General features: G+C 40.7%; 2 protein-coding genes and 1 long non-coding RNA gene across 7 annotated transcripts; all 3 read left to right on the forward strand.

The window, feature by feature from the left end:
* The first annotated feature begins 8,112 nt into the window (after positions 1–8,112).
* Positions 8,113–20,174, forward strand: LOC113034936 (gap junction alpha-5 protein-like). The gene is made up of 7 exons (XM_026190117.2): positions 8,113–8,540; positions 12,212–12,339; positions 13,753–13,917; positions 15,718–16,014; positions 16,296–16,361; positions 16,456–16,604; positions 17,570–20,174. The coding sequence occupies exons 2-7, from the start codon at positions 12,271–12,273 to the stop codon at positions 18,036–18,038; spliced, it is 1,215 nt and encodes a 404-aa protein (XP_026045902.1). The 5' UTR covers positions 8,113–8,540; positions 12,212–12,270; the 3' UTR covers positions 18,039–20,174.
* Positions 20,175–22,562: 2,388 nt separating this feature from the next.
* On the forward strand, positions 22,563–26,500 carry LOC113011349 (uncharacterized). 4 transcript variants are annotated; one of them, XR_013900964.1, is made up of 5 exons: positions 22,563–22,870; positions 23,570–23,635; positions 23,986–24,141; positions 24,592–24,684; positions 24,980–26,500. It is a non-coding gene; the product is annotated as an uncharacterized LOC113011349 (long non-coding RNA). The 4 variants fall into 4 exon arrangements; XR_013900965.1 differs by lacking the exon at positions 22,563–22,870 and adding an exon at positions 22,880–23,026; XR_013900966.1 differs by lacking the exon at positions 23,570–23,635 and having other exon boundaries at positions 22,568–22,870.
* Positions 26,501–30,118: 3,618 nt separating this feature from the next.
* On the forward strand, positions 30,119–36,005 carry LOC113013908 (uncharacterized). Of its 2 annotated transcripts, XM_080287882.1 has the most exons (7): positions 30,119–30,229; positions 30,969–31,028; positions 31,769–31,899; positions 33,139–33,356; positions 33,458–34,531; positions 34,642–34,810; positions 35,328–36,005. In XM_080287882.1, exons 4-7 carry the CDS (start codon positions 33,146–33,148, stop codon positions 35,452–35,454), a joined length of 1,581 nt encoding a protein of 526 aa, XP_080144008.1. In that variant the 5' UTR covers positions 30,119–30,229; positions 30,969–31,028; positions 31,769–31,899; positions 33,139–33,145; the 3' UTR covers positions 35,455–36,005. The 2 variants fall into 2 exon arrangements, with proteins under 2 accessions (XP_080144008.1, XP_026010924.2); XM_026155139.2 differs by lacking the exon at positions 30,119–30,229 and having other exon boundaries at positions 30,894–31,028.
* The last annotated feature ends 36,084 nt before the right edge of the window (positions 36,006–72,089 follow it).

Consider the following 72,089-nt stretch of genomic DNA (forward strand, 5'->3'; position numbering starts at 1 on the left):
TGTTTTATATAATCTAGTTTTAAATGTTTATTTATATTTATTATATTTTTATGTATTTATATTCTTTATTATATTTTATTTAGTTATTTATTATTAGATAATTAAACTATTTCTCTGGACTTAAGATACAAGGTCTTTGTGTACAATCTCGATTCTAATTATCCTAATTAATAAAGAAAATATTCTCCAGCTGTTAGTTTTTACTATCACTGACTTTTCTGCCCTGTTTGGCCTCTGTACCCTTCAGTTTCTCAGTGCTGTAGCCATAGCTGGACTGGCCATCGGGCATACCGGGCATTTGCCCGGTGGGCCGCTGGCGATTTTTTGTTTTTATGGGCCGATGGATTTTTTTAAAAAAAATTTTTATTTTTAGGGTGTATATAATGAAAGGTGTTGGATTGGCCAATTGGTCATGATCGACTCTGGGCTGGACCAATTACAGCCAAGGAGGCCGGATGCACCCTCCCTCTTGTTTAGCAATCACGTGATTTTCGCGCATTGCATGCCGGGAACTCGTGGCAAAACAATCCAAGTACCGCATCAAATGCAAGCATTTGCAGCCATAGCTGGACTGGCCATCGGGCATACCGGGCATTTGCCCGGTGGGCCGCTGGCGATTTTTTGTTTTTATGGGCCGATGGATTTTTTTAAAAAAAAATTTTATTTTTAGGGTGTATATAATGAAAGGTGTTGGATTGGCCAATTGGTCATGATCGACTCTGGGCTGGACCAATTACAGCCAAGGAGGCCGGATGCACCCTCCCTCTTGTTTAGCAATCACGTGATTTTCGCGCATTGCATGCCGGGAACTCGTGGCAAAACAATCCAAGTACCGCATCAAATGCAAGCATTTGCAGCACCGCAAAACGTTCAGTCTCCGGTTCCAATACCTTCTTGTTTTTTCTTTGCCGTACAAAAAAGGAATGTACAAAACAAAAGGAGAACAATGCCGGTGTTGTGCCAAAAAGTGATTGTCTGCCAAAAACTGATTTCCAATGTTTCTGTGTGTTTTTTATGTGTAATATCTTTATGTATGTTCGTAAATAGACTTCGGTGAACAGGGTTTACAAAGAGGTTATATATAGAATTAAAAAATTATCTGTTTTTCAAGTATCTTTACAACTCTGTGTTATTGTACTTACATTATAACCAATCCGCTCCTTTATCCCCACTTCAAATATTTTTATTGAACTATTGTAATATTTGCTGCCATTTCTTCCATCCTCTTGGCCAACTTACTCTTACAAAAGACATTTTTAATGTTAATAAGATTTTTTTTAACTGCATAAATAAAGGTTATATAAAAGTCACTGCCAAAAACTGATTGCGACTTCTACCTTGTTACACGAATGTTGTTTGTGGCTCAAGATGACTTTATGTCATCCATGAGGGATGCATTTGACATATGTTTCACATATTATAGCCCAACAAGTTACTTATAGCAGTTTAAATACGAGCAATCAGTTTTTTGGCAAATACCGGAAATCAGTTTTTGGCAGACAATCACTTTTTGGCACAACACCGGTCTGTACAAAGACAGACTTGACGAAAAGACAAAGAAGAGATACGAGGAAAAAATCAAAGGAGTGAAAGGGTCAGACCCTTACGAGCACACAGAGTGGACAAAAGACGTTAGCGTGCTGCCCGACTTTCACCACGCTGAGATTTATAATTATACAGTTCTTGGAGTGAGTGCATACACTCATGAAGTTTAGTAACTTCAGGTCACTGCAACAAGCCCAGGTACGGTTTACGGACGGATGGGTACAGGACCTTGAAATGCACCGTGTAGAACGAAAGACCATCGTACGAACAAAGGTAAGTTTACCAGTCTCACAAATCGTCGTCATAAATACACATTCGTTAACCGTTTATTAATATAACCTTTGAGCTCAACGGTAATTAATTAGTAGTGGAAATAATTTCTGGTAGCATCACAGAAATGTAGCAGTGACAATAATACTGTATGCTGTAATCGTACTGGGCAATTAGTGATACAAAACAACTGTTTTATCCTGTGAATAAAAGTATATGTTTTTGTCAATGTACCATAATAACAGAAGCGAAACGCAATATTGTGTTAGGACAATTCACTATTTATGCACAATAAATAAAGGAGCATAGCGCGACAATTTCTGTTCAGCACCAGACTTGCTTGTAACCTATATCACTAATTATGTTAAGAAAAATGACGTATTAACTACTACAAAACTCTGACCTTTGTGGGAATGCTTGGAGCAGACTAACATGTGAGCTGCTGGAGTGTTCTGAGACGTTATATTTGGTATATCCAGACCATCCATCGGCTCTTACTTCGGAAACATGGCTTAAAAAATTTCTCTTCAACGACGTAATCCGATAAAAAAGAAAAACGATCTCTTTACCCGTCGGCTTCCCTTGGCTGTCATGCGACCGGCTATTGCAGTTAATAATACAACAGCTTCTTGACATTAATGTACAGAATTCACCTGCTTGCTGCTACTACTGCACATTCACCCAGTGTATATACTATATATATATATATATATAATGTTCCTCCTCTACACCCCCCCCCCCCCCCCCCCCCCCAATTTTTGCACATGTCGAGGAGCGTGTCAGGCTACATTTCACTGTGTGTTATACTTGTATAACTATGCATGTGACAAATAAAGAACCTTGAACCTTGAACATTTTTTGGGTTTCTTTTTATCGCTGTGTAACTGAGTGTAATTGAAAGCCTGCGTGCGCTAGTAGCTCTTGCCACAAGTTCCCAGAATCCTTTGCGGTTTTACCCCTGGTGGGCCGGTCTCTAGTCAAAATGCCCGGGCCAATTTTTTGTCCCAGTCCAGCCTTGGCTGTAGCACTGAGACCACCAAGTGAAGTAAAGCATTTGCATTTTTTAGTGCTTCTATATCTAAATGCCATCAATAACAACACAGGTACTGCATGCTGGCTTAGCTTTTCAAACCACTATCAGTAGTTACATTAGTAACACCTCTGCCCTCACTTTTACAACAGACAAAAATGTTTATAACACAACAGGAACACATAAAATGTAGCTTGTGCGTGATGAGGTAGTACCACATTGTGACCAGCAGAGGGCAGGCTGTGTGTCTTTCACTTGTCAGGCAAATGTGTGAAGCAGTACACTAGGCATCCACATATTACATAAAAAACAGGATGGTGAATGAAACAAACAGTCCCACACAGACTATTTCTACCAACCTGCCCTCATAAATAAGTGTAAACCCTACGACTAAATTTATACTCTTACCAGCACACTGAACAATAATGAATGGGATTCGGGAGGTAGATGTGCTAATATTTAATCTTAAACATAAACACAAACTGTCTACATGCAGAAAAACTGTGCCCAGGGGCCAGAACTGTAACTGGGGGAGAGTCATGAGACCATAGATGGATCCATTCTTCTTTATGTAGTAGGTGTCATCATTAGTTCCAAATGTTAATCACAAAATATCAATCATGTCATAAACAATCTTCAAGATAACGATAAGATATTTAGTGTGTGCTTTTAGCTAAGAACAGTATCATGTGAACAACACTGGAACAAACTTGGATCATCTTGGTCTGATCAGCCCATATAACAGCAGCAAGCAGCTTAACAGTCACATGTGTTTCTAGACTAAGATAAGGACACAAGGTTAGACAGTAGGCAGCAGCTGTTTTAGTGGATAAGCGTTTGAAAATAAATATTAATTCATCTGAAAAGTTTGGCCATATTAGAAAAAAAACTATTTTTAGTTGAATTGCACTTAGTTTTTTTAAATATTTGATTCTGGAAATGATTGTTGTAGGCTTCTGTTCACAGTGTGACCTTTCCGATAACAAAACTCTGTAGCTCCAGCACTGTGTTAACATTTTGCTCGACTTTGTCATCCCTCTTGGAGCTTCCTCTCTCTCTCGGGTGTGACAGTCAGCTGTTTGTCAGAGGAGGTGCTGAGGTTCAGATAAACCCAACCTCCCGGTGTGCGCTGCCACACCACTGGAGTGCTTCTTAAAAATAGTTAGGAGCAGTCAGCCAGAGTGTTAACATCATTTTTCTGTGTGCGTGTGTTCTTTTAATGGAAGGTATGTTATCGTTGTTCCCATTAGCTAAGAGATAGCAGAGGTGTGATGCATCCAAAACACTCCAAAATGGATACACACCAATATGCAGTTCACACACAGCCACACATACAGACACAATTTAAAGAGGAGGAGAGGAGATGATGATAGGAAGTAAATGTTTGCCTGTACTCTTTCTGCGTTTCATCATTGAGTCTCTGAGAGTTTATTGGTTCATTTTACAGTTTTAAATAGGCCTGCATTCATTATACGGACCACTAATAACACCTATCTAGTTTTTATACCTTCTCAAATATTGACTATACAGGAATTCAATTTAAATTTTCTGCATCAGTGTCTTGATTTTTTTCATTTTAATTATTTTCTCTTCTTCATATGTCTACATATAATTTGACACTTTAGAGATATTCTTCTTTTTCTTAAATATATACATCTCCTTTTTCAAGCTAAGAAGAAATCCTTGTTTCTCTAGAGGCTAACGTGAGGTGATCACTTTTACTTGGTAAACTGTGATGACCTCATATTAGTCGACTTTCTGTGTGAAAAAATTTAGGAAAACAACTGCTTGTTGGGTGAGTAACGACAAAGCACCAAAAGTGGAAAAGAGTGTAATTATGCTTGAAGTTGTCTTTTTAGTTAAATTCTTTTAATTTTCTTTTAATTCCTTTATGAATAAGGTGACACAAACATGTATCACATCTCACAACTCCACAGCAAGTTTCTTACCACCACCATGTTTTTGGCCACATTTGCATGTATGTCATTTTGTCCCATGAACACAATAGCTAAAAAAGTTTTGAATTGATTCTGATAAAAGTTTATTGTGTAGAGTGGGGTCATGTTACTGTAATAATCCATTACAACTTGCCTTACATCCACTAAGGTCGTCAAGGCCAGCTTGATGACTTATTGGTTGAAAATTGACAGAAAACCTTTTAGAAACTTAGGAACTATGATTCATCTTAGATTTAACCTCTGACCTCTCCTTCAAGGTCAATAAACTTACCTCAAGGTCAAAGGGATAGAGAACTATTTAAAATGAAAACAGGCTTTCAGACTGACGCAAACATGTTGGTATTGGATACTTTTTGTGTACATTACAGAAACAGGTTTCATCACGATTTAAATGCATAAAAATTTGAAGACATGTACAAAGTACTAATTTTTTTTGGAAAACAAAATAAACGTATACTATTTACTTAGCAAATCCATTTTCCTTACTATGTATCTATTGCTAAACATTTAAATTTGTCTAAACACATAAATAAAAAAATAAAAAATAAACATTTATGCTCAAATGCATTTGTTTCACGTCTTAAACTTATTAAGTTACTTTTAAAAAGAACAAAGAAGGCAAAATGAATATACAGAAAATACAAAACTATTTGCATAAAAGCAAATAGTGTGCAGAGAGTGAGCTGCCATGGTGGAGGTTTGTGTTCTCAGAGTGCTTCTTAATCTGATTTATGATGACACGTAAATGAATTATTCATACTTTTAACTGATGCAAAACAGGTGTAGGTTATAAGTTAAGGTATACATTGCATAAATAAATGAAAAAGAACACTAACATCATGCAATTCATCTAGTTTACCCAATGCACAGAAAATCTATAACAATACCAAAGTATCAATATGGTATGAAATCTCAGTCACATGTGCATGATTGTATTCTAGATTAGTTAAATATGGTCGCCTATTCAATAAACATGTGAGCAAAAACAAGGAAATAAACAAAAAATCAACAAGTTCAAAAAGTTTAACAAGAAAATTTTCTATTTATTATTTTAAAATTCTGCAGAACTTTAATCTCCTGAAGCTATTTGGAACAAAATAAAGAGTTTTTTTTATATCAAAGGGTGTGCATGCTCTGTGAAGCATTAAAAGTTGATCTTTGATAAAAAGATCATACGTTACAGGAAGTTTTTGGGGGATCTGTTGTTTTGTCCCATGGAGATTTTTTTTTTTAGGACAAATGGTCTGTATTTACATAGCGCTTTACTAGTCCCTAAAGACCCCAAAGTGCTTTACACATCCAGTCATCCACCCATTCACATACTGGTGATGGCAGCTACATTGTAGCCACAGCCACCCTGGGGCTCACTGACAGAGGTAAGGCTGCCGGACACTGGCGCCACCAGGCCCTCTGACCACCACCAGTAGGCAACGGTGTCTTGCCCAAGGACACAACGACCGAGACTGTCCGAGCCGGGGCTCGAACCAGCAACCTTCCGATTACAAGGCGAACTCCCAGCTCTTGAGCCACGATCGCCCCAAGTAAACCCAGAAGTAAATGATCACTCTGCTTCATGTGACAAAAAGCCAGCAACTAGGTTTTTGGATTCCAGCTGAAAATGTGTCAGAAGTTATTCCAACTTTTAGAATTTTTGAAGTGTAAATGCAATAAGGAAATAAAATATTCAATCGTTTAAGAATCAAAACGCTAGCAGTAGCCTTTAAGCAAACTACACTACAGTTATATTACATATAATAACTTCCTCAGTTTCCTGTTCTTAGCTGACAGGCGTGGCCACGCACCCATTGTGGTCTGTAGCCCAAGGTTCAAAATTTGATGTGTTGTGCTTTCAGAGATGTTCTTCTGCATACCTTGGTTGTAACAAGTGATTACTAGAGGTACTGTTGCCTTCCTATCGGTTCAAACAAGTCTGACTATTCTCCTACGACCTCTAGAATCAACAAGAAATTGTAACCCAGATAGCTGCTGCTTTCCTCTTTTTCTAACCATTCTCTGCAGACTGTAGAAATAGTTATCCCAGGTCATCAGACCACCCTGGCATCACAAGCATTCTACATTGAAAGTTATTTAAATGACCTTTTTCCCTCACTCTGATGATCTGTTTGAACAGAGGATCATCTGGACCATGTTCGCACGAGTGGCTGTGTAGGTATTTGCATCAACAAGCAGCTAAACAGGTGTACCTAATGAAGTGAGCAGTGAGCAGAGTTGCATGTTCGAACAATATCTGGTCATTTTAAAGCGAGAGACCTTATTTTATCTACCCACTCCATTCAAGAAAATCCCCTAACTGTGAAACTACATAATTAGTGGAGGAATCATGTGTTTGCATATCACAGACCGAATTTAAGAAAACGTCGATGAATTCACTGAAATGAAGCCGAATGTCATCACTTAATTTTTTAATGGCAGTTCAGCTGGTTCAAAACAAGAAAATTACCTTGAAAATTTCTGACATTTGGTGTAACGTTTATATCCTCTGGCTGTGCAGTGTTGTTCGCCACATTGCTTTAAGTGTCACATGGTATAACCACTGCTTTAGATATACTGAGGAAAAGACACGCTGATGAGAGCCTGGAGGAAGCCATGGTGCTTTTTATTCTATCACAAGTTCTCTGAAAAGAAGTCACAGCTGCTAGAAAGTGTTTTCATGCTGATTAAAAAAAACCCCAAGTGAAATTCTGTCCAACATTCTAACCCTTCAGTCATTCTGGGGTCATGAACTGAAGTCACATGTTGCATCTTAGCCTACTTTTTATTTTGAGCAAAGATGTTCACTTTTACTTTTTGATTATATTTGGCAAATTTCAGTTTCCATTAAAAACAAATAAGTAAATGAAATGAATGTAATTCACTGAAATCACAAAAACGAAAGACTTAAGAAACTGAAACCAGCTTGTGTTTATCTTCGGAAGAGTCTCAGTGCAGGAACTTAACCAGCGGTTTTCCAAAGAGATTCCATAATAAATCCTGTGGAATTATACTTTAAGCTTAAGTCACTTACCAGAGCTTAAGAGAAGCAGAGAGATATATGTCAAGAGAGTGACATGAAGGAATGCAGGACTGGGTCTTTTAGCTATTGTGTCTTAATACAATATGTGACTTCCTTCAGTGCCAAACACTACAAACAAACACATGCACCTATATTTGAGAGTTGAATAGCAGGCAGCGAGGCACCAGGCCCACTTCCTCTGGAGATGTAGAAGGAGGAGAGGGAGCGAGAGGGGGAGAGAGTGAGAGAGAGAGAGGGAGAGAGAGAGGGGGGTATAAACTACAGCTTCACACACATTTCATTTCAGTTCAGATCTCTCTGGACACAAATTGCTCCAAACTGCTGGATTGACTCCTTTTTCAATCCCCTGAATCAACTTGACCTTCTCCGTCGATCCGTCTTTGTGTCAGTCTCAACCTGTCTGTCCTGAAGTTTGTCGGGTTCATCAAATTCACGCTGACATTCAGTGACTGAGGCTGAGCAGGAACGCTCACACTCACAGCTGGAGAGTGGCCGTCATTCATCACAGATCATCTGAATACGTGCATCTGTCAGCTGTTAAATCTGCTGCTCCTACATCCTGAGGATCAACTCTGAAGAGGAGGAGTGCCTGGCTTACTAGCACCTCACCAACAAGAAGAAAGCATCCATCAGTTTAACTTCAGTCTACAATCATCAGGCTATCACTGGATTAGAAGTTTCCTTTCTCTGTATCCTAAATCAGGTAAAGTATCTGTATGTGGCAGAGTTTTAGTGCAACATGTTTACAGTATGGCTAATGTCTTCATTTTAAGATTAAGATGTTAAATATTTAATTAATATCAAAAGTGTAAGCATCTTTTTCTGTTTTTATGCATTCCAGTGTTAATAATGACCACATCAGTGCTAAAAATGACCACAAAACAGCATTTTCAGACCCCAAAACCTTAAATAAGATCACAAAGAAGTGCCACAAATAAAAGTTGTGTGTGTGTGTGTGTGTGTGTGTGTGTGTGTGTGTGTGTGTGTGTGTGTGTGTGTGTATGCCAGTGTGCATAAAGATAGAGAAATCTTTGAGTAAATTCTAAAATAATTAACAAATTAAACTTCTTTTGTTACTTGAGTTTGGAATTTAGTTTGTCTCTAAATGAACGCCCATGATGTTGATGGATGTGGCAGAATTTTATCACGTTGACCTGTTAATACTTTCTATTCAGCTTATTATCGCATTGAAAACATCCTCATGTCTGACCGATGTCAATGATTCATCATTTATTATTGTAAACCAGCTCGAGAAAGAGGGGGCCTTTGTATTTGTGTGTTTGTGTGTGTGTGTCTGTGTGCCCATTATCAAGACAGGATGCAGAACAATACTGACTCCACATATACACACCCAGTCTCTCTCTCTCTCACACACACAAAGAGAAACACACATGCATGCAAAGGTCAAGAGAAAGTCTATACAAGGAAGTAATATTGTTATTAATGATGCTGGGATCACTTGTGAAAGATATGAATGGGAGCACACAGACACACACAACACAGAGACACACACACACATGGTTTGTTCGAAGCTTCTGGGCTTTACAAAAACAGGAAGGGATGGGCATTTAATAAATAAGTTGCCAAAAAAGTTGTAATCTGATTTTAAACTTTTTTTTCTGGTCAGATTTTTAAGTTCATCTTCGTTTCTCATCTGAAATTAGTGCTTCTTGCATAACAACACGTCTGAAATAGACTTTTAATACAAGTTTAATATGAGTTCCAAGTTAGGGACAAAAACAGTCACATTTGCCCACTGGTTCGAGAAATGACATCAATCAAATGACAGAAGGGTGAGAAATTTGGCATGTAAAGCAGTCCCACTCCACCCAGAAATGCTCTTTATTGTTCCCCCTGTTTTGGAAGTCTGTACAGAGTCTGGTACTCATCAGAATCACATTTTGTGTAACATCAGAATCCATAATCCAAATACCTAGGTATGTCGTCATCAGTTACCTTGTCTGTGTTTCCTTTTTATTATCTTGTCATGTATGTATCTACACATACATGTATTTAAATAACAAAGATAAATGCAAAATCTCCTCAAACTTTAAAAATTGTGACACAAAATCTCATCCCAGGCAGTCAAATACTGCCACGTGTAATGCAAAAATAATTTAACAAATAATGAAATGAATTACTTTCTCAAGTAACTAAGTAATGTACTCTATGTTACATGTTACTTTTAAGAAAAGTAAAAAGTAATGTGAAATGTTTAACTTTTTTTTAACCCCAACACACCCAGTTGAGTCCCAAGTGGGATAAACGTAGGTTTGCTCTGCGCCCACACAGCCCCACAGTTCACCCACACCTGCCCACTGTGGGGTCAAACAGGCATGTTTGCTAGCACATTCTTTATGATAAGGAATCACCATGAAGGAATAAATGACTCTTGAGGAGAAGATTAAATGAGGCTGAGAGAAGGTCACTGGATCAAAACCTCAGTAAAATAGAAGTTAAACTGGTTCTTATTGATATACTGCAAAATAACTCAAGAAGTGAAAGATATCAGGTCATATTCCAAGAATTTGAGAGTTTTGGTTTTTGTCTTTAAGGGTAAGTGCCTCTATTACGTAGAGACTTGAGTATTTAACAAGCAAAAGATTCTTGGTTCAAGCACAAGCGACATAAGACCTGATGGTTGTGTCAGGCCAGGTGCCTGGTGTGAAAATCTCCAGCATTGTGCATTGATGCACATTGTAAATGAGGGAGTGCTTAAAGGAAGCACAGATTTTAATCAACATTCCATACCAGCTGGTGACAGTAATGCAACATGGGGCATATGTGGGTCCTACACTCTTGATCCTGGTACTGGTATGGAATGTGTGTACTTCTGGGCTCCATACCATTCGGTCCAGATGCCTAGTCCCCTACAGGCATTGGCATGGTACTGGGGCCCATAATGGACTGCCCACACTGGCCCCAAGGGGGCATGTTTGCTGGGAAGGAAGATTTGTATTCATACTGGTACAGACTCAACCAAACATAGGAACAGACTGGATGTGTGTGTGTGTGTGTGTGTGTGTGTGTGTGTGTGTGTGTGTGTGTGTGTGTGTGTGTGTGTGTGTGGTAGCAGTGTTTACAGTAGATCTCTAGTTTTCCTTCCCCAGTGACAGGCGGAGGGGGAGTGTGGGAACAGAGAGGAAGCTAAACTAAACCATGGGCACAGACATTTTTATTAATGGGGTCGTGGCCGGGCTGGAGAGAGGCTCACACATACACACACGAACACACACACACACGCACACACACCTACACACACACACACACACACACACAGCAACAGCCAGTCTATTCCTCAATGGTTTATCCACTCATCAACTAAGGTTTTTTGAGCAAGAGCATGGAAAAAAGATAATAATTGCACCAAATTTGGAATTTTAGAAGGTGCACTAATACTCCATGAATAGAAAACAAGGAGAAGCACACACAGTGAGATATTTTAAGTAACACAGTTTGCCCAATCCCCAAATGAAAGAAAATAATACCAGAAGAATAACCCCATCTTTTTCTCCCCAGCCAACCATAAAACATTGTGCATTAAAGGCAGCATGCATACAGCATAATCACTGTAGCTGGAGAATATTTCTAAATGTTTTGTGGTTAATCACGAATTCATGAGAAGTGCAAATGAATATCATACAAAGATATAAAACATTTTTTTAAAGATTGCCCCAAGTTATTCTCAAGATATGTGTTTAAATCAGCCCACCTGACCATAACATACATGACAAAATCTTCCACTGAAATATTTCAAGTCTTTTAGCTGTCCAGATTAAAACACTACAAAGTGATATTCTATTCTCAGTATTTCTCCTGGATGAATTATTTAAGTTGAAATATTTTGAAAAATATTTTAAATCCGCTTTATATACAGAACAAGGAAATGTATATATATATTGAATATAAGACTGTTATACTATAATTTTAGTCATTACATGGCATTCAGTTATGCGTTTCACATTTCTTCACATTCATAGCCCTAAAATCTATTTATAAACAAGATGAAATGTTTTTTTAAAGGAAGATTAAAAAATTGCGCCAAACAAATGTTAACAGTTGATGTTAATTTAATAGATTTTCATGCTTTTTTCTAAGATAAAGACATTTTCTCACTTATACATTCCCTGCTTTTGTTGAAAAGCATTCTCATGAAGTAATAAAAAAGAAGCTACATCTCCATAAATGTAGGAAGTCCTAAAATCTATTGAAAACATAAAATTCTGTCTGATTCAGGGAGGATTATTCTTGGTACCTCATAGATTTTTTATTAAACTTTGTTATAAAATTAGTTTGTAAGATGTGCCTGAATGCATCATGTGACCCACCTGTTACTCATGCAAACCTTCCCATGCTCTTTGTTGGTGTGTTCAGGTGGATATTGCCCAGCTCACAGTTTAGCAGTGAGTAAGGAATTTGAGTTGTAATCAGTCATGGCAGACTGGAGCCTACTGGGAAACTTCCTGGAGGAAGTACAGGAGCACTCTACCTCTGTTGGCAAGGTAACATGCAAACACAGACACGTATATGTACACACACATTGCATACTAACACACAAGACTGGTCCGACATCCTCTGTTCATGACAGACAAACATATACACTCAAAATAGAACATTCATGTATTTCTAAATCATCCTGTTTATTTTGTGTATCCCGACTCGTGGTTTGTGGTTTCAGAGTCTTGTAACACTAGAATGAAATATCATACAAACATCTGTTAGTTTAACCATTCGAAACTCAACTCAACAAGTCTTAAAAGAAACCAAAAACAAATAACTTCACTTTCAGAGATTTTATGGAACTAATGTTACTTACAACTGTAACGATAGTAACCTCTGGTTTTCAGTGCATGTCCATTGTTGTAAAATGTGTGCATGTACTGTGTGCGTCCTCTTTCTTCTGAGAAGCTAAGTAGTAGTAGTCCTCAAAGTAAGTTGTTTACAGAACTGTTGGCAAAGCTTAGGAATCCAGGAGCACAATTTATAAACCAAGATAACAAATTTAGACATGGCACAAGGTCAAGAGGACTGGAATTCACGTTCTTTGTGGGACTGTTTCTTTTAAATCTTTGTTTCACTCGCTTGGTTAGGTTTAGGAAATGATGACGCTCTTGGTTTTAAACCCCCCCCCAATAAACATTACATATCATTGAACTTGTGAGAAGGCTCAGTTTTCTAGTTTAGATTCTTTCTTAAATAACTAATTGTAATGGTCAATTCAATCAGTCAGCACTTTGTGTACTTTTTCTAAGGCATTTTTAAATCTGTTTAGAAGTACTACAAAGATAACCAGCTCCTAAAGTATGTAATAACTTTAGTTCAGGGTGGCCATGAAGTCAGTACTGGCAGACCAGCTATTCTCACTGCCAGCCAGCTGATGGCTCAGTTAGAAGTTGTCAAGGCATCCAACTGGCAAACCTCATACAGGGAAAACTATTTAAATGGCACTTTACAATCCAGCTAAACTCCGAGTCCTCCTTTCATGGTGCACCCGACCTAATCACTGACCTATTGTTCTCACTGCTCTGTGCAGGGTCTTGCTATTGCTCTCCCTGCTTGTCCATGGATGGAGGTGGAGTTTCCATAACATAAATATACTACCAAACACAAATAACTGCAGATGAAAATAACAATTTTCATTCATTATAGTGGCCCTCCCCTCTGGGCTGGAGTAACCTTTAAGAGATGTTTATACCTTTATTGTTTTAAAAAGGGTAAAAATGGGAATGTCCACAGTCTAGACTTTGATTAAAGGATATTTTAATTGAAGCAATTCAGCAGAAACAAATAATTATAGTAACACTTAAATTACACTTGTCCAATTAACCTACTCTGAGCTAATGCTGATTTTGTTCTAATCTTTGGAAGAAGAAGAAGACTGGAGGTCATAATTGCTTCATGTTTTTTCTCCACAGGTGTGGCTGACCATCCTGTTTATCTTCCGAATCCTTGTTCTCGGGACAGCAGCTGAGTCATCGTGGGGAGATGAACAGGAAGATTTTAACTGTGACACTGAACAGCCAGGCTGTGAGAACGTCTGTTATGACCGAGCCTTCCCCATAGCACACATACGATACTGGGTAATGCATTGGCAGTCAAAGATTATCTTTTTGTTTTAACCAACTGAAATCAAAGATCATAAAGAAGTCAGCCAATCCATCTTAAAGCTTGACATTTTATTAGAAATATATTAGAGTTACTCTATCACATCAACCAAAAGAACTTCTTTATACCTGTTGATGATTTTTAAACATTTTCTAAAACTGTAAATACAATATGAACTCTAATTAGTCAGTTGGAATGTATCTGTGTCTGTACATCCCTGTTCATTCATCAAACATTTCAGGCATCATACCATAAGTCTTTATGGTATGATGCATACCATAAAGACTTGAATGGTATGAAAGGTTAAGTTTCCAATTACAACGTAGGTTATAACATAGTCGTTGCAGTCGTTGAAGAAAAAGATTTAATTTTAAATCTATCACGTGTTAAGATTGGTTTGCCACCTTCCTTACAGCTATTTACTTCCATTTATTTCAGTGCAGTGTGAAAAATAAATTGCAGTCACTTGATGTCCTCAAGGGATTAATTATGGTGAAATGTTTCCATTTCATACAGGCTATTCAATGAGATTATCTATGCTTGCAGCCGAGAGCAAGGGCTGCTTCAAAAATGCCTCCCTGCAAATGAATCCTCCCCCCCCCCCCCCCCCACACACACACACACAACAACAGTTCAGATCAAACAATAAAACTCTTATCAAAATCTCAGAACCAAAAAAAACGGAAACTCATTTCCCAAGAAATGTGGCAACACTTTGGGTTGATGCATACCATAAAGACTTGAATGGTATGAAAGGTTGAGTTTCCAATTACAACGTAGGTTATAACATAGATTTCCAGGTCTATCAAGCTTAAATCTTTGCATTCTACTGTATTAGTCTGACCTAAATTTAACAGCTTCCTAGAAAATGAATAATCTTCAATGGTGGAAGTTAAACTCTTGCAGATATCAGATTAGTGAGTTAATCTTTTAATTTTGCGTCACTATCCTTTGTGTAAACCTAAAAAAATGAATGTTCAAGTAATATGTTCAAGCAGGCTGCAAAGCCTGCAGTGGCAGCTGCCCCAGTTTGTCCCCCTGAGTACAGACTAATACTCAGGACTGAGCCATAGCTTCAGTTCAAAAGCCCTATTTAAAAAGGAGAGCGCCACCTGTTGCTGTTCAAGCACTCAACTGCTAGTTGAGTCATTCTGTCAAAGACTGCAGGAAAATAGGATCCAAATGCATTCTCCAAATGAGACGGGTTTGAAGTGAGCAAAACCTTTATTGTGGCCGATAATAAAACAGATCATAATATAACAAAGTCCAGAAACACAGCAGACAACAGAAGGGAACACACTAGAAACTATATAGACATGGGGGACGTGGAAAATGGGTAAAAAGAGACAGCTGAAATGAATCAGGAGGACTTGACACAAGGAAGTAAAATTAAAAGCAAGGAACAAGCAAGAACAGATTATCAGATAAAAGAAGATTTAAGGGGAAGAAAGAGAGAAACAAAGAACTAAGACACTAAGAAACATGGCAATCAATTATAACGGAGAACAAATTACAACATTTATGATTCTAAAGTTCATGAAAACACATAACTGGGCTAATGGGCCAGAACAATGACACATCTCTTGCTTTTCATACTTTCAATCACTGATGCCTGATCTGCTCTGGATGAGAGTTTCGTTGTTTCTCTCCCCACCTAAATTGTTTAAAGTATAAAGTCCTGGGAGTCCATACTGAGAAATATCTCACACTGCTGCAGATGAAAATAACAACTTTTGTTTTACTTTTGATTATAAATCTTATTCATGTCTTTCTAGGTGCTCCAAATTGTGTTTGTATCCACTCCCAGTCTGATCTACATGGGCCACGCTATGCACACTGTCCGCAGAGAGGAGAAAAGAAGGAACAGGGAGGAGGAGGGAAGAGAGGAGGGAGGGGGAGAAGAAGACCCAGGAGGAGGTGAAGGAGGAGGTGGAGGTGGAGAGAAACAAGAGAGGAAAGGGGAACGAGATGGAAATGAAAAAAATGAAAGTCACTCAGCAGGTCGAATTCGCCTGAGGGGAGCGCTGCTGCAGACATATGTTCTGAGTATACTGATACGCAGCATCATGGAGGTAAATGTCACCATTTCTGCCTTTAACTTAAACATAACTTGATAGCAGGTCAAGATTTCAAATCTGTCTAGTTCAAGCTCATGTCTGTCCTCCAAAGGCTGTAGGTGGGTCTGAAATGCCAAGAGAAGTAAATTAATGAAAAATTGCATTGCAGAGTTTGGACCAAATTGCTCATGAAAGTTTAGGATTTGTAAACATTAAAGGACTCGTATTTGTATTGTGCCTAAAACATGATGTCTACCTGTAAAAAAAAAAACAAAAAAACCTGTCCTTCCATCCAGGTGGTGTTTCTGTGTCTTCAGTACTTCCTGTATGGAATCTTTCTCAATCCTCTGTACGTCTGCAAGGTAAAAATCAGACATAATTTTGATTTCTCTCTATGCTATTAACCACAATATTTGGGCCTATAACAGTAATTCTCTTGTTCCTTTGCTCTTTTAGGCATGGCCATGTCCACATCCAGTTAACTGCTATGTCTCCAGACCTACAGAAAAAAATGTCTTTATAGTGTTCATGTTGGTCGTGTCAGCTGTCTCTCTGGTCCTCAGTGTGCTTGAACTACATCACCTGGCATGGAAACATTGTTGCAGGTCAGAAATTCATTGTATAGTTTTTTAGTTAGAAAAGGTTTTTACATGACGACATAGACGAACGAATTCAGAATATTCTTTTGAACTATGATGATAATTGATGATTATTTTTTTAGGTAATTAATGATTTGATTTAATGATTGTTATGTTTATTTCCTATTTAACTCATTCACTGCCATTGACGTCTATAGCCGTCAATTGCAGTGAATGAGTCAATGGGTTTAACTCATTCACTGCCAATGGCTGGCAGTGAATGAGTTAAGAAGCTTAAGGTTGATAAAGTTACTAAGACCTATTTGAGCATTTAGTCATTAACAAAGATGTAATTTGTTGCCAGTTTGCACAAACAAAAATAGTGGTGAATTATGTAACAGTTTATTTCATATCAGGTACGACTGTGTTAATCTGTTGTTTTGTGACCCCCAAAGTGGCCAGAAAAAAGTGGAGTTTTAACTAGACAAAACTCCACTAACTCCACTAAAACTCCACTAAAAATGAAAAAATAAAGGTGGCTTTTTTTCTGAAGAGTAAGAGTAAATACTGCAATGCGGTAATAATATCCTAATATGTTACTAGACACAGGTTATTCTCCTGTATTCAGTCTAAACCTGATTAAAGAAAGAGATAAAGATAACGATTGCTGATGATTCAGATTTTTGGTCAACAGTGAGACATATTCATATGGATTTTAAAGTCTTGTAAAATTAAACAATGCAACTTTCTCACGAAATTTCATTTCCCTCAAGAGATTCGATTCCAATAACAATTTTAAGCCTTCAGTGATTCAGATGTACTTCCTGGAATTTACCATTAGAACAAATGGAATGAGGAAAACAGGGAATGCTTTCCACTTTGTGGTAGTGAATTCTTAAAGAAGTGTTCACAGCGGGCAGCACGGTATGTTGTGGTTGGCAGCATAACTTGAAATCTTACATTTTCCCACTGGTTCACTCTGTTTATTGCAGGCGATTCTTGTGCTCTACAAAAGCCAACAAAGCAGCCAACACCTCTCTGAGCCGACAGCTCTCTTTGTCTCCTCCACCACCATCGACACCACCCCCAGATTTCAACCAGTGCGTGACTGGCTCCACACACTTCCTACCCCTCCCCTTCCCCAACCACCGACTAGCAAACCAACAAAACTCTGAAAACATGGCTACCGAGCAGAACAAAATGGCAGCAGCAGTGGAAGAGGTAAACTTCCTCCAAATGAGCTGCTATTCGCATGGATGGCAGAAGACCAATGACGGTCAGATCCAAGATGGGAGATACCTGAGACCCGATGCTAACTGCTATACCCCCGAGAGCAGGGACGTCGGCTGTGTTCAGATCCAAAATGGTGGCCCAGATGTGCTGCTGCATAAGGACAAGCGAAGATACAGCAAAGCCAGCGGAACGAGCAGCCGAACTAGAGCAGATGACCTCGCAGTTTAGAAAAAAAATAAAAAAATAGATAATAGATTTACAAACCTGCTGAAAAAAACCACACATGCATAAAAGACAATCTAAAGCTGAATAAGTCCGTTCACCTTAGCTTTCATAACATGATTAATTTTATCTAAGGAATCATGCAAATGATGACTAATTCCTTTTATCTTCTTCCTTCCAACATTATACGGCTCCTAATGACTTAAACCAGGGGTGTCAAACTCAAATACACAGTGGGCCAAAATTCAAAACTGGAACAAAGTCGCGGGCTAACGTTAATATTTATTGAAATATATTTGTTCCTCCAGATATAAGAATGAATCTTTTCTTATGGACAAGTTTAGCTGAAAAACTGAATATGGAACAAGCAAAGCTTAATACTAAACAATATATATATATTAGCTGTATAATGCCAGTAGGCCAGCTCTGATAGTAATTTGGTATGGCTTCGCGGGCCAAATGTAATTAGGCTGCGGGCCAAATTTGGCCCACGGGCCAGAGTTTGACACCTATGACTTAAACGATGGTCTTTACCCAACATCTGAGTAATCGCCCTGCACTAGGGATTGAACAACTGGGCAGCAATGTCTGGAGTTGTGGTGCTACACAGATTGGTAAATCCATCAAGAATAACTGGATTGTGGCTTCTTCTTGAACTGAAACAAACATGCACCTGAAGCTTGCACTGTTTATATGCTGAGACTTAAGTCACCAAAAAGGCCATAAAAGGTGAAAAAAAAAACAAAGTTTGGGTGACACCATTGAGGGAGTCTGCACTGTAGAGCATAGATGTCTTATTCTTTTCTTTATTTACTGGTGTGACTCAGTTGGGCACAAATTAATTCATGACTTTAGTCACAAGAATGCTGACAAAGCCTTTTTTGAGAACAGCAGCAGTGACTGTATCTGAAAGCTTTTCAAAAACATGCTCTTTGTGATTTTTATCTCCTGACTAACAGCAGCTTGTGCAGGCTAGAAGAGATCTGGTCCAAGTCACGGCTGCCTTAATAGTACTAATGTGTTTCAGGACCTTAAAAGGCCCAAATGGAAAAGCTAAAAAATGCGCTAAAATCCTGACTGTGACGTATTTGTTATATTTCAAAGCCCAAAGAAAAAGGCATGAGGCACATTTATTTAAAGCTTTATTTTTAACATCATGTAAAGGCAAACACCTCTTAAATATATATTTTTCTGAGATTTTACTCCCAAAATTTGTCGCCTATCATTGACGATAAACTTAAGATAGAGATGAAGATTTCCTCCAATGCTAGTGCATTTACCTGCTTGCCAGGTATTTCACTTAAACCTATAACAAACTTACACTGTGTTTATTTCACTGTTACTTCTTCACATTTTTTTTTGCAGAAATGTTTATTCTAGCTCACCTGCTCTATAATCAGTTGAATTTCGTTCTTACTAGGTGCCATTTGAATTAAATGAGACTTTAAAACAATACATTTACATTTCAGTATCACATAAATATTGCATGAGCAGTGTTTTTTATAGTTCTTGCTGGTTTGCAGTCCTTGAGTGTGCCCAGGAAATACAAAATTGAGCCTCATGTCTTTGGAAGTACCAGCACTGGACACACTGGGGACTTCTATGCTACCTGTAGACTGAGCCTAAACTCTGTGGCTTATTGGCTGGACTTATGACTGACTCATTTAACATTTTGCACTGGAAATTTACGATGTGATTTTGTGAAACCGCTTAAAAACATTTTGCTAAATTTTTTTCTTGTTTGAACTGCGCTCTGTTTTCAGCCACATTTGATACCATGTAGATTATCTTTTCACACCAGCATGTCTTTTATCATTTCTTCTCAAAGATTTCTTGCATTTCCTAAAATATGACAGTCTGGATGATACTGATGGGTTTCTAGTACATTATATTATGGTCATTTTAGCTATGAACACACATAGAATGAAGCATGGGACTACTACTATGTCTAGCATAATGTATATGATGTGTTTTGTTTCAAATTGTTCGTAATGTCATTGGACACACACACAAAAAAGGTTGGGTATTAAGCAGTGACCAATGCTGTTAATGACAATTTAAATTTGTTTTATATTTATTATTACACTTGAATAATGTGAATGCTTTATACATTTTGAAAATAAATGCAACATATGCAAACCATTAGAGTTTGTGCTTGGAATCACAATAGCCAGAAACTGTTCGTGTTCATGCAGCAACTATGTGGACTAGTTCTGCAGGATATTATGTGGAAAGTTAAGACCTGTTTGCTACAAAGCATCATAGACTGTATATACAGGACACACATGATGCTTTCAGTCAGGAATGCAAATTGCGGCCTCAGAGTCTTTGAAGACTCAGAGTTGCTTGACATGTTGATTTTTTTTTTCTTAGAGCCATAGGCAGCCATATTTGGAGCTGGGAACATCCTGCATTCATAAACTGTACTGGTGCGACATGAAGAAAGCAATATATGCTGATTAGCGCTGAAATTAGAATTTCACTCACAGAATCTGAAGCACACACTTTTATCCCTCACAGCAGGCCATATTATTTGTCAGGTAATTCCACTGCATCTGCAAAAATGCTAACAAAAGCTACAATTAAAATATTAAGCCTTAAAAAAATCAGTGTTGTGAGTTGTAAAAGAAATCCAAGAAAGAAGGAGTTCTATGTAGAACGGTGGCTGTAAATATGTTGTTTTTTTTTCGTTAATGTAAATTTGGTTATTTTAACATAGGCAATTTATTCATTTTTGAAGTCAGTCTCGAATAGACATTTAAGGAAATGGAGTTATTGGTACTTCCAGACCTCAAGGTCAATGTTTGTTCAATATCTCAAGCAACACATCACCACACATCTGTTGAGCTTCTGTAATAAAATTTAAATCAGCAGACAAGCAGAAAGAACAGAGTCATCTGAGCACCAAGGATTCCTGTGTTGTGTTGTTACTATGCAGGAAAAGTTAAATGTATAAATACACAAGTAAAGTATTTTAATAGTATCTAATAGTATACTTAGACTAGTCTATGTGTTTCTAACTGTAATTGCACTTAATACTGCTAAGTTCACACAAATTGATAATATGTGCACACAGTTTGCTTGGTAGAGAAATGACCAGTCATTATGACAGTGTAATCTATCTGCCATCATTATGGCACATGTTTTCACTTTGGGCCAGCAGACTTGATTTCTTCCCATGAAAGACAGAACAGTAACGATGGACAAAACAGGCATCAAGATACATGAGAAATGCTAGATAGTTTAAGGAAGGGGCACTTTTATACATTTGTCCTGATTCCCATGGCCAACTTCCAGCATGGACAGGAGCTGATTGGAAAATTTCCATTAAGGTCATTTAAGGTCCAGGAATGTTTGGGAACTGCAAAAAAGAAGAGCTTCATGTTTTCTTTTCCCCTCTCTTCTCTTGTCCCATCTGTGGCAGCCATGTTTAATCTGTGGTAAGTTGTTTAACTTCAAGATATCAAGGCTCAGCTTATTATCTAAATATTAGATAAATATATGTCCTTTTTAATAGTATACTACTACTACTTATAATAATAATAATAATAATAATAATAATAATAATAATAATAATAACAAATAAAGACCAATTAAATAAAAAGTATAACCACGCCACAGCTAGAAGTGAAAGTAGATGCTGTAAGCTGTTACTTATAACAAACTTGTAGCATTACAATGATGCAACATGCAGTCACAAAACTGCGCAGGTGTGTAGTTGGGAAACTGCTGAAATCAAATCCAAGTTAAGTTATGAATACAGGTTCCTCTTTACAGTTAACTCACTGTGGTGTGATCCCATCACAAGAGGTTCTTGTGAGAGATGTAAAGCAATAAATGACCATTATGAACATCATCAATATATTGTATTTCAAAGGAAGCTTCATTATATGAAATAGATTTTTTTAGCTGTTTTTGTTGTTTGTTTGCTTTTGTTATCTTTTGGTAGTAAAGTTTGCCAACCTTCTGCTCTGGGAGATAGTGGAGCTGGAAAACAGTGGAGAGACAGCATCCCCATCTGGTGAAACAGGGTAATTTATGAGAGATATTAAATGGTACTTTTTAACCATTGACATGATGGTTTAGTGAATTCCAGAATGTATCACACACTGTCAGTCTGGATATGGTTTAGGAGTCCAGACCATAGTGCCTAGTGGCTCATTAAGTTTTTGATAATAGAAAGTGGGACTAAACTTTAACTCCTTTAACTCTAACTTAACTTTAACACCTCTCTGGGCACTGAGCAAAAGATAGACATTTATATTAAATAGCAAAAATAAAGTGAGTGTAACGAGATCATGCCTGTGCCTCAAAAATTTAGCTTGCGGTTTGGTATTCCTTTGACATAAAAAGTGTGAAAACTTATGGCATTTCATCACATTTCAGTATTTTTGCAGTTATAGTTATATTTTTAATGTGTTGAATACAAAAATAACTCAAACTAAATTCTGTCTTCATCTTTTTATTTGTCTTCATATACATACACTCAAAAAAATGAATGAGGTGGATTGTTCAGTGTATATTAATTATTTATTTTCATTTTACTTAAAATATATGTTTTTGTTAAGTTAACATATGTTTTTCTAATCAAGTCTACGTAATTGTGTCTATTATTCAACGTACATAATACTAATGTGTTACTTGATCGCATAACATTTAAGTTAAGTCAATGAGGATCGATATACCTTGTATATCCACAAGGTGGCAGTAATGCAAAAACAGTTGTAATGAAACCGCGCAGAACAAGAAGGTTTCACGGCTTGTGCCTGCTCATGCGCAAGACTTCAAATTTAACTGAAAAAGGCTGTTTTGGCGCCAAGCTGCTGTTTCTTTGAGAGGTAAGACCACTTTTTTCTTTGACTATGTTGTGTAGTATCTATATGTCCAGCATGGTTATATTTTGCGTTTGTCTTACAAGACATGTTATATCGTTTGCGTGTGCTTGTTTTACATTAGTTTTACTGGGTCCTGGACATGCTTATTTTGTGGACTGTGTAAGAAACATTTTTATTGTTTTTTGTTTTATTAAGGGATTAGCTACAGGGGTTCATGGGGTTATTCTTTCAAGGGGTTATTTTTCCATTTGCTTTCTTGGGATTCCTTTTCTGTAATCCGAGAGTCGGAAATATCGAATAGGATAGCAAGGATAGCATAAAGTGACATTTAAAATCCAAAAAGTCAAGGGCGAAAGCCACTGTGACACCATTGTTCTGCTCTATCAGTAATCTGTATTATGTAAAAATGGTCTGTAAATACAGCATGTTTCCTAGCGGAGTTATACATATCAATGTAGTTATAAATTACAGTTTGTGAAAGTACACACTTAATTTTTTTAATAAAATTATTCAAGACATATGAGTGGACAGACAATGGAGGTCGACAGACCTGGTGATAATTGCTTCTATAGAAAGTTAGCACATGGCAGTGTCAATCTCTTGCTTTTCTTCTGAGTAGTATTTTATTTAGTTGTAATTCAAACAATAATTTGCTTCTTGAAATTAAGTAATGAATTTCTTGTTTTACTTTATAAATCTCAGATCCTGCCTTTACCTGCTCCCTCCTATACTGATGTGGTGTATGTGGTACTGCTGAGCTTGTATGTGGTATGTGAACTGTTATACTTTTAAAAACAAAACTGTTTTATAAGTTAAGTTTTCTTTTGTGACCCATCCCATGCCCCTGTTATTTCGTCTCCACATCTGAACCATGGTAAAGGTTGCAGTTCAAAGGCCTGAGGCATGAAATTCTTTTCAGATCAGCTGTGATCAATATTTTTTGGAACTTGATAAATAACAATAAAAGCTGTAATGGCTCCATTAGCATTTTGTGTAAATGTTTGTGTTAAAATTATAGCTTTAATGAGGTCTTTCTACATTAGTTTTAGTTTGTATATGTGTACATATAGTATGTATATTTACAGTACAGTATGTTGTGTTTGTTGACATATTTTCAGGTGGAAGCAGAATATGTGAGGATTACTACTGCTGCACATGTTCCAAGGCTTTTTACACAACTTGACCAATACACTGACCAGCTCATAAAAGTCTTCAAGAAAAAAGGAGGCGTTGCAGGGAAGAAAATTAGACAAACTTTGGCCCCAGCCACACAGGTGCGTTATTCTGTTGGTAGCAAAATATTATGGCTAATAAGATCATTTTCAAATTTAAACAGCTAGTGTATGGTAGCTGCACAGTGCACTTACATTTATATTAAGCAAGACAAAGTTTGGTACTCAAAACGTTGGAAAATTTAAATTACCTAAACATATGTAAAATCTGATCCCTTGATTTAGGTTAAACCAGAAGTGAATGTTTTTATGTTATGTTTTGAATGCAAAAAAGATGATGTATTAGTTTCTTTACCTCCATTATGGACATATATAATGTGGTGGAAACCCTGCCCAACAGGTTAACTATTCATATCCATGTGATGATTAGTTGGTCTTGTGTACATGTCTATCTGTGCAGTGGCTATGTCATTCATTTTGCGTATAATGTGAGTTTCTGTCATCCTAAAGTATTTCTGTTTTCTCTTCCTGTATCTCTGCCACTCTCTACAGAAGGAAACCATTGAAAAGGGGAGGGAGTGTGTCCTCAGGGCACTACCTTTTTACCTGAATGAAGACCCAAGCATCCTCTTCAAAGAATAATTGGTTGGTAATTTTAGTTTTGGTTTAATACAGATAAAAAACTAATTTTGAATAACTAATGTTGTTGCATGTTGTAATGTTGTTGTTGTTGTAATTTGCATGGAACCTGTTTAAATGTTTTGGGAAATCTTGTATACCCAAACTATTTATATTTATCGTTGAATCTGTAGTCTGAAATAGTGGCACACTGGGGTGCATGTTCCTAATATTGTGTTTACGTCATTAAAGGGTAGCTTTGGCCCTTTTTCTTTCTTTTTTTTAAAACTGGATGCCATTTTTCTATGTTTTTGTGTCTAAGCTACAGCTGTTCAGAGGGAGCTGGAACAAATTACCCTTGCTATCTTTACCATCGAAAGAGCTGATGCCAGCACTCCTCCAGCCGATGTGGGTATAACCATCTAGTGTGTCCTGCATGACCTGGAAGACCTGGCCTCTGCATGTGCACTCTTAATGGGTGGGATAAATGCACTGAATCTCAGTTAACCTCAAGACTGAAAGCTAAGAGACATTCAAAAGTTTTGAGATTTAAAGGATTTAATTGAGAGATGATACTGCACCAGAAATGTTGAAGGGTGGTGTGTATATTAGCGTTCAAGGCATATTGTTATGAGGTGGAAATATGTTCATATTCAGTTTGTGTTACATTGTGTGCATTGTAAAGGTAATTGCAATACATACTAAAAATAAGGGTAAGTTAGGAGGTTGATCTGATATCCCCGTGTTGGTGTTGTTCCCAGATCATCATACTAAATGTTGTTCCAGGATCAACATTGCAAGTGACCAATCAGAATGTTGTGACGTCATACTTTTGCGACTTCGGGAAAAACCGGCGTAAAACAAAAAACTGTACTTAAGCTGCGTGAAACCGCCTCTGTCCGCCGATCAACTGACCCTAACCCTAACCGTAACCCTTTAATAAACAGTAAGCAGAATTGATATTGTCCTTGCAACATTGGAATTTCATAAATGCACAAATGGCTTGGAATAGAATAACGTCACAACAATGTGATTGGTCACTTGCAATGTTGAACCTGGAACAACATTTTCATGATGGTCTGGGAACAACACCAACAGGAGGATATCAGATCATCCAAGTTGGGAATGCAGGATGAATGTATATTTTGTGGACTTTTAAAGACGAACAATTGTTTCCATGTTAAAATGTTTCCATCTGAAGTTTTTTGCCCAAACACTGGTAAAATAAATGTTGACAGTGGCAAGTGTTAAATGGTTACTGCTGTGCTGTTGCAAAAAAACTGAACGCTGACAAGCTGTTTTATTGTTAGACCATAATCTTGGCATGTTTTGTTAAAGTTTTATTTGGGATGGTAATGTAATTTTCTTTGATTGCTAATATCAGTGGACTATTTATTATTATTGTTGTTGTTGTTGTTGTTGTTGTTACATAATTTTTTTTTTTTTTAAATTATGGCTGTTGAGGTGGACACTTCACTTTGCATTGTTAAAGGAAAGCACTTCATTGGCATTGTGTTACTGGACTGACCCTAAGCAATCATTGCAAATAGCAACTTTGCTATCCATTTTAGACACTAAAAGAAAAAAAACACTCACAGACCTTACTAGCATCACATGTGCATAACTCAAGTGTCATCTTATCAATGTGTTATGTGATCTTCAATGCGTTTTTTTTTTTCTTCTATTTCTGGTAGATACAGACATTTAATTTAAAGTCTTGATGTTGCATCTGTCTACATACTGTTAATTACTAACCCTAATGAGCTGTTGTGTTTTATTTTGGACTGGGTTTACACAAATGCTCACTGAATGTGTTGGCAATAAAATAAATTTTAAAAAATAAGTTGGATGTACTTAATTCATTTGTGTGGAACCTGTTGACAAAATAGATTTATGTAAAACTAATTAATAAAGCACAAGGTGGCTGAAAATATAATATTTGAATTAATCTAACTTAAATTTAACATTTTACTGCCACAAATAAGAAATGTGTTGAAGTAACTAATCTAAACTATCTAACCTGAAAATATATCATCTATGTTCATACAACATAACTTGATTTAGTTAGTCTTAAATATGTCTTGTTAATCTTAAGTAGTTTTTTTAAATTAGATGAACTAAAGATTTTTGCTTTAAACTAACATAATTCAATTTCGTGGAACCTGTTGACAAAATAATTTTAATTAAAGTCAACGTTTCATTTTTTTGAGTGTAGAAGGAAGAAAATCAGAGTTGTCAAGAGTGTCAAATTTTAAAATGGATAGTTTGCTTTAAATGTTGTGTTTGTCCTGATCATCCTGGAGAAGTTTGTGGAAAAGGAATTTAGACATTCATACATGGTAATTGTTGTAGCATAACAACGGTGAATGTACACAAAGATGTCTGCATCGCCCCTGCTGTTGGATGATCCTGCTGTTCTTTGATGGCCGATATTATGCTTGTGCAATGATTGATTGGTCAGGCAGGTATGTAACTGCTGAAGAGGCTGCTCAAGAAAAATGGTGTGAACCAGGTAACAGTACCTTATCAGAAGAGCTATCGGCAAAGTCCAGAAATCGTTCATAACATAAAATAATGTTTTTTTTTATAACTCATTAGCTTTCTACAAAATGTGATTTATGTTGTTATACAACAGTGCTAATGACCAGCTTAACTAAATACATTTTTTTGTCCATTCTTTATTGCTAATCTGTGATTTAGTGGATTGGACTTATTCTTCACTATATGTCAGAGTCAGTGCCATTGTTACATTCTTCAAATTTGTAATCAGCAAAACGCAAAATAGAATAGAATAGAGAATAGAATAATCCTTTAATTGTCCCACAAGGGGAAATTTGGGTGTAACAGCAGCAAGAAAGACACATATACAAACAAACAGTACACAAGACACAGAACAGAAACATACACAATTTTTACATATTTACATCAAGGACAATGGTTACCAAAAACTGAGTACCATACTGTTATTAAATTAAATAAAATTAAATACAGATAAGGGGCAAACCCTGGTTATAGTGTGAATCGGTTGATAAAATAGTGCCAAGTTACAGCGCAGATGTAAACATCTATGTTTGTTGGGAGCAGTTCTGATTGTACAGTTTGACAGCTGCAGGGAGGAAGGACCTGCGGAAACGCACCTTCATGCATCTAGGATGCAGCAGTCTGTCACTGAAGGAGCTCTGCAGTTTAGCAACATTTACATGCATGGGGTGGGAGACTCTGTCCATCAGAGATGTTATTTTGGCCAGAGTCCTTCTGTCTCCCACCACCTGCACTGGGTGCATCCCAGAACAGAGGTGGCGTCCTAATGAGTTTATCCAACCTCTTCCTCTCAGCTGCTGATAAACCGCTGCTCCAACATACAACACTGTAAAAAATGACAGATGCCACCACAGAGTCATGGAAGGTCTTTAAAAGCGCTTCCTGTACTCCAAATGACCTGAGCCGCCTCAGCAGGTAGAGTCTGCTCTGACCCTTCCTGTAAAGAGCATCAGTGTTGTGGCTCCAGTCTAGCTTATTATTCAGGTGAACACAGGTACCTATAAGAGTCCACTATCTCAATGTCTACTCCCTGGATGTTCACCGGTGTCAGTGTGTTGGGTCTGCGTCTCCGGAAATCCACCACCAACTCCTTGGTTTTCCCCGCGTTGATCAGCAGGTGGTTCTGCTGACACCAGTCCACAAAGTCCAGAGTCCACTGTCCGTACTCTGAGTTGTCCTCACCTGTGATGAGGCCGACTATGGCAGAGTCGTCAGAGAACTTCTGTAGGTGGCAGCGTGGGGAGTTGATGGAGAAGTCTGCAGTGTAGAGGGTGAAGAGGAAATCTGCATTTCATTGCAGAAAAGTGGACAGTGCAAGACAAAAGCAGCAAAAATAAAAACTGTACAAAGAGTACAGTATAGAAAGTGAACTATACAAACAATCTGGAAACATAAATATGGACATGTGCCATATATATATAAAGAATTCCTGCTTGCCTTCAATCCTTCAAGCTTATATATATATATATATATATATATATAAAATTCCCCACACGCCCCTGTGGGCGGTCAATCCTTCAAGCTCGGGTCCTCTACCAGAGGCCTGGGAGCTTGAGGTCCTGCGCAGTATCTTAGATGTTCCTAGGACTGCGCTTTTCTGGACAGAGATCTCCGCTGTTATTCCCGGGATCGGCTGGAGCCACTCGCCTAGCTTGGGAGTCACCTAGTGCTCTGATTACCACTGGTACCACTGTCACCTTCACCCTCCACATCCTCTCGAGCTCTTCTCTGAGCCCTTGGTATTTCTCGAGCTTCTCGTGTTCCTTCTTCCTGATGTTGCTGTCATTCGGAACCGCTACATCGATCACTACGGCCGTCTTCTTCTGTTTGTCTACCACCACTATGTCCGGTTGGTTAGCCACCACCATTTTGTCCGTCTGTATCTGGAAGTCCCACAGGATCTTAGCTCGGTCATTCTCCATCACCCTTGGGGGCATCTCCCATTTTGACCCCGGGACTTCCAGGTTATAATCGGCATACATATATTTAAATATATATATATATATATATATATATATATATATATATATACACTGTAAAAAAGGGCAGTGAAATTGACATAAAAACCATGTAAAACCCCTACAGAAATGTATAGTAAACCCCAAAACACAACTTTCCTGTTTCGATCACAGTGAATTATTGTAAACCTTTAAACAGAATGTTCCTGTTATATTTACAACATGAATGTGTGATTATAATCAATTTTATTGGTTAAAACTACAAATACTGTGAATAAAAACAGTGAAACACCGTAATACTCATAACCAAACAATCATGTTAATTTGACATGCAAATACTGTAAAAATCACAGTTTTAGTCAGTTTTTCTTAAAAACACATGACGTATATGTAAGTCACTTTACAACTGCATGGATGTACTGGGCCTACTTTTAACATGATTCATGAAATGATGCAAAGTCATGGATAGGACTAATAAAAATGTTTTCACAGAAGATGTCATTGTGAACCTGAGAGGTTGCCTCTCCATTTATAGCCTATATAAAAATATACAATTAAAATTGTTTACATCATGTTTTTTTCTTAAATCATTTGGGCTATTTGCAGCCTATTGTAGGGTAACCAATAAGAAATTATTATTTAACGACTAAGTAATGCTTCTGTCATAATGCTTGTATTCTTTATGTTTCTTTTAATTGCAATGTGATACTTAGACTAGAATACTTTTTTGGGTTAGGTCAGCAATGTCTCATTATTACAGGCTAAACAAACTTACAGTGCCTCCCATAGGATCTCTATGGTGCCTCATCTCCACAGAGCTGTAAGCTACTTCAGGCCACTCACGTTGCACTGAGCGCGCCTAATTTTGAATGTGCATCTGAAGCTCGTCTCTGATTGGATAATGACGTGAGGGCGGGAGGAGAAGAGCGCCTAGTTCACGAACTTAGCTAACGAGCCAGCACTAGAGAAGAAAACGTCGAACTTTCAGCAACTACGTTGTTAGGACAAATTACAAACATACGATTTCAAGTGTTTTTTGAGGATCTGTGTTTGTTCGTCAGAAAGTCTGCACGGTAAGTTCAATATCTTGGCGACGTTTTTTCGAGATAAAAGCACCAGTTGATATTTAGACCAATGCTCATAACCTAGCGCTAGCATGCTAGTTCAGCTGAAAAGCACAGGCAAACTTTTGAAATACTAAAAATGATCATCTGCGTCTTTTGTAAAAAGGTATTGGTCACATTAAGAGGCTATGTACTACATTGCAGAGTGCATAAGAATGAGCCTTGTTGTATTTTTAAATGTGTTGGCGCCAATTGCAGCCAAACATTCACCACGTACTCTGCTTTCAAGGGGCATTTTTATCGTGTGCACAATGCACCTGCACTTCAAGCTACTCCTAAAGCTCTTGTTGCAGATTTAAAATGTGCGGTTTCATTATGTGCCCGCCATTTTCAAACAGTGAAAGAGCTAGTGTCTCACTTAAACGATCATATTGCAGAGGGCAGGTCTGTGTCATGTCCAGTAAGTGGTTGTAAGCATATGTTTACAAAAAAGTCATCATTTACTTCTCACATGTGTAGGAAGCATAAAGCTTGTTCTCCAGATGGTATTGATGACATGTACAAGGAATCTCGTCCTCAGCCCCCAAATGACAGTACAGAATATTCAGAAAACACACATGAAACCATGGCATCTGCTAGTTCAGCCAGTGATATGCCAGAGAAGGATAGTCATTCTTATCTCAGAAACATGTGTCTCTTTTACCTTAAACTGCAAGGACAGCTGCTAATTCCTGCCTCTACTATACAGAGTATTGCTGAGGAAATGCAGAATGTGCACGAATTGGGTCAAGCCTACACAATTAATAAGGTAAGTTGTTTACTAAAAAATGAAATGAACCTATCAGATGAAGCAGTCACTAAAATCTGTGACTGCATTAAAGAGTCAGATTTGTTCTCTGCTTGCCATCAGGGACAACTAGGAACAACACACACCAGAAATCAAACATTCAAAAAAATGTTTAAATACACAGAACCCAAGAAAGTGCCATTGGGAATGGATGAAAACATGACAGAAAAATGTGCTTACTACATACCAGTTGGAGAAACCCTGAAGAGCTTTTTAGAGTCACAGTTATGGAGGAATACACAGTCACAACAGTTTGGGGGTCCTGATGTAGAAATTTTTAAGGATTTATATGATGGCAAAATTTTCAAATGTCACCAGTTCTTTAATGAAAACCCTGAAAGCCTCAAACTGATTTTGTACCAAGATTCATTTGAGGTAGTGAATCCCCTGGGTTCTGCTAAAAAGACGCACAAACTTCTTGCAGTCTATCTGTCATTAGCAAATTTACCCATTCATTTGCGTTCAAATACAGATAACATGTTTTTAGTCTTGTTGTGTGTTGAGAATGACTTCAAGCGTTTTGGAATAGCCAAAGTTTTCTCAGAGTTGTTGGCAGATCTGAAATCTTTGGAGACAGATGGAATAGATGTAGATGGAGAAACTGTAAAAGGGGGTCTTTACTGTATTGCTGGGGACAACTTGGGTTCTCATTGCATAGGAGGGTTTACAGAAAACTTCAGCTGCTCTCAATATTTTTGCAGGTACTGTGAAGTAACACGAAGTGAGTTTTATGCTGATCCGAATGCCTGTGGTCCTCCACGCACTCCAGAGACATGACGCGGCTGTTGCTGATCTCCAGTCTGAAACTATCCAAGACGTCAGAGGAATAAAGGTAAACTCCATCTTCAATACCCTTCAGTCTTTTCACGTATCCCAGCCTGGTCTCCCACCTTGTCTAGGTCATGACCTCTTTGAAGGAGTTGTGTCATATGATCTAGCACTGTACCTGAAGAACATTATAAAAAATAAAAAATGGTTCACATACTCCCTTTTAAACAGACGCATTAAACAGTTTAAATATAAAGGATCCGAAGCACTTACAAAGCCATGTACTGTCAAACCTGACGGATCCAAATTATCAGGGCAAGCCATTCAAAACTGGAACCTTTTGAGATTGCTGCCAGTTTTGATTGGTGACAAAGTACAAAACCATGAGGATGAAGTATGGCAGTTAGCTCTCCAGTTGAAAGACATTGTGGATCTTATTTGTGCTCAGAGCATTTCCTTGTCCCAGATAGCATTCGCTGACATTTTGATCCAAGAATATTTGGAGATGAGAGAGATGTTGTTTCCTGGAATTAAACTAAAACCCAAGCACCACTATTTGCGCCATTATTCAGCACTGTTGTTGAAATTTGGTCCATTGATGAGGTTATGGACGCTTAGGTTTGAATGTAAACACAGTTACTTCAAAAGATGTGCCAGACACTTGAAAAGCTTCAAAAATATTTGTCAAACTTTGTCAACACGTCATCAGATGTATCAGGCTTATCTTTTAGCAGGGCAAGAATGCCGTGAACTGCTGCAAGTCAAGGAGAGCTGTGCGTTTTATCCCAACCTCTACAGTGACACTATTCAGCATGCGGTCAGGGAGTTAGCTTTTTCAGAAAGCAATACCACAGTTACCACAGACATTCAGTACAAGGGCACTGCATATAAAAAGGGACAGTTTCTTGTGTACAGAAATGACGAGTGTATGGAGTTTGGTGAACTTCTACTCATCTTGATTCAAAATGACACATCTGTGTATGTTCTAATGGATATCCACAAAGGCATCTTCCTCTCAGAATACCATCTGTATTCTGTGACAAAGGACAGTCTTGGGTTACAGTGTATCAACATTAATGACCTGCCTGATTTCTATCCTTTGGTATCATACATTCTTCAAGAATACAGAGTCATTCCACTAAAGCATAGTATTGTGGCAAAATAATGTCCAACTAATAGCTCACTTCTCACTGTAAATAGTTTAACATTAATATAAGTGTCACGTAATCCACACCCTGCTCCATCAAGTGTATGAACTGTATGTGATTTTCTATTTTGTTTGGATGTGGCATTTCTTCTTCAGTGCAAGTATGAGTGACTCAGAGCGAACCTTCCTAGATGTCGCCATCACGGAAGTCCTACCAGAACTTCAAGCTGTGAACAAAAACATCCTGGAGGAGCACTTGCAGTCCATTGGAGTTGAGACAAGTGATGATCTACGCTTCGTAACGGAGGCAGATTTGATGACAGCATTAAGACCTGTACAAGCAAGAAAGCTTCTTTCTGCTTGGAAACAGAAATGTAAGTAAAAACAACAAACAACTATTCAAACTCAAAAGCAGAGATGGTCATGAACAGACATACAGTGTGAATCATAATTGTATTTGTTTTGTAATTTAAAGACCAAACTCCAGAGAACAGCTTGCTATCATCTGTGGAAGCCTCATCAACCCAGTCGCTGTCATTGCTCTCACTTTCACCCCAAAGTCTATCGTCGACCTCTTCCAGCAGCCCAGGATGTGACACACAATGGGATGACAACTTTGAAATTCCATGGAGTAAACTTCCTGCAGAAGTGATGCATTTTCTTGAGAGGGGGAAAAGGCCTCGCCCAAAACTGAGGAGGCAAATGGTCCGGATTGTTGTGACTGAGATGATGGAAAAATGCCCTCATGTAGGTAGAAAACATTCAATTGACGTTGCAAGAAAAATGGTGGCAAAATATCCCAATTCTCTGCAAGATTTAATAGAGGGTGAGATTGTTGGCGCAGGCTACCTTTCACTTGTCAAACAGTTGCAGAACAGAATTGAAAATGTAAGGCGCACTTCAACACCCAAAATAAGAAAAAGAAAACAGACTGACTCAGACCACACAGACGAGATCCCTTTAGAAGAAAGAGCAGCCATGCAGGATACATACGGGTGCATTAAATGGAATGTAGAATTTCTGCCTCTTGAAGAAACTCCAGAGAGCCAACAGCAAAAGATGGAAAAACTCAAGGTGATGTTCCAGCAAGCTGACACCAATCCAGAAGAGGTAAAAAGTCTAATGAAGTCCACTTACTACACACAACGTCTGCATGTCAATCAGGGGAAAAGTATCAAATGCCTTAGGGAGGAGTGGCCGTTTTGGTTTGATGAACTTGGCATGTCTGTCCACTTCAAGGAACTTACTGGGATTGACCTCAAAGAGACATTCACACGTAATTTGGATTTGAAGGGGAAAAGGCTACTGGACTACTTGACCACAGTTGCTGTCAGCAAAAGCAAGGTGTTCCTTCAGACTTATGCAAGGCTTCAGAGGATGCGGGGACCGCAGAGTGGCTGCTCAGATGATGTGAAAGAGATGGTCCTGCTTCTGCTCAGCTACTTTGAAGAGAAGGAGGAGTCCATGCTTCTCTGTGTTGAAGATACATGTCTGGCAGATGAGGTACAACTGGAGCAAGTGCCTCTGACACCCACTATTATCGTGTGTGGTAAGTCTGTTTCATAGCTCTCTCTTTTTTTTTTTTTAAGTGCACTTTTTATAGAATGTCATGTGACTGCCGTGTTTATTGATATAACCTGTTAAATAATTTGTTCACAGGACAGTCCTGCTATTCCTCAAGAAGATACATGCTGAGTGTTGATCGGAACCTCGTCAGCACAAACATATCCTCCTTCATTTCTGCACTGTGCCTCATGTTCGGGAGCTACTACAATTTCAACATCCATTATCCATCTGAGCTGGCTTCCACTTTAGAGTTTCTTCAGAGGTGAACAAATATGGCTTTGTTATTTCTCATAACTGAGACTCTGGGATCTGGAGTCTGGCTTTGATGTGGTTCGAGTCCAGGTCTGGCTCTGAGTCTCGGTCGGCTTTGGAGCCGGTTTCAGTTGTTTTTTTTCTGTTTTTTGTTGTTGTTTTTTTTTTGTTTGTTTGTTTTTTTTAAACACATTAACAGTCTGAATCCGGGTCCAAGCCTGGCCGAGACTCAGGGCTAGACCAAGCGTCAACTGACGTCTGACTACCTATAACCTTTGCTTTGGATTTTAACAATGCTAAAGTGTGACATATCACTGCAGAAGACACTCGTGAAGGGTGCCAATACTTTTGACCATGCATTGTTCACTTCCCCACAGCATTTTGGTTATACTTTGTCTTGAACGTGGTCATGGCCATGACTGTGTATATATATGTATATACTTAATTTTTACTTACTTTGTACGTGTATTTTAACTGATCAATTATAAAAATGCTTAATAAACTTTTATATGATTGTTATTCTACAGGTGTTTCTTCTCCATAAACCCAGAAAAAGGAACCAAAGTAGAGAACAAAAACTCAAAGCGTCGTCTCAGTGTGAACCCTCGAGTCCTCACCCTGATTCAGGATCTCGCCGACCACGAGTGGCGCTAAGCCTAAATCTTGACTCTCTGTGGACTGTTAGTTTTACTTTGTTAATTTTGTTCCACAATGTGTACTGGAACCTTTTACTGGTCGAATGCATGAAGCCAATTCATGAAGATGTTCTTTCTTTGTAGGAATGTTCTTTATTTACATAAGAAAAGAAAAAAAACAACATGCTGCTACTGCAGTGTTTCTAGACCACATGTGTAGGTTTGTTTCACCACGTGGTTTTGCTGATGTTTTCTGACCAGGGCCATGGTTGTGGTGACAGCAGGGTGCGTGTTGCGTTGCACGGTGATTATGATAATTTTTGACACAATATGTGTTTTTTGTTTTAAAGTCTTAACAGGTTAGTTAACTTTTTCTGGTGGAGGGTCTAACAAATGCTTGTTTCATGAACATGGTTCTTGCTTTGCAGGAATGTTCCACAGCTTTTATAGCCTATATTTTGATTGAATTGTGTAGTTGCTGTGTGCCTTGCATATTGTGTTAGTTGGAAAAATGGATCCATTTGCTGTCATTTTGCTAATGTGGCTGCAAAATAAATTTCCCAAAAGTGATATTTTCCTCTCTTGTGTTTTCTCAAGATGTATTTTTGCATGTTTGGGTGTAGGCGTAGCAGTAAGAAATTTGCTGGGTTATGGTTAAAATTTTACATTAAAACATATAATATTCAGCATAGATTTTATGTATAATTTACAGAGCAGCTCCATTTAATATGCACAGTTTCACTGTAGTTCTACCATTTTAAATTAGTTCTTTGTACGATATTTCCCTGTTAATTTTGCAGTTTATGGATCCACAAAAAGCATTTATTACTTGTGATATATAAATACACTATTTCCTGTATCTTTTACATCTATGTGTGAAATTAACTTCTTTTTCCTGTAGATTTAACAGTTTTAATCTGAGATTCATTCACTGTAAATCAATTTACAAGTTGCATCTGTAAAGCGTTTTTACAGGAAGTCCCTGGTAACCCCAGCTGCCAGGGTTTTCCTGTAAAAACAGCACGTTTTTTTTTTACAGTGTATATGTATATGTATATATATATATATATATATATATGTATATATATATATATATATATATATATATATATATATATATATATATATATATATAAAACAACACCCAGCACGCCCCTGCGGGCGGTTTATCCTTCAAGCTCGGGTCCTCTACCAGAGGCCTGGGAGCTTGAGAGTCCTGCGCAGTATCTTAGCAGTTCCCAGGACTGCGCTCTTCTGGACAGAGATCTCCGATGTTATTCCCGGGATCTGCTGGAGCCACTCACCTAGCTTGGGAGTCACCGCACCTAGTGCTCCGATTACCACGGGGACCACCGTTACCTTCACCCTCCACATCCTCTCGAGCTCTTCTCTGAGCCCTTGGTATTTCTCCAGCTTCTCGTGTTCCTTCTTCCTGATCTTGCTGTCATTCGGAACCGCTACGTCGATCACTACTTCTTCTGTTTGTCTACCACCACTATGTCCGGTTGGTTAGCCACCACCATTTTGTCCGTCTGTATCTGGAAGTCCCACAGGATCTTAGCTCGGTCATTCTCCACCACCCTTGGGGGCATCTCTCATTTTGACCTCGGGACTTCCAGGTTATACTCGGCACAGATGTTCCTGTACACTATGCCGGCCACTTGGTTATGGCGTTCCATGTATGCCTTGCCTGCTAGCATCTTGCACCCTGCTGTTATGTGCTGGATTGTCTCTGGGGCATCTTTACACAGCCTGCACCTGGGGTCTTGCCTGGTGTGATAGACCCCAGCCTCTATGGCTCTTGTGCTCAGAGCTTGTTCTTGTGCTGCCATGATTAGTGCCTCTGTGCTGTCTTTCAGTCCAGCTTTGTCCAGCCACTGGTAGGATTTCTGGATATCAGCCACCTCCTCTATCTCCCCTCAGTTCTGACTACCTTCCCTCTCTTTGTTACCATCCGACTACACTTCTCCAGTCCGAACGACATTCCAATGTCATTGCTGTATAGCCTGGTAGTGTGGATCAGTGAATCGATGTCTCGTTCACTCTTGGCATACAGCTTGATGTCATCCATGTACAGGAGGTGGCTGACAACTGCTCCGTTCCGTAGTCGGTATCTGTAGCCAGTCTTGTTAATGATCTCACTGAGGGGGTTCAGGCCTATGCAGAACAGCAGTGGGGACAGAGCATCTCCTTGGTAGATCCCGCACTTGATGGTGACTTGTGCTATGGGCTTGGAGTTGGCCTCTAGTGTTGTACGCCACATCCCCATTGAGTTCCTGATGAAGGCTCTTAGGGTCCCATTGATCTTGTACAATTCTAGGCATTCCAGTATCCAGCTGTGGGGCATTGAGTCATAGGCCTTCTTGTAATCAATCCAGGCAGTGCACAGGTTGGTCAGTCTGGTCTTGCAGTCTCGGCTGACTGTTCTGTCTACCAGTAGCTAGTGTTTTGCGCCTCTGGTATTTTTGCCAATTCCTTTCTGTGTCCCGCTCATGTATTGACCCAAATATATATATATATATATATATATATATATATATATATATATATATATATATATATATATATATATATATATATACACACCGAGTGCTCAGTGAATACCTCAGGCAGCAGAAACCCAAGAACCATCATGGAAGGACAGGCCCCTGCACGGTATGTACCACCGGCAGATAGAGGAGGTGGCTGATATCCAGAAATCCTACCAGTGGCTGGACAAAGCTGGACTGAAAGACAGCACAGAGGCGCTAATCATGGCAGCACAAGAACAAGCTCTGAGTGCAAGATCCATAGAGGCTGGGGTCTATCACACCAGGCAAGACCCCAGGTGCAGGCTTTTTGTCATGGCCCTGGGTCTGTGACCCAGGGATCATGTGTTATTTTTTAGTTTAATGAATATTATGAGTTCTATTCGTCTTTCTTGATCGTTTATGGTTGTGTCTATTGTGTAATCTGCTCCTGGTCCCTCGTTTCCCTGTGTGTGTGTGTGTGTGTGTGTGTGTGTGTGTGTGTGTGTGTGTGTGTCTGTACTGCAGTGTGGTGGCAAAACCAGGCCTAGACAGTCTCCCAACTTTGAACCAGCCACACCAGGGATAACAACATGTTATCACTCCCAAAGCATAATATTTGAGGCTAGGTGACAAATCGTCAACATATTACGCTTCCAGGCACCCAACACATCCCTAAATGATGAGAACGGAAAAATGAGGAAACATGAGAACCGTTTGTCTCTTGTGCTCTGGGGGGTCCAAGGATGTCTGGAGCCTGGATCTCCTCCACACCTGCTTCATGCCGTGGAGGACGGGGCTGTGGCCCCCCACACCCTCTAGCAGATCATTACATGAAGGAACCTTTTAAATACAAGCGCGCTCATGCTCACAGCTGTATGGGCGACTGTGGCTCAGGGGGTTGGGAATCGCATCTGTAACCGGAAGGTCGTCGGTTCGATCCCTGGGCTCTCTGTCCTGGTCGTTGTGTCCCTGGGCAAGACACTTTACCCTACTTGCCTACTGGTCTTGGCCAGAGGGGCCGATGGCGCGATATGGCAGCCTCGCTTCTGTCAGTCTGCCCCAGGGCAGCTGTGGCTACAACTGTAGCTTGCCTCCACCAGTGTATGAATGTGAGAGTGAATGAATAGTGGTATTGTAAAGCGCTTTGGGTCCCTTGAAAAGCGCTATATAAATCCAATCCATTATTATTACACACAACTACACCCTTTTTGGCTCCTACCTCAAAGCACACTGTTCGCTGTCAATCTTACGTGCTTCATAATAATATTCAATATTTAGTATTTACCGTTATATTCACATAGATCATCGCGATGATGTTGTTTATTATATTGCTCTTTTTTTTTGCTTGTTTTCTCTTTTTTCTTTCTCAACAGGTGATCCAGGTGATTGATATGTATTTTTTGTCTGTTTGGTTTGTTTGGTTTTGTTTTTTGCCCTTTATCACCGTTCCTCTTCCCCACTGTTTTTCTTTCGCTTTCTTTCTCCCCTTTCTTTTCCCCAGTCAAGTCTGTCCCATATTTAACAAGTGAAAATCAAATAAAATAAACAATAAAAACAAAGGCCAATCAAATAGACCATTACGGCAAGGCCAGGATGGTTCATTTGGTAAAGTAAATCCGTTGGGCATCTTTCTTGGCCTTTAGACAATAATTCTGATGGCAAAAGAACCAAACCTGGACAGGCGAAAAAAAAAAAATCTGAAGGTTTAAATCTCCCCGTAGTGGTTATTCACGTAAAAGATTTCCTCTGCATTAATATATAACAGATAGGAACAATTAAATTCATAACCACCAACAACACCTCCACACACTGTAAAAACAATAACTAGTAATTGTTGATTTGATTAAAGTTTTCAAATTAAACTGACTTAGAAATAAAACTTTCCATTTACAACCTAAAAAAGCTTGTCTGCCCAACAAATTTCTTCCATTGTTGTCCTAACTAAGATTTTCTAGAGAGCATAACAAAGATTATCAACTTTTGAGTAGATTTTTTGAGTCAAGTCGGGAACCAGTGGGAAACCCCGTAGATGACTGGCACACGTGGTCTGAACAAGTTTGAACTGGACCAAACGAGCCTGAGCAGTAGTGATGTGCATGCCACCGATTTCCTTTCCGATCCGATACCAAGTAATATCCAGGGTGGTATCACGATACTGATCCGATACCGATACTTTGTACAAAAACTTATTTTATTTATTGTGTCTCAAATTATAGTGTCATAATGATTACAGGACATCAGATTACTTGTTCTTATCACTTAATAATGCAGAGTTCATCATATAGAAATAATAACGGTGACATTTAACGTATTTTATCCAATAAATAAACCCTGTAAAATGTATTTAATTTATGTTGAGTAGGCTAACCACGTTATTAAATTAATGCATGTAAGGTGAACTAGCAAACACTGTCGTAGTTACATGCGGCTGTCTTCTTGTTTGATAGAGTGATACCATAGCTGTGTCCCAAAACGTCAGCTGCATCCTCCGGAGACTTTGAAGGCCGATTACGTCACAGCCAGGCGACGAAGGCTGTCCCAATTCGTCGACTCCTTCAAATGCGGCTGACAAATGCGTCCTTCATTTCCCCAAATTTGAAGGATGGGTCGGGTGTGTCCTTCGTGGCCCACCATATCCCAGAATTCATAGCGCGGCCCAGCCAAATTTCAGCTGCCAACAATGGCGGCCGCTACTAAGTTTTACAATTACTCTTATTAATCTTTCTGGGCCACAAAATAAACTTTTAACATATTTTAAGGCGAGAAAGTAGCGGTGTAAATTACAAATATCTGCTTTGTTTATCAAGACATTGTATATTTGCAAAAGCGTGCCGACGTTTTCGGAAATGTCTGTCACCCACCGGCTCGATAGCAAGCCGGGGGGGTTCAATGTTCACTCCAGCCGGCGAGAGCAGCGGACTCCAGGCTTCATCGTTTTCAGACCCCCGCTCTTTCGCTACTCAGGTTAAACATGATATATAAGTCACTCGGATAACTTAAAAATGTAATTGTTTGCCTTTTTTCGGTGTTTTATTTGTTCTGGAGTAAATCAGTTTGGCTGAGATCAAAGTTATTAGATTATTAGATTAAATAAAACTTTATTAATCCATCGGGTGGGTTCCTCCGGGATTTTCACACAGCTGAATAAACGTTAAACGGTCGAGAATTTACGCCAGTGTCCTGTTATATTTTAAATAGCAAGGAGCAGACGGCCGAGTTTATTAAACACCAGCGAGACAGCGGTGACGCAAATCTGAAGGCTAGACCGTCCCATTTCACAGCCTCGCACTTCCGGCCTTCTTGGTCTTTGAAGGACCCGGCCCACGTACACCGCGAAGGCTGGGTGCAGCCGACATTTTGGGACACAGCTCATATATGCCCTCTAGCTGCAGAAAAGGCTAACATTGTTATCTTTTTACAAAAAAACAGCTAAACATGAGAGGTTTTAGGACAAAATTTGTGTTTTCCATTGTTTAAGCACCGGTTCGAGCACCGTTTAAGCACCGGCACTGTTTCAAAAGTACCGGTTTGGCACCGGTATCGGATAAAACCTAAACGATACCCATCCCTATTCACAAAGATAGCATGGTTTTGCACTTCATTTTATCCATCAGAGTATGTCTCTAGCTCTTATTAACAAAGGTAGGCTGGTTGGCCACTGTATTTTAGCTGTTAAAATATGCTCGTAGATCACATTTACAAAGGTAGGATGGTTTGGCACTTCATTTTACCTTAATTTTACCTGTCAGAGTATTTGTCTAGCTAATGGTCACAAAGGTAGGACGGTTCGCCACTTAATTTCAACACAATGGGCAGCACATTGAACACATTATAAGTGGTCAGAAACTTGTAAATAACTCATGAAAGAATAAAGTTACATTGAAACCAAGCACACCATTGTTTTTCTTGTGACATTACCAATAAGTTTGATGTGTCACATGGCCTTCTTCCTATTGAAAAAACAAAAGTTGTATCCAAGATGGCCAACTTCTAAATGGCCACCATGGTCACCACCCATCTTGAGGAGTTTGCCCCCTCACATATACTAATGTGCCACAAACAGGACTTTAATATCACCAACCATTCCCATGTTATTACGGTGTATCCATATAAATGGCCCATCCTGTAAAAGATGCTATTCTTTTTGTTGACTTCCATGATTTAGTGCAAAGATGGGTTTCAAGAGGAGTTTCTTTGGTATCTCAGGGAATGCCCCTTTGGATTTCTCTTTGACCTACTCTCTTATTTGTAGAAATTTGAAGAAACTTTGTCCTGGAAGTTTGAATTTTTCCTTTAGTTGTTGAAAGTCAATAAATGTATCATTATTGTATAAGTCATCAGCAGTTTGAATATTTCTGTCCTTCCATCCCCACAATATTGGGTCGGCAATATAATGAGAGAGATCGGGGTTGCCCCATAGGGGTGTCCTTCTAAGAAAAGAGATATTTATTTTCAGAAGCAAGTGAGATATTATCAAATTGTTTGTAAGCTTGGATAGACATTTTTTGTACCTAAAAATGGAACATCTTTTAATAGTATGGGGTTCACCTCATGTTGTTCTGCATCAAAGATTTTAAGCAAGTGTCAGTTTTAATTTTTAGAGTGTACCACCAAAACAAAGATTTTAATAATGCAGGACTAAATATTTAAACCTGGTCACTGCCATCTGTCATGTCAATGCTATCACTGTTTCTGATTATTAGGATTAAGGCTTAGTGCATCCATTGGTAGTCTGTCCTGTTGTAGTACATGATAAATAGTTAATTGTCAGAAACTGCAGCTGAAACAAACTTATATTTTCCTGACATTAGTGATTCGTGTGTTTTCTTGACTTGTTTATCACACTCTCAGAACACATGGATAATATAAGTGGAAGAAGGACATTTGAATATTGTAAAAAGAACAAAGCAAAACAACAACAACAACAACAACAGTGATTTGAATTAAATAAAGAGTCTAAACCACTCATTTCCATGTTTCACTGTAGATGTAAAGTGCTAGGACAAAGACAGACTAAGTGACTAACCTTTGGTCACTAAAGTCCTAATTTGTAATGACAGCCATGACAGGTTATTGAAACCGCATTTCATCTTTCTTAGAACTTTATTAGAACATGTATGATGGTCATTTGATCCAATAATGTGAATATAGATGAGAATTTAGAGATTTGAAAAATCACACTTGTCATATCTGATCTTCTTTTAAAACAGCAGTTTATTTGTACTTTTAATCTTTTGCCAAACAAAAGAACTGTAATAAATCTAAGTAGACTTTTTAAACAGTGGGTTTTCGCTTCACAAGAAAAAAAGAGCAAAAAAGAGAACTTAATTAAAATGGTTATCTGTATTTTCCCAAAAGCTGTGTGGGTGATGCTGCTGTCCAATACATAACTTGATAAAGAGTCTAGAGTGCATAATTGGGGGGGGGGGGGGAGAAAAATGCAAAATCGTAAGACTCCAATTTAGGCTACTTCATCCTACAGTTCCCTCAACTTCTATCTTGTTGCAATCTTATACTCTCATAGGTCATGACAGGCTTAAAATTATAGACTATGTATTAAAGATTCCTTTTGACAATAAAAGGGGCTGAAAGTCATAAAATTAACAAAATGATCAAATGAGATATGAACTGGCAACAGAGCAGATCAACTCATGAGAAAAATGTTTACTGAGGTCATAGAGCCAAGGAGACCATGGTTGTATAGACTTCACCACAAGAGGACTTCATTTTGCAATCATGAGTCCCCCCCCCCTGCTGGTCATAAGAAGAATAGTGAACCGTCATTTTTATCCCTCAGCTTGGAAAGGCTGATCGGGTATTGTCTGGCAGCACAGATATGCAAGTTTTGTGATGTGACACGGGACTTTGAAAAGGCTCAGGGGCAGCACTGGTGAACGCCAGTGGGCTGTACTCATTTATGCCGAGCACTGTACATATTTATATATATACACAAGATGTGGCTAAACATGTTCTAAAAACTTTATGCACTTATTTCTTAAATCCAGCTTCACAGACTTTGTTAAGTCTGTCAGTATTTTAGAGGAGGGCTACATACTTTTAATTAGCCTTTCATGCTCACTTTGACAATACATAGAGAAAGTTTCTCAATGCTAAATACATGTAAAACTAGAAAGAAGCAAACTACAAACAGAGGAAAAGAGGCGTGTCCCATTATAGTTAAGATGAGAAACTGAAACTCGCATGCTACAGGAGAGCTAGATGTAGCTTTGGGTGGCGTGAGGGGATCATCTTCGCTCTCTCTCGTAAGATAATGTTTTATCATGTTAACATGGCAGACTCTGGTCTTGCGACGACGATCAGGTATTTGAACAACATAATTGGTCTCACTAAGTTTCTTTTCCACAACATATGGTCCCGAAAACTTTGTTCTTAAAGAAGAGCCCAGGATGGGGAGCAAAACTAGAACCTGATCACCAGGTTTAAACTGACGAGCAACTGCTCCCCGGTCGTAATGTTTTTTCATCCTTATCTGCCTAGCAGTTAAGGTGTCCCTGGCCATAGCGCAAGCCGATTTAAGGCGCTCTCTAATTTTAGCCACATACTCAGGGATGCTCTTCAATGTTTTAGTTGGAACAACTAGCTGTTCTTTAAGGATGTGCAATGGTCCTCTAACTTCATGTCCAAATACAAGCTGTGCAGGACTAAAGCCTAGGGATTCCTGCACTGCTTCACGAGCAGCAAACAATAAGAATGGGATACCCTCATCCCACTTCTTTCCAGTCTCCAGACAGTATTTGCGGAGCATGGATTTTAATGTCTGGTGAAATCTTTCAAGTGCTCCCTGACTTTCAGGATGGTAGGGACTTGATGTAATGTGTTCCACTCCTAACGCCTTCAAGGCCTGAGCAAAGGTCCTAGACTTAAAATTGGTTCCCTGATCAGTCTGGACTACCTTTGGAAGACCGAACACAGAGAAGAACCCGACCAGAGCTTTATTGATAACAGGAGCGGTGATTCTTCGCAAGGGCACTGCTTCAGGAAACCTAGTAGAAGCACACATCATTGTTAGAATGTATTGGTGCCCTGACTTTGATTTTGGTAAAGGTCCTACACAGTCAACAATAACTCTGCTAAATGGTTCACCCATCACTGGAATTGGTGACAGTGGTGCAGGTGGGATAACTTTATTTGGCTTGCCCACAACTTGGCAAACATGGCAAGTACGACAATAGCGTACAACATCAGACTTGAGTCCTGGCCAAAAAAAAATGTTTGAGGACCTTATGATATGTTTTATTTATGCCAAAGTGTCCAGAAAGTGGGTGATCATGTGCTAACGCTAGGACTTGCAGGCGGAAAGCCTTTGGCACAACAACTTGATAAACTGTATGCCAGTCATCTAAGTTTTCACCAGCCCAGCGACGCAGAAGGAGACCCTCATCAACAATGTACGCTACCTTCTTTGCTTTGGCTTCCTCCTGGGCAAGTACAGAAGTACGGCATTTCAGAAGAGAGTCGTCTTCGTGCTGTGCAACAATAAATTCCTCTCTAGAAGCAGGCAGTTTTATGTCTGCGTCAGTAAGAGGAAACATCCTTCTAGACTCATCTTTTAGCAGAGCTTCTGGTCTAACACTATCAGGTTCTTCTGTCACAACGAGGAAAGAGTCAGACAAATCAAGGTCATTCTTCCTGGACTGAGATCTAGTCACCACACAAGCAGGAAAAATGTTAGTGTTTTCTTGCTGGCTAACTTCCAAGCCTGGTTCAGGCTTATCCAGCATCTCAGGGACAGGCATCACTTTTCCACCTGCTAAATCATTCCCTAGGATGAAATCAACCCCTTTTATTGGCAGCGAGGGGAGGACGGCGACCTTACCGACTCCACTGAACACAGAGGAAGTGACATGAACATTGTGCAAAGGCGCAGACACAAAAGTCATTCCAATACCCTGGACCACAACACTTGACCGACAGGATGACTCAACAGACAAAGGCAAAATACCCTCTCGAATGATGGACTGTGAACCACCCGTGTCTCGCAGCATTGTTACAGACTGGTCATCACCAGCACCACCCGTCAAAGAAACACAACCCTGTGTGATAAAAGGCTTGAAACAAGGGTCTATTTCACTCTGAGGTGTTTGGTTTCTGGGAGGCGACATGTTTTTAATCAAACCCACTCCCTTGGGTTGTGGCGGCGTAGTCTTGTTTTTTAGTGCAAGGCAATCAGCTATGACATGACCTTTTTTGTGGCAATAGAAGCATTCACGTACCTCACGAGAGAGAAACGGTTGCTTAGCTCTGGCTTCAGGCTGACCACGATCAGGCTTCGGAGAGCGTGTGATCAACACTTTATCTGAACGAGGGGTTAATGCAAACACATTTCTGTGAGTCAAAGTGAACTCATCAGCCAGAACGGCGGCTTTTGACAGTGAAGCAACCTTTTGCTCATTTAAAAACATTACAAGCTTCTCTGGTAATAGATTTTTAAAATCTTCCAACAGGACTAACTGACGAAGCGCTTCAAACTCTTTCTTCACCTCACTTGCCGTGCACCACTTGTCAAAAAGAACTGCTTTCTCACGCGCGAACTCTACATATGGTAAATGGCCTGTATTTGTATAGCGCTTTTCTAGTCCCTAAGGACCCCAAAGCGCTTTACACAACCTGTCATCCACCCATTCACACACTGGTGATGGCAAGCTACATTGTAGCCACAGCCACTGGGGCGCACTGACAGAGGTGAGGCTGCCGAACACTGGCGCCACCGGGCCCTCTGACCACCACCAGTAGGCAACGGGTGAAGTGTCTTGCCCAAGGACACAACGACCGAGACTGTCCGAGCCGGGGCTCGAACCGGCAACCTTCCGATTACAAGGCGAACTCCCAACTCTTGAGCCACGATCGCCCCGTGTGACCATCTGACTTCTTGTGATTCCTGAACTTTTGCCGGTAGGCCTCAGGCACAAGCTCATAAGCACGAAGGATGGACTCCTTCAGTACATCATATTTCATGCTGTTTTCGATAGAGAGAGTTGACACAACCTCCTGTGCTTTGCCCATTAGCTTGCATTGCAACAGCACAGCCCACATTTCTTTTGGCCATTCTAATGCTGTTGCAATCCTTTCAAAAGCATTAAAGTAGGAATCGACTTCAGTCTCTCTAAATGTTGGCACCAAAGCAATATTTTTGCGCACATCAAACCTATAGGTGCTGCCAGATGAAGGCAAGGGTTCTGAAGTAACTGGTGAGCTGGGAGAAGACAGGCTTTGTGTAAGTCTCATAGCTTCCACCTCTAGCTGTTTCAACTTTACCTCCTTCTCAGCTTCAATTTCCAGCTGACGTATCCGAAGTTTGAGGTCAAGCTCGGCCTTACGCGTTTGCTCCCTTTCCTGCGCCTCCAGCCGAAGGCGAGCTAGACGCACCTTAAGTCTAGCATGTCCATTTGACCCACTAAAGTCTGGGGACAGAGGATCAAAGCGAGGTAGAGTGGGAGGAACCGTAGGCTCCACCTGAACTTTGGGGGGAGTAGCTATAGCACCATCCTCCGCCTTCAGGGGGGCAACACCTTGCTCAACAGAGAGAACGTTACTATCACACACATCAGAACCAGTCAAGATCTTCAACTCAACCAGACGTTGTAAGATAATGCCCTTAATTTCCTTCTTCGCACTATATTTCTTTACTGGAATATCAAAGTGTGCCGCAATACTCAATAAGTCGTCTTTGCGACATAACTCAAACTTCTCATGTCTCGGAGCACGAATAAATTCTTCTAAGTCGAAATCCATACTTAATTACAAGGCAGTAACACTGTACCAAGCACCAGCGTTGTTCATAGCTCTGGGAAATAGATCCCGGACGAGCCCCCACTTGTGTTACGTCTCCCCGAGGGCAGGAGGGGAATAACACAACAACTCCGGAAACTCAGTACAGGTGTTATGAAAAGAAGGTTTAATGGCAGCGCTCTCACAAAATAAACAACCCAGACTCAAACAACAAATGTGGGGGAAAAAGGGACAGTTAGGTTGTGCCAAAAAAACACCAAAAAGACAAAACCAAAACTTAGCTGAGCTATTATCCTAGAAAAGCAACAAACAGGAGAGAAAAACCCTAAACCTCAACTTAAAACAAGCTCAAAATTACATGGGTGGCACCAACCTACTTACCTAGTGTTTCTAACACAAAGACTCTACGTGAGTAAGTGTATGGGGTCCCCAAACTTACCTAGTCCACTTTACTCCCACCACAATCATCAAACAAAAGAAAGACAGCAGGAAAACGTCACACATGTGTCAAACAATTCAAGGAGGGAAGAGAGCCGCGCCCAGCCACAGGTGAGTCTCTTTATCAAGGGTTTCACTCCTGGGTTGTCCAATCAGGGCCTCCCTCCTCTAATTAGTTGGACGTCACACAGATTGACATCAGCCTGCAGTCTGCGACCTAAGGGAATGGCAAACAAAAGGGGAGGGAAAGAAAACATGCAGCCTGCAGACACGTAACACTGTTTTTTTTGCTTTTGCTTTTTTAGAAGTCCATAAGCTGCGGTTGTGCCGGTGTTGTGCCAGGGTAGTTATTCCCTACAGAACATATCAGGCTGACCCTACCACAATCTGTTCCCCCATCCAAATCACGGACAAACAATATCCCACATTCTTGTCGTTCAGATACAGAAGTGTGTTTTACAAGAATAAAATAGACAATTGTTTTCAAAGATGTAGGCTACTCAGAAAGGTGTATTTTTGTTTCCAGCAGATATAACTTTTAGCAATGTGCAACAATCAAAGCAAGTTGTATTTTTATAGAATGTCTGGAAACAAACACAGAGCCGTTTACATGTTGAGAAAGTATTATATCGTTCGTCAAAACGTCTTCGGTGTGTTGAAATAATCCTGTCCGATACCACGTGGGAACAATAATTGTATCACATCTTGATGCATTCTCAATCATCCAGGAAAATAAATCTCCAAAAGTTGATTCTGTTCATCTGGACGTAGCGTTTTCTGGGAGAAATGTTTCGTCACTCATCCAAATAAAGAAGTCATTTGGATGAGTGACGAAACGTTTCTCCCAGAAAACGCTACGTCCAGATGAACAGAATCAACTTTTGGAGAATAATTGTATCGTTTTCTGTTGTAACCCACAAACTGCACGGTAATTTAACGACACTCATCTTTAACTTTTGCACAAAAGTAAATAATCACTATTTCCACGTCTAGTTGGTTGAAATCGAAGCGTAATCAACTGAATTGGCTCCATGCCCAATGCGCAAGAGCGAGTGGATTATAGAGGGAGTAATGTTCTTTTTTCTTAAGTGTTTCAAATGAAACATTTCTATCAGCTCAACAAACTTCAGCAAACACAAACTGTTTGTGCAGGTTTTTGCACAGTGTTCTGCTAGCTAAAGGTCCAGCTGCTTTATTTCACAGGGAGAGAAAAAAAGAAAGAAAGCTTACTTCACTCAGAGAGGGAGAAAGCTGTAGGAAAGACAGGAGAGGAAGAAGAGATTTAAAGTTAATGACTGCTCAGTCGTGTTTGGTAAACTGAAAATGTAAAGCTTACATGTAAGTCCTCAAGTTTTTAAATCAGGTGTTGGGTCTGTAAATTTGACATTCCAAAAGAGTGATTCTGTTCATCTGGATGTAGCATTTTCTGTGGGAGAAACGTTTCGTCACTCATCCAAGTGACTTCTTCAGTCTCAGCTGACTGCAGGTTTCCCCAATCTTATAAGCAGTACATTTGCATAATGACTGAAACCAGCCCACTGAAGGAAAGATGGGCTGGGAGGACAGTTCCTTAATCTTAATTATGCAAATTCTCATGACCATTGATCAACAACCACTGACTAAAACCCACTGATCAATGTCCATGAGTACCATTCACAGAGAGTTGGGGAATGGCTGCAATCACAGCATTGTAAGATGGTGAAAATCCAAAACACTTGCAAACTAAAAAACACATGCAAACTCCAAAACACGTACAAACTCCAAAACACTTGCAAAATCCAAAACACTTGCAAACTCAAAAACACTTGCAAACTCCAAAACACATGCAAATTCCAAAACACAACGGAAGTGCTCCAGGACGCTAGGGGCAGTGTTGAGCTTTTGTTACCTAGTAACTACACAAGCCAGGAAGTACCAATGACCGGATTTGGAGTTTGCAGCCTTAAAGGCCGCATTTTAAGACCGATTACGTCACAGCGACAAGAGAAGGCTGTCCCAATTCAAAGGCTGCTCTACATGCGGCCCTCAAATGCGTCCTTAATTTCCCTGAATTTTAAGGATGGGTCGGTGTAGCCTTCATGGCCCAACATATCCCAGACTTCATAGTGCAGTGGTGGTGTGGATAATTTTGCCGAAACAAAACGGTGGAAGCGGAGCGGAGGAAGAGTAAACTTTCAGAAGTAAGTACTGAATATTAAGTCACTTATTTATGCGCAAATATTTTTTTAATGAAGAACATTAAACCATTATTGTTGGCCACATGTCAGGAAAGTTATGTGACATTAGCGATGTCTGTACTTTCAGAATTAACTTGGTTTTAAAGCCTTTACTTTAAAAAATATATATATAGTCGACCTTAATCTTACAGAGATTGTGATGATTTTGTGGATAATTAAAGTCAGTCATATTTCCACAAACACAACAAGCTGAAAGTCAGTGATGCTGCTCGGTTTGCAGTCCTGAATATCACGGCTGTTAGCGCAGTTAGCTTGCTTGTTGACGTGTTGACGCCGTCCAGCCCCACGCATGGGGCGATCTGCGGTAACTCGTTAACGGAGATTTGTCGCGTTATGGCGTTAATGTTATTTTAACGAGATTAACGCTGACAGCACTAGTGGGAACACAACGAATATGACTGCACATTTACGCCGACATCATCCTAGTGCAAAGACATGTGGAAGCAGATAAAAACAACAAGCACGCATGCTACAAACTTTCCCGAGTCATTTAGACAGCCGTTAGCACATGATTCTCATTACGGGGACCTGATGTGTTTAATATGCTGCTGGGAGTATACCCCAGAAGAAGCGTATAGTATAGCTTTTATTTTGGAAAGAGCCATTTCTTTGTAATAAACTCTCTTTTCCAAAGATGAGTTATTTCTCGATCAGATAGATTTTTTTATTTTATTTTGTTGTTTCAGCAACATTAAATTTAAAAACTGCACATTTGAGTTAAAATATATATTTATAATTTTAATAAATGACAAATTAAAAAAAAACATTTTTTTGTATAGAAAAAATATCGAACCGACCCGTGAATTTTGTGTATCTTTGCACCCCTAGTTCTCACTATGGCTACGTCCACACATACACAGGTATTTTTGAAAACGGAGATTTTCCGTTTTCGTTTTAAAAAATAATCCCGTCCACACGTAAACGCAGAAATAAAGGAAAACGCTGCTAGGAACATGCCAAAGCAACAGGTGGCGATATATTCCTAACCGTGTAGAAATGTTGGCCAATCAGAAGTCTAGAAGCCTCGGTGGGAAATTGTAAACAAAGATGGGGCATAGAAGCAGAACCGAGTTGTATATGTGGAGGGACAGTAACTGTGTGTGTATATGTAAGCATTTAAACACTGCAGAGAGTACAATTAAGTGTAACAGTATTGTAGAAATGCATTTCACGAAACAATAACGTGGCGCACAGTGTGACGTCAAAAAAGGCGCACACCTTTGACGCTGCGTTTTCTCCATTTTTCTTGTCCACACGTAAATGCAAAAACGGAGTTTTCGAAAATATCCACCCTGGCAGGCGTTTTTAGAAATCTCCGTTTTCAGTGACCAAAAACGCCGTTTACGTGTGGACGATAGGTGCAAACGCATAGAAAAATCTGTGTTTTCAAAAATATCCGGGTACGTGTGGACGTAGCCTATGAAGCATGAAGGAGGAGGTGTGGGGGTGTTTTCTAGTGATGGGTTGTTCGCGAACGAAATGGCTCTTACGGTGTGTTCACACCGAACGCGATGGGCGCGTGAAAAAAGCCCCAAACGCCCCTAACTTGACGCGTGCACATTCGCACCTCTACGCGTGTCCAAGAAAAATCCATCGCGCCCCAAAATATCATATTTTAACGCGCGTGAACCGGAAATGTGGGAGGGATGTGGGAGGAAGGTTTGCAAGACCGGTATCTTTGCAAGATGGCAGCTGTCGAGCTAGCGCTTGAAGAGAGAGTCTCCCTTCTCTATTTACTGTGGAGAGCAGAGTAGCGGCGTAAAGGACATCCTTGCCGTACCTGGGTCCATCAGGTCCTCCAGAGGCGTGAGCAGTTTGGTGAGTTTCACCACTTGCTCCAGGAGCTGCGCCTGGATGACGGCCGATTCCAGCGCTATCACCGTCATTCACTCGGCCAGTTTGAGGACCTGCTGTCCCGCGTCGGTCCCAGAATCGCCCGCCTAGACACCAATTACACTCTACACTCAATCCCACCTGCAGAGCGCCTGTCCGTCTGCCTGAGGTTAGTAAAAGTGTTTAATACGGTAGTCCTTTATTGATACCTGTGCTAATATATGCTAAACCATCCATTTATACACTGCTAACATGGATGTGCTATGCTAACAGTGAATGCTCTCGGTGTTTACTGAAAGCAAACTGTGGTACAAAGACGACTGTTTATAATATTTCTAGTGATACTCAGAAGGTCTCATCAAGCCCCGATTTAATTCGATTTATGCTGTTATCAGTGTTTGCGATGATAGCATGGCTGTGGTGTCACATCAATGTATGCGCTCGGTGTTTGCTGATATCAAACTGTAGCATTAGGACCACTGAGTTAACCTTGTAGTGATACTCACTCCTTTTTATTTAGACCTGGTTTGATTCTGGGATAGTTGAATATTTGTATATAATCCCTGCAGCTGTCAGACTCTATAGCAGGGGTCACCAGTCTTTATTAAAACAGAGTTAGATAAAACTGTGAACAGTTTGGTTCATCTCTAGTTACATGGTTCTATCTTGATAAGCTGTCTTATCACAGATTAATTTTTCAAAAATATTAATGATTTAAAGCAAGGAAAGGGCTACATGTCAACACACAACTCTTTATTTCTATTAATGTCTCACTTCATTCCTACCTGATTGACATGTTTAGGAATTATGAGTGATTGGCTCACTGTAGTTGTGAAAGTTGCTACCAATCAAATTATGATATGTTAAAGTTAAAATAAAACAACTGTTTTAGATATGATCTAATATACATTTTGTAGTTATCCTTATAATTACAAAATGTTTTATGTAAGATTTAAGTTTTGTGATTTAAATCTGACATCACAAAAGTATTTTGGAATTTGAATAATGTATTTCGTAACTGCAGTACACATAATACTGATTTTGAACAATTTTGTCCAGGTTCCTTGTCACCGCGGACTGCTTCAGCACCAAGCGTTCAGTTACAGAGTCGGTGTGTCAGATCACCCCCCAGGCAGCGACGGCCATCTGGGACTGTCTAGTGGATGACTTCATGGCTGTGCCTTCACCTGGAGACTGGCGGTCCATCACAGAGGGACTCCAGGAGCGCTGGAACTTTCCTCTGTGCTGTGCAGCTCTGGATGGGAAGCACGTCCAGACAAAGGCACCCCATATATCATATAGGAGACACACACATTGATATACACTAAATATTTATTTCATTTCTTTTTTGTGGTGCCCAAATTTATGCACCTGCTTGATTTTGTTTAAATAATTATTGCACACTTTTTGTAAATCCAGTAAACTTCTTTTCACTTCTCAAATATCACTGTGTGTGTCTCCTATATGATATATTTAACTGACATTTTTTATTGTAACAACCAACGATTTATACAGGAAAATGATGTCTATTAACAAGGTTGCCCAAACTTCTGCATCCCACTGTATCAGTATATTTTGTCATTAGTATAATATGAAATAAATTCTACATGTGTCAAGTCGTGTGCCAACATTTGCTGTGTAGTAGAACTGAGACATTAGTCATTATAAAAATTTATTTGAAATAATATTAAAATTCTCACACAGAAATACATTAAACATAAATATATAAAATATAAGTATTTACAGAGAGACAGGAATAAAAAGGACCAGCTGCTCTCCAGAGCAGGAACCAGGCTGAGGAGGAAATGCTCCATTGGAGACTGGTATGGCTCCAGCTCCACCACCGATGGACCGTCCTGGGACCCGTCCCTCATCTGCCTCGGAGCCGTCCTCCCCTGTGGGCCTGTAAAACAGCACAAAACACAAAGAAATGAGAAGGCTGCTACTAGATTTTAATTTCAACATTGAGAAAAAAACAAAAACAGGATATAATCAGATTGGTTGTAGATCTTTAGTAAAGGTGATCACAGGCAATCCCACCGACTAAAAAGGTATCAGTGCTTGCTGTACATATCTGTGGGTGCAGCAGCAGGAGCTCAGGGACTGGGAAGCCAAGAGAATCAACAGGGGATGCTCTGCTTCAGAATCAGTTGGTTCTATCAATACAGTATTAAATGTTAACAGGCTGAATATAATAATCATAGAGAAAGTATATACAGGGGTCCCTCATTTATTGCAGCAGGGGTTGTCAGAATAACTAGCCCCTGGCCACGCACTTTATACACTGTTTTCCACACACACACACACATGAACATTGGTCACAGTTCTCACAATTGATTCTCAAAGTGCAAACCTTTGTAGATTGCAAAATGTAAAAGTATTATTATGCCGCCGTTTGTCTTCATCTGCCTGCCACTTTCGTGCGCCTTTTCCCCTCGCGGTGCAGGTGTCTATTTCCGAATGAGGCTCATAGTTATGGGTGTTTTTGTGCTGTTTTTTTCTATTGGACGTGATGGTTATCAAAACCAAACATGATAAATTTGGCAAGCGCAGGAGACACGACACGGAGCAGATTTGTCAATCAGGCTGCAGAATGCAATGCTGTACGGTGCAAAAAAAAGAAAAAGAAAATAAAAAAAAGAGGCAGTGACGGATGAACAGCGGGACCACTGTGTGCTGTTTATTAATAAACAATAAAATATATTCTTAAATGACAACATGCCTAAAAGCAGAACGGTATTTGTACGTCAGTGGGAAAGTAGCGGTGGCTTGCTAGCTTTTGTGCGGCTTCCCCGGGTCAGTGAAAACTTTAGAGAAAACTTAAGAAAAATGAATGAACTTACCAGGTTGCCCGATCTCTTTACATATCTTCCTCCAAGCTCGTCCTTTATATTCCTGTCTCGGTCCAGAAAGCAGCTGGTGTCGTACGGCTCCGGGTTGTTTGCTACGGCATTGATTAGCCTTCCTTCTATTGAAGAATAAAGGGCTTTGGCTGGATCTGCCCCTTTGAACTAGGTAACAGCCACGTCACCAGGCTCCTGATTGGTTGTCGCGGCGCGATTTGACGCTGAAGTTCAGATTTTTCCAACTCGAGCGGGGGACGCGAAACGCGTGTATGCACAAAATGCAACACATACTCTCCCGCGCGTGGTTTTTTTCGCGAGTCAAACGCCTGAAACGCGCTACACTCACGCGCGTTTCAGGCGTTTTGGCGGGAGCCGCAATCGCGGATCAGCGCGCCTTTCCATTGACTTTACATGTAAGCCTGACGCTCCGCCTGCTTCTATCGAGCTGGCTCTTTGACGTGAACGACGCGAGCCGGCTCCTTATCGCGAGCCGTCACGTGGGTTTTTTTTTTCTCTCACCCTCTCTCTCTCTCGCACTTTTTTTCTGCTTCACTCTGCACGTGAACCTTGTGCTTTACGCTGGGCAGAGGGGGGAGGGGCGGTAGTTATACTCAGTAGCACAGGAACAGAGGGAGAGAGAGAGAAAGAGAGCCAGGGACAACAACATCACATTAGAAAGGTATAGTAATCATGAGAGCATGAGGGTGGGAATGGATGTTTGTATATGTGTGTGCCTGTATTTCTGTGTCTATATGTCAGGTTGGGTGTCAGGCGCCACCTCTCTGGGGACATCTTAGGCCCTCCAAGGTTTGGAGGCCTATCTCCCCCTACCACCACTTCCCCTGCCAGTGGCGGACTCCCTCAGACATCAGTGCGTTGGTGGTTCTTTGTGTCCGGGGGTGGGCGTCCAGGCACACACCGGCTCACTCCTTGGCAGCCGCTTATCGGGGCCTGGAGCCTGGGGCTCGCTCGGGCCACTTCGGAGGTGGGGTGTCACTCAGGCACGGCTGGCTGCCGGCGGAGCTCACGGGCGCGTCACTGCAACCCCCCCTGGCTTCTGCTCCGCGGCTGCTGAGTGAGCCCTCATCTGGGACTCTCCTCAGCTCTTTCTGGGACAGTGGCGCGGCTGCCCCTCTGTTGGTCTTCCTTGGTCTCTTGTGTTCTGGGGGCCTCTGGATGTCTGGAGTTTTGATCTCCTCCATACCTGCTTCATGCCCTGGAGGACGGGGCTGTGGCCCCCCCACACCCTCTAGCAGTTCATTACATGAAGGAACCTTTTAAAAAAACAAGCACGTCCATGCTCACAGGTGTACACACGGGTGATCACACCCACAAACTACACCCTTTTTGGCTCCTACCTCAAAGCACACTGTGTTCTGTTGATCTTATGTGCTGCACAATAATGTTTAACATTTAGTATTTACTGTCATATTCCCATATATCATTGTGATGCTGTTTATTCTATTACTCTTGTTCTCTTCTGCTTGTTTTCTTTTTTCTTTCTCAGCAGGTGATCCAGGTGATTGATATATGCATTTTTTTTCTTTTTTTTTTCTGCTCATTCTGTTGGTTTTTGTTTTTTGCCCTTCTCCCCGTCCCTCTTCTCAGCTGTTTCTCTTTCCCTCTTTCTTTCTCCCCTTCTTTCCCCCAGTCAAGTCTGTCCTGTATTCAGTAAGTGAAAATAAAATAAACAATAAAAGGTGAATCAAATGGACCATTACCGCAAGGCTGGGATGGTCAATTTGGTAAAGTAAATCCGTTGGGCATCTTTCTTTGCCTTTAGACAACAATTCTGATGGCAAAAGAGCCAAACGGGACAGGCAAAAGAGAGAGAGAGAAAAAAAAAGAAAGGTATAGTAATCACCCACAACTATTTTCAGTTGCAGATGATAAAGGATTCAGAAAGTTTATTCATGCGGGTCCATATGACAGAGAATATGCATCTTCTTTATGTTTTCATATTTTAATTTATATTTAATTGTGTTGTGGTTTGCAGTTTTTTGTGTTGTTTTCACTTTAAATTTGTAAAAGGAAAAAGCTGAAAATTTAAATAGCTAAAAGTTGAAATGTGAATAGTTGATTTTTGTATTATATGATTTATTTATTACATTTTATGTGGAGTGAATAAATAAAAGTATATTTATGGTGGCCCCTAGAGACGAAGCACATATAAACTTCAAATCACGTACGAACTCTGAAGCATGTACAAACTCCAAAACACGTAAAAACACGTACAAACTCCAAAACACATAAAAACTCCAAAACACGTAAAAACTCATAAGCACGTAAAAACTTAGAAGTATATAAAAACTCAAAACACGTACAAAAGACAACAGAAGTGCTCCAGGATGCTAGGGCGCAGTGTTGAGCTTTTGTTATCTTGTGGCTACACAAGCCAGCAAGTACCAACGACTGGATTTGGTGTGTGGTAATAACAGGTAAATGAACTTTTTTTAAAATTATTTGAATATATATGAGTGTTTGTGTATGAATACACAAACAATACATACATGCTTTCAATTGTGTAATTTAAGTGATCTAGTAGCTTTGCTTTGGAAGTTCAGTTCATGCTAGAAATGTGTTTTGGAGTTTGTACGTGTTTTGTCTCTAGGTGCCACTGCATATATTTATATATAAACATATATAAATAAAACCACTTGTTTTTACGTTAGTAATTCCTTTTGTGCATAATTTTTTGTGCAGTGACGGATGAACAGCGGGACCACTGTGTGCTGTTTATTAATAAACAATAAAATATATTCTTAAATGACAACATGCCTAAAAGCAGAACGGTATTTGTACGTCAGTGGGAAAGTAGCGGTGGCTTGCTAGCTTTTGTGCGGCTTCCCCGGGTCAGTGAAAACTTTAGAGAAAACTTAAGAAAAATGAATGAACTTACCAGGTTGCCCGATCTCTTTACATATCTTCCTCCAAGCTCGTCCTTTATATTCCTGTCTCGGTCCAGAAAGCAGCTGGTGTCGTACGGCTCCGGGTTGTTTGCTACGGCATTGATTAGCCTTCCTTCTATTGAAGAATAAAGGGCTTTGGCTGGATCTGCCCCTTTGAACTAGGTAACAGCCACGTCACCAGGCTCCTGATTGGTTGTCGCGGCGCGATTTGACGCTGAAGTTCAGATTTTTCCAACTCGAGCGGGGGACGCGAAACGCGTGTATGCACAAAATGCAACACATACTCTCCCGCGCGTGGTTTTTTTCGCGAGTCAAACGCCTGAAACGCGCTACACTCACGCGCGTTTCAGGCGTTTTGGCGGGAGCCGCAATCGCGGATCAGCGCGCCTTTCCATTGACTTTACATGTAAGCCTGACGCTCCGCCTGCTTCTATCGAGCTGGCTCTTTGACGTGAACGACGCGAGCCGGCTCCTTATCGCGAGCCGTCACGTGGGTTTTTTTTTTCTCTCACCCTCTCTCTCTCTCGCACTTTTTTTCTGCTTCACTCTGCACGTGAACCTTGTGCTTTACGCTGGGCAGAGGGGGGAGGGGCGGTAGTTATACTCAGTAGCACAGGAACAGAGGGAGAGAGAGAGAAAGAGAGCCAGGGACAACAACATCACATTAGAAAGGTATAGTAATCATGAGAGCATGAGGGTGGGAATGGATGTTTGTATATGTGTGTGCCTGTATTTCTGTGTCTATATGTCAGGTTGGGTGTCAGGCGCCACCTCTCTGGGGACATCTTAGGCCCTCCAAGGTTTGGAGGCCTATCTCCCCCTACCACCACTTCCCCTGCCAGTGGCGGACTCCCTCAGACATCAGTGCGTTGGTGGTTCTTTGTGTCCGGGGGTGGGCGTCCAGGCACACACCGGCTCACTCCTTGGCAGCCGCTTATCGGGGCCTGGAGCCTGGGGCTCGCTCGGGCCACTTCGGAGGTGGGGTGTCACTCAGGCACGGCTGGCTGCCGGCGGAGCTCACGGGCGCGTCACTGCAACCCCCCCTGGCTTCTGCTCCGCGGCTGCTGAGTGAGCCCTCATCTGGGACTCTCCTCAGCTCTTTCTGGGACAGTGGCGCGGCTGCCCCTCTGTTGGTCTTCCTTGGTCTCTTGTGTTCTGGGGGCCTCTGGATGTCTGGAGTTTTGATCTCCTCCATACCTGCTTCATGCCCTGGAGGACGGGGCTGTGGCCCCCCCACACCCTCTAGCAGTTCATTACATGAAGGAACCTTTTAAAAAAACAAGCACGTCCATGCTCACAGGTGTACACACGGGTGATCACACCCACAAACTACACCCTTTTTGGCTCCTACCTCAAAGCACACTGTGTTCTGTTGATCTTATGTGCTGCACAATAATGTTTAACATTTAGTATTTACTGTCATATTCCCATATATCATTGTGATGCTGTTTATTCTATTACTCTTGTTCTCTTCTGCTTGTTTTCTTTTTTCTTTCTCAGCAGGTGATCCAGGTGATTGATATATGCATTTTTTTTCTTTTTTTTTTCTGCTCATTCTGTTGGTTTTTGTTTTTTGCCCTTCTCCCCGTCCCTCTTCTCAGCTGTTTCTCTTTCCCTCTTTCTTTCTCCCCTTCTTTCCCCCAGTCAAGTCTGTCCTGTATTCAGTAAGTGAAAATAAAATAAACAATAAAAGGTGAATCAAATGGACCATTACCGCAAGGCTGGGATGGTCAATTTGGTAAAGTAAATCCGTTGGGCATCTTTCTTTGCCTTTAGACAACAATTCTGATGGCAAAAGAGCCAAACGGGACAGGCAAAAGAGAGAGAGAGAAAAAAAAAGAAAGGTATAGTAATCACCCACAACTATTTTCAGTTGCAGATGATAAAGGATTCAGAAAGTTTATTCATGCGGGTCCATATGACAGAGAATATGCATCTTCTTTATGTTTTCATATTTTAATTTATATTTAATTGTGTTGTGGTTTGCAGTTTTTTGTGTTGTTTTCACTTTAAATTTGTAAAAGGAAAAAGCTGAAAATTTAAATAGCTAAAAGTTGAAATGTGAATAGTTGATTTTTGTATTATATGATTTATTTATTACATTTTATGTGGAGTGAATAAATAAAAGTATATTTATGGTGGCCCCTAGAGACGAAGCACATATAAACTTCAAATCACGTACGAACTCTGAAGCATGTACAAACTCCAAAACACGTAAAAACACGTACAAACTCCAAAACACATAAAAACTCCAAAACACGTAAAAACTCATAAGCACGTAAAAACTTAGAAGTATATAAAAACTCAAAACACGTACAAAAGACAACAGAAGTGCTCCAGGATGCTAGGGCGCAGTGTTGAGCTTTTGTTATCTTGTGGCTACACAAGCCAGCAAGTACCAACGACTGGATTTGGTGTGTGGTAATAACAGGTAAATGAACTTTTTTTAAAATTATTTGAATATATATGAGTGTTTGTGTATGAATACACAAACAATACATACATGCTTTCAATTGTGTAATTTAAGTGATCTAGTAGCTTTGCTTTGGAAGTTCAGTTCATGCTAGAAATGTGTTTTGGAGTTTGTACGTGTTTTGTCTCTAGGTGCCACTGCATATATTTATATATAAACATATATAAATAAAACCACTTGTTTTTACGTTAGTAATTCCTTTTGTGCATAATTTTATATTATTGTTAATAATAAATTAATTAAAGCAACAAAACAACCTGAAGAGCCGGTTGGGAGCCGAAAGAGCCGGCTCTTTTTAGTGAGCCGAACCGAAAGAGCCGGATCTCTAAAAAGAGCCGGAAATCCCATCACTAGTGTTTTCCCACTGACACTGTTGGGGATTTATTCAAAATTGAAGGCACACTGAACTATCATGGCTACGACAGCATCCTGCACTGACATGCCATCCCACTCGCTTTGCGCTTTGTTCAACCATCATTTATTTTTCAACAGGACAATGACCCCAAATACACTTCTAGGCAGTGTAAGGGCTATTTAACCAAGAAGGAGAGTGATGGAGTGCTGTGCCAGATGTCCTGGCCTCCACAGTCACCTGACCTAAACCCACTCGAGATGGTTTAGGATGAGATGGACCAGAATGAAGGCAAAAACTGCTGTTCAAAAACGCTGTCCATCTAATCTGATTGAGTTGGAACTGTTTTGCAAAGAAGAATGGGCAAGGATTTCAGTCTCTAGATGTGCAAAGCTGGTAGAGACAGACCCTAAAAGACTGGCAGCTGTAATTGCAGCAAAAGGTGGTTCTACAAAGTATTGACTCGGGGCTGAATAATTACACACACTCCACTTTTCATTTTTTCATTTGTAAAAAATGTTTGGAATCATGTATGATTTTCGTTCCACTTCTCACATTTACACCACTTTGTATTGGTCTTTCACGTGGAATTCCAATAAAATTGATTCATGTTTGTGGCTGTAATGTGACAAAATGTGGAAAAGTTCAAGGGGGCCGAATACTTTTGCAAGCCACTGTAAATAATCCATGTGTTTATTATGGACTTTTAAGTGTTTCCTGCACTTGTTTTTAGTATGTGTATTTAAATAGTACAAAGCCTGATTCACAGTAGGCTGGTGTGAAACTGAACTTGTAATATACAGTGTCATGGTCCTGGGCCGTGTTGGCCCAGTATTCTTAGTTCTCTTGTATTTTTGTATTCAGTTCCCTGTTTAGGTTCTGTTTCCTGAGTTGCCCTGTTATGTTGTTCCCTGTGTGCTTTCCCTTTGTGACTCTCACCCCCTGTGTGCCCCTCTATGTATTCATGAGCCCTTGTCCCCTTTCGTGTTTTATTCCATGTTTTCCCCAGCCTGTTATGTCTGTGTTCTCCCCGTGCTCTCTCCTCCTGTCTGAACCTCTGTGTACTTCCTGTTTGACGCTGCCCGTCTCCCGTCAGTGTTATGCTCACCCCGCCCTGTCTCGTTATGGTTATCTGTGTCAGCTGTGTTCCCCGTGTGTTCCCACTCTCCTCGTTAACCCTCTGTGTATTTCTGTCTGCGTCTCCCTCTGTTCGGCGTCGCGTTCTCCCTCATGCTGCGTGGATTTCCCTGTGTCTCTCTCTCCGAGTGTTAGTTTACTTTTCCCAGTTTAGTTTTGTATTTTCCTACGTTCTGCCTCTTCAGCAATAAAGCTGTTTTTTGAGTTCATCCCCTGAGTCTGTGAGTTTTGCGATTGGGTCCTCATCCTGCCTGCCACACAGCGACCATGACAGAAGAACGCGACCACGACATGGACCCAGCGATTCACAACCCCTCCGCTGACCTCCGGGAGGATCTGATTTATACAGTGGAGTATCACTGTCAGGAGTGGGTGGCGCTGCCCGAGGGTGAGTACCGGGAGACCGTAGCCGTCCGTCTACAGCGGATGGTGTCCGGACTCCCGTGGCTATTCGGCGCGCTCCGCCCCCACATCCAGGACTTCCTCGTCTCCACTGTAGGCGTCCTCCCGGAGCAGTTGCTCCTGTACGAAGAGCCGGAGGATGTTCAGCCCGGCCTGCTGACGGATTCGCGTCTCCTCCCCCTTCCCGGAGAAAACGGCGTCCCCGCCGTCGCCGTTCCCGAGCAGCGGAGCAGTTTTCACCCCTGGGAGAGAGTGACCGTGTGTCACACTCTCAGCCCGAGCCTTCGGATCCCGGACTCCATAACTCATGCACAATCGTGAGTGGCGCTGTTTTTTTGACACCGGACTTTGATAATTCTGTTCCCTTTTTTTTGGACTCCAGGGACACTATACAGCGAGGCACCTCAGTGTCAGATCATTCACCGGTTGCTCTCGCTAGTAACCTTTGTGTTTTTGAGCCCTCTGATTCGGGAAATGCTCACAGTATTTTCTTTGATTTAGCTGATATGACTGTGTCACCTGTAGAGTTAGCTGAACCTAAGATTGTTATTTCACACCAGACTCCCCTACATACTGCTACCAGTATTGTAGACCCGCAGAACTGTTTTACTCAGCCTTTGGATTCTGAGGTTTCCCAGTCTGAGCTCAGCCACACACCATCAGTATCACCAGCTCTTGTATCTGTGACTCCCAGTGTTGCCCCTTCAGTTTCTCAGGCTGTGGTTTTTCCTGTGCCACAACTTGAAAGTGCTAACTCGGACGCTACCTGTGTAAACTCACCTTCTCTCGTGCCTGCTAAGCAAGAGACTGTTTCTGTTTTCCCTCGTGGACTCCTTGAAACTGTGTATGCAAGGCCTGCTAAGGTTAAGAGCCGCAGGATTTCATCTGCTATACATAGACTGGCAAATGATTTTGGTTTGAGCACTGCAGAACTGTTTGCACAGGTTAAATTTTCTGTTCCACACTCATGTCAGTTTAACTCTTAGCGCCATGCTTTTTGGCCAGGTTTCATGGACTCTGTGTGCACTACGTCTCGGACTACATCCTGTACGTCTGTATGTAGTGTTGTCTCACATCCAGATTATCCTGACGCTGCTTGTGTGAGTTCTCCTGTACCTGTGGCTGTACCTAAACTCACTCTTTCCAAAACTGCTAATTATGACACGGACAACTTAAGTTCAGCAGAGTTGCTAGAACCAGCCCACCATAAGTCTCTGTTTACTGAAACTGTGTTTGGCTCCACCAACTTGGTTCACCCAGTGACTGTTACTGTTCCTGTGCTTCGCTCTCCGTCTCCAGTTCCTGTAACCAGGGCAGCGCGGGCCCGGCTTTCCCTTGCTCCCGTATCAGTTCCTCGGGAGAGGGTGGCTGAGGTCCAGCTGGTCCCTGCTTCTGTCCCCAGCTTGGCAGAGGCGCTGTTCATCCCAGCACCCGTACCTGCCCCTCGGGTGGGGTTGATGGACGCCCAGCCTATGCCTGCGCCAGTTCCGGTTCCCTGGGTGAGGTCTACTGTGACCCTGCCGACTCCTGCACCCGTCTCAGTCCCTCGGGTGGGAGCAGCAGAGGCCCAGCTAGCTCCTGCACCTACACCGGCCCCCAGGGTAAAGGCAGCCAGAGCCCAGCTCGTCCCTGCACCCGTATCTGTTTCTCGGGTGGGGATGACTGGTGTTCGGCCAGGCCCAGCACCCGTTCCTGTTCCTCGGAGGAGAGCAGCCAAGAGTCAGTCACCTGTTCAGTCACCAGTTCAACTACCTGCTGTTCCACCATCACTACAACCACCACTACAACTTGCACTTCTGTCCTCAGCACAGTCATTAGCTCAGTTATCAGCCCAGTTCCCTGTTTGGTCACCAGCTCAGTTAGTAGCTCAGCAACCTGTTCAGTTACTGCCAACCTCAGCTGGAAGCCTTTGTGAGCTTTCTCCGCCAGCTGTGGACTGCATGGTACTGACAAACGTTGGACAGACTGTTTGCCCTGCACAGCCCCAGCCGTTGCATCCCGAGCCGACTGCGTGCCCTGTGCAGCTACAGTTAGCGTCCGCTGAGCCAAAGGTCTCCGCACCAGCTGGCTCTGCATCTGTTCTCGCTGGGGGTTCAGGAGAACCTCTCTAGCCGCTCCTCGTCTCCGCTGGGGGTTCAGGAGAACCTCTCCAGCCGCTCCTCGTCTCCGCTGGGGGTTCAGGGGAACCTCTCCAGCCGCTCCTCGTCTCCGCTGGCGGCTCAGGTCAGCCCGGCCAGCACCTCCTCGTCTCCGCTGGAGGGTCCGAGGGGCCCGTTCAGCCACCAGCTGCTTCACCGGCAGCCTCGTCCACGTTTGCAGCAGCCGTGTCTTCACCCACGCTAGCTGCGGCCTCCGTGTCTCTGTCCACGTCTTCGCCTAGTCCAGCTTCAGCCTGTGCTTCGCCTGGTCCGGCCCCGTCATCGCCTGGTCCGGCCCCGTCATCGCCCGGTCCGGCCCCCGCATCTCCCACGCCCGGTCCATCCTCTGCATCGCCTTCAACGTCGCCCGGTCCGGCGTCGGCCTCTGCTTCTGCTTCGCCTGGTCCAGCCTCAGCCTCTGCAGCGACGCCTGGTCCGACCCCCGCAACGCCACAGTCTGGTCCTGCCTCGTCTGGTCCTGCCTCGACTGGTCATGCCTCGACTGGTACTGTGCCCACCGGGCCATGGCCAGCACGCCTAACGCTGGAGAGCCGCCGCTGCCTTCCGCGTGGTCGGCCCCCTGAACTGCTCCGTCTCCTTCGCCGCTGCCTTCCGCGCAGCCGGCCTCCGGACCAGCTCTGTCACCTGTGCCACCCGCCCGGTCGGCCCCCCGACCGTGTGACCCGTGAACTTTTGTGCCGGTGGGCTCTGGGTCGGCCCCCTGGACTTTATTTGAACTCTGGTCTTGTGCTCCTGTGTTTTCTGTTGTTCGTTTTTGTTTTCTGTTCCGAGGGCCCTTCACTCCAAAAGACCCGAGTCTCCGCAGCAGGTACAGCCTGCTCTGCCCTTTCCTGTAAAGGGCGTCTGAATTATGAGTCCAGTCCAGTTTATTGTTCAGATGAACACCAAGGTACCTGTAGCTGTCCGCAGTCTCAATGTCCATACCTTGGATGTTCACTGGTTGCATTGGAGGATGTTTGTGCCTGCGGAAGTCTACCACCAGCTCCTTGGTTTTACTAGTGTTAATCTGGAGGTAGTTCTGCTGGCACCAGTCCACAAAACCTTGTGTCAGTCCCAGGGGCGATTCTAGGATCAGAGCTTTGGGGGTACTGAGCACCCAGAGAGCTGCCCAGCCAGGCAAGATAAACTTTACTCGTCACAGTGAGACTTCTTCCCTGTCTCTGTTAGTCCCTGCATCCTTAAATGTCTCCAGTTGTCCTGAGTTCCCTCTGAGTGTCTCCTTGGTGCATTTAAACCCCTGTTCCTCCCTGTCCTCATCGTCTGTTGTCTTCATCTCCGTTATTAGTCATCATAATTTTACCATCTGCAAGTCTGTAAATTTCTTTATTAAATCATAAGATTCTTAAATTCATCTATACTTTTGTGGTTAAAATGTTACATCTCAACCAAGTACTGTATGCTTTTTACATTTTTAGTAGTGTGTCACACAAACAGCCAACATCGTCAGAAAAGTAAGAAATCTTTGGGGTGCTTTGATTCCCAAAATGGGCTAAAATTGCCCCTGGTCAGTTCTCTGTGTCCTTGTCGTCCCCATCAGTGGTGGCCAGCACTGCAAACTGGCTTCACTTTCAAGCTGTGCCCACATTCCAGATTCCAGTTTGTATTTAGGAGACAAAAACACTCTCTACTTTTAAGATTACGTTTCAGACTTTCTTTCATTAAAGTTTATAGTTAGACCCTGAACCACTGATTAGATAGGCTGCTATAGGCTCAGGACTTGACATGATATACTGAGCACTTCTCTACTCCCCATGTCTTGATGTGCTAGTACTGCATGTTATTCACTCTACCCCATAATTTGCATTTTGTTCTTGTCTCTCTGTGTCTCCTTTTTCCTATTTTCTTTTCCCTCAGCCCCCAGCTAGTTGTGAAGAAGTCTGCTCCCTCCCTGAGCCTGGTTCTGCCAGAGGTTTCTTCCCAGTAAAAAAGTCTTTTCCCTTCTCACCATTGCAAAGTGCTGCTCATAGAGCATTGTCTCATTATCTAATATTGCAGGATCTTTGCATTACAACACAAAGAACATTGAGGTGGCTGTTGTGGCGTTATGTTGGTGCCATGGAAACAGAATTTAATTGAGTTTTGGACCCTCCCCTGGTGGACACTGTAAAATATAATACAATCTCAAAGTATATAGATGATGAATTCTATTTTATTTAGCTACATACTATTCTATTATTAAAGCTGTTTCTTTTGCTGTCTGTTATGCGTTTTGTCTTTTGCTATTTTTAACTGCTGAACTCTTTTAGAAGCCCACTTATTTCTTAGAACAACTTATTTTCTTTGCTGTGTTTTTGATATTATTGTTAATTTTTTTTTTTCGTATTTGTGGATAAAATAAAACCCACGTTTTAAACAGTACACCTGTCCCTGTTAGTCCTTTGCCTACTCGGCCCCTCACACATCACTGCTTCCTTACAATGATACTGTTTTTTATCAGCATGACTGTCCTGAATTTGATGATGAATTAGTTTCTTTTTATCACCATTTTGCTTTTCATTTAGTTGTTTTGTTTGTTGTTGTTCAAGATCTATTTGTATGTGTAGGTTTATTGTGACATTAAATTAAACCTATGAGTCTCTCCGAGGCTTGGTGAAGCAGTTTACCAGACTCTTTGTTTCAAATAAAGCCTTACTTTATTGCTATCTGAGGTTCAGAAAATTATGCCCCCTCTATCTTTCAACAGAAAAGTTTCATAAAACGTATTTTACTGTGTATTATCTTCATGGGCCAGCATGTGTCTCTAAATCCTCATCAATTTGTCCTGGGTTTCCCAGCTTCTCTTTCAAATCCAACGTAGTTTATGGAGAGGTGTAATGCGGGCAAAGAAAAATGCTCTTCTAATTAGATTTTCCATAAACTAGATAGTTAAATAATGTAATGCACACTAAATTTACTCAGTCTTCTGTCTCCAGGCAGTATACAGACACACTGTTTGAAGACAAATCGAGTTGCGTCTCAGATGACATACTGCTTCACCACAAATACAGGATCTCTGTTAGTGTTAGCAGTCTGCAATGTCAAAATGGTCACACTAAGACAATAAAGGAAACTTTAAAAGTATGTCCTTTTTTGTCCTTGAAAACACCCTTTACCCTTATTAAGAGTACTTTTCTCAAGCACCTACTGTTGCTAAGTTACAAGAACACATCTTTATCGCATCTACCATTATCTTGACTAATATCATAAACGTGCCCCTTCTTGAGATTTAAGTTGGGAAAAGAAAGTTACAGAAGGAAGGAAAAACACAGCACCGGGACAGATTTACACAAAGGACTTCATATAGAATACAAAATGCTGAGGATGCTAAAATCCCAGGGATCTTTAGGCCTGTGTCCACAGTGAAAGAGTGCCATGTGACCTTTTATGCAAAGTCAACAGGTCATCCAAGCCCAATACCGGTTCAAACATGTCAAACAAATCTAACCACAGTAATAATAATAATAAATTTTATTTATGAACGCCTTTCAAGTCACCCAAGGACACTTTACAATAGGATAAAACACTTAGTAAAACAATGGCAGAATAAAGTGTAAAGTGAATACAGTGAACCCCCTTTGATAATTTTTGAAATCAGTGATGAGCAGGGCTGGACTGGGACAAAAAATCGGCCCGGGCATTTTGACTAGAGACCGGCCCACCAGGATAAAGATTGAAAATGTGACGTCATTCAGGGGTAAAACCGCAAAGGATTCTGGGAACTTGTGGCAAGAGGTACTAGCGATAAAAAGAAACCCAAACAATGCCAAGAAGCTGTTGTATTATTAACTGCAATAGCTGGTCGCATGACAGCCATGGAAAGCCGACGGGTAAAGAGATCGGTTTTTTTCTTTTTTTTATCGGATTACGTAGTTGAAGAGAAATTTTTTAAGCCATGTTTCCGAAGTAAGAGCCGACGGATGGTCTGGATATACCAAATATAACGTCCCAGAACACTCCAGCTCACATGTTAGTCTGCTCCAAGCATTCCCACAAAGATTAGAGTTTTGTAGTAGTTAATACGTCCTTTTTCTTAACATAATTGGTGATATAGGTTACAAGTCTGGCGCTGAACAGAAATGGTCGCGCTATGCTCCTTTATTTATTGTGCATATGTAACGGAGTTAAAAATACATATGAAAAACATGCACCTACCTGTTCTTGATTATCATTTTAAGTGTGAATTTTATTTAATTTTTTTTTATTGTATTTTATTTTGAAAACCCAGAAACCGGATCTCACTCTAACGTTTAGAAGCTGCTAAGGCTTCCGCTCCTCACAGCGTGCGTTTGCACTGTGAGGGTAAGTCCTGTAATGAAAAGCTCTGGCATTTTTATGGTTTCTGGTGTGAATGTTGTTACATAAGTTGTACATGTCGATGTATATAGGTTCATATTGATGTTAGAACGTTTCTGTGTAACTGAAACAAAGGCGGGTTGCTGTTAAATAGTGTTTCTGCCGTATTTATGCTCTTTGGCAGTAAGTCTTTGTCAGCCCCCTAGTGGTTGCGGCGCATAGCAGGAAATGTGTTTGGATTTACCGTTTTTCTGTGCTTTTTGTGATGTTGTTTTACATTGTAGGAGCTACAATTGCTGGTACCATCAGAAGACACCTGTTGAGTGTGTTTTATGTCTTCTGCAGGTACGTGAGCTTGTTAACAGCCATTTTGTCTGTAAAGCACAAGCAAGTGAAGATGTAATGGGCTATTGTTAATTTGACCACTAGAGGGAAATGTTTAGTTGGTGATACTTATGTTATCCTGTTATTCTGTTTTATACGATTGTGAAATGTATTTTATTAGTCATAAGATTTCTTTTGTATACAAGCTCAGTATGACAGAGTGTAAAATGAGAGAAATTATTATTTTCCACCTTTTCTTTATTAAAAGGTTAATTGTAAGTCTGTTAAGACAGCGGGCGTTTGCACTGTGAGGGAGCTACAATTGCTGGTACCATCAGAAGACACCTGTTGAGTGTGTTTTATGTCTTCTGCAGGAATAAATCGTGAAAAGCCAATCTTTCTGAGCGTCTGTGATTTTTGAAGAGCTGGAAATGTTACACATAAATAGTAAATTGTCCTGACACAATATTGCGTTTCGCTTCTGTTATTATGGTACATTGACAAAAACATATACTTTTATTAGGGTTGCCAACCGTCCCTTAAAATACGGAATCGTCCCGTTTTTCGAAACAAAAGTACACGTCCCGTATTGAGCTAATAAGGGACGCACTTTGTCCCGTAATACAGTGAGAATCAAAAGTAGCCTATAACTTTTAATGGAATTAACGCTTTGTTTGAAAACATAATTCCCAGCCCCTCTCCTGCTTTGTGACCAATGAGCTGACAGCACACTTATGACAATTCGAGTATGACAATTCAGATTACCGCTCATCTCATTGGTCGAGGAAAGGTCACTTGCGGAGAAAATACCGGAAGACAACAGATGACCACAACAAGAAGCATGGCCAACAGGGAAACAAACGCCGACACTGCGGTGCAAGTCTCGGACGACAGTACATCTAAAGCTGGGCAAACACTGTGCGATTTTTTCAGTCACGTTATTCAGCTCCTGCTCAAACTGCACGATTGACTCGCAGGGGTTAGAAGTTCATAGGTCACGATGCAGGTCTCACACTATACTAGGGTTGCCAACTCCCTGAAAAATAAATAAGGGACACCTCGTGGCCAGGGCCGGGCGACCCAGTTGTCTTCACCCTTCCCAGTGTGGTGAATTTTCTAGCTCTTTTTTTGTGTGTGAAATTATTTTTTTAACCATTTGACTTGAAGTTGATTTAAGTAGATGCATATTCTATTCTTTGTGATATGAACACATGTGAAACAAATGATCATTTAGCCATTTATTTTTAGCTCAAAATGACAACATTAACACAGTAAAACAGGTCTCTTTCTTAAACAGAAGCCTGTCATGCTTAACTTTTGAGAATATAAGTAAATCTTTCTTTAAAAGCACTCTGTCCTGCTTAACTTAAAATAATAGAAAACAATAGAAAGAAAAATATTCTTGTAACAGTGCACATTTAGTGCATTTAGTACATACAATATTATTGTCACTGCTACATTTCTGTGATGCTACCAGAAATTATTTCCACTACTAATTAATTACCGTTGAGCTCAAAGGTTATATTAATAAACGGTTAACGAATGTGTATTTATGACGACGATTTGTGAGACTGGTAAACTTACCTTTGTTCGTACGATGGTCTTTCGTTCTACGCGGTGCGTTTCCGTCGGTAAACTGTACCTGGGCTTGTTGCAGTGACCTGAAGTTACTAAACTTCATGAGTGTATGCACTCACTCCAAGAACCGTATAATTATAAATCTGAGCGTGGTGAAAGTTGGGCAGCACGCTGACATCTTTTGTCCCTCTGCGTGCTCGTAAGGGTCTGACCCTTTCACTCCTTTGATTTTTCCTCGTATCTTTTCTTTGTCTTTTCGTCGAGTCTGTCTTTGTACGGACCGGCATTGTTCTCCTTTTGTTCTGTACATTCCTTTTTTGTGCGGCAAAGAAAAAACAAGAAGGTATTGGAACCGGAGAATGAACGTTTTGCGGTGCTGCAAATGCTTGCATTTGATGCGGTACTTGGATTGTTTTGCCACTAGTGCCCGGCATGCAATGCGCGAAAATCACGTGATTGCTAAACAGGGGGGAGGGTGCATCCGGCCTCCTCGGCTGTAATTGGTCCAGCACAGAGTCGATCATGACCAATTGGCCAATCCAACACCTTTCATTATATATACCCTTCCTAAAAAAAAAAAAAAAAAAAATCCATCGGCCCATAAAAACAAAAAAATCGCCAGCGGCCCACCGGGCAAATGCCCGGTATGCCCGATGGCCAGTCCAGCTATGGTGATGAGTGAACAGAATCAGCCTTTTGGGATAGAAAAGTGGTGACGTCCTGAACAGAGCCATACTGAGAAATATATCATACTTTTTTTTTTTTCACCTCTCCCGTTTGGTTCTTTTGCCATCAGAATTATTGTCTAAAGGCAAAGAAAGATGCCCAATGGATTTACTTTACCAAATGGACCATCCCGGCCTTGCCGTATTGGTCTATTTGATTCACCTTTGTTTTTATTGTTTATTTTGTTTTATTTTCACTTGCTACACACGGGACAGATATGACTGGGGGAAAGAAAACGGAGAAAGAAAGAGAGGTAGGGAAAGAAAAACAGTGGTGAAGAGGAACAGTGATAAAGGGCAAAAAACAACAAAACAAACAGACAAAAAATACATATATCAATCACCTGGATCACCTGTTGAGAAAGAAAAAAGAGAAAACAAGCAAAAAAAGAGAGCAATACAATAAACAACATCATTGCGATGATCTATGTGAATATAACAGTAAATACTAAATATTGAATATTGTTGTGCAGCAGAAATATATCATACTACTACGGATGAAAATAACTTTGTTTTACCTTTGATTATAAATCTTATTCATGTCCTTCCAGCTGCTCCAAATTGTATTTGTATCCACTCCCAGTCTGATCTACATGGGCCACACTATGCACACTGTCCTCAGAGAAAAGAAAAAGAGGAACAGGGGAGGGGAGAGAGGAGGGAGGGAGGGGGAGAAGAAGACCTAGGAGGAGGTGAAGGAGGAGGTGGA

Source organism: Astatotilapia calliptera, chromosome 13 (assembly GCF_964374335.1).
Source record: "Astatotilapia calliptera chromosome 13, fAstCal68.1, whole genome shotgun sequence".
Lineage (NCBI taxonomy): Eukaryota > Metazoa > Chordata > Actinopteri > Cichliformes > Cichlidae > Astatotilapia > Astatotilapia calliptera.

Excerpts from the sequence above, each read along its gene's own strand:
- LOC113013908 (XM_080287882.1), top strand. The coding sequence starts at position 33,146 with ATGAGTGACTCAGAGCGAACCTTCCTAGATGTCGCCATCACGGAAGTC. Across the intron at positions 33,357-33,457 it reads TTCTGCTTGGAAACAGAAAT|ACCAAACTCCAGAGAACAGC; the intron begins GTAAGTAAAAAC and ends TGTAATTTAAAG. Across the intron at positions 34,532-34,641 it reads ACCCACTATTATCGTGTGTG|GACAGTCCTGCTATTCCTCA; the intron begins GTAAGTCTGTTT and ends ATTTGTTCACAG.
- LOC113034936 (XM_026190117.2), top strand. The coding sequence starts at position 12,271 with ATGGCAGACTGGAGCCTACTGGGAAACTTCCTGGAGGAAGTACAGGAG. Across the intron at positions 12,340-13,752 it reads ACTCTACCTCTGTTGGCAAG|GTGTGGCTGACCATCCTGTT; the intron begins GTAACATGCAAA and ends TTTTCTCCACAG. Across the intron at positions 16,362-16,455 it reads ATCCTCTGTACGTCTGCAAG|GCATGGCCATGTCCACATCC; the intron begins GTAAAAATCAGA and ends TTGCTCTTTTAG.